A 63,841-nucleotide genomic window follows, 5' to 3' on the forward strand; every position below is an offset into this window, starting at 1 on the left:
TTTGGGTGAAACTGTTTACCAAATTACAACCGTTTTAAAGTAAGTTTCTTTTTCAACTTAATCTAAATACTATTTTAAAGTTAAATAAAAAAATAAATTATTACAAAATGCAAGCCTCTTATACGTTGTAAAAATGATAAAACATATTTAAAATAATTATCGGAACTAATATATATTTTTTTCTTTTTTAATTTTGTGTTTTATGGCTCAGATAGCTGTATCGAAGAGGGGAAAAAAAAGTCGTTATCAATCTTAATTTGAAATTATGGTTTAAGTGTTTCGTGTCAAATATCCAATTTTTGACTAATAGCATTACGTCTGAGGGCTTTTCATTTAGGACGCGTTTAAGAAAGCTCGTTTAAGAAAAAAAACAAAAAACGCGTTTAAGAAAGCGGCCAAAAAAAAAAGCCTTTTCAAGTAAACGAGTAATTCCGTATTTATACTTTTTTATTGATTGATTTGTTCATTTACGTCGCACTAGAGCTGCACAATGGGCTATTGGAGACGATCTGGGAAACATCCCGGAGGATTAAGATCCGGAGATCACAATTTTGATCCTCTGCGGAGGGGATGGCACCCCCGCTTCGGTAGCCCGACGACCTGCGCGCGAAGTCGAGCACTTTACGGTAGCACAGTTTAGCGAGGACCAATACCGCGCACCATCAGTCCCTACGCAGACTGATCCAAGTGGCCACCCACCCGCACACTGACCGCAGCCAGTGATGCTTGACTTCGGTGATCTGCTGGAAGCAGTGTCTTAACGATCAGTCCACTGCGGGACTATACTTGTCAGTGTGCGGATGGGTGACCACTTGGATCAGTCTGCGTAGGGACCGAGGGTGCGCGTTATCGATTCTCATTAAACTGTTCTACCGTGAAGTGCTCGACTTCGCACGCAAGTCGTTGGCCTACCAAAGCAGAGGAGCCATCCCCTCTACATAGGATCAAAATTGGCATGACATGACCCTCAGGCAGGTCCGTAGCCAGGGGGGGAGGGCGTCGGGACAAATCCCCCCCCCGAAGTTACGACTATCAACTCCGCAGTCTTATAATTTTGAACCCAACTACGAAGACACGGCATCAAGTATTGGGCGAAATTAGCCTTCGTGGAAGACTAAGATGGAACTAAGCCGCACTTTCATTACATGGAGTGGGAAACCACGGAAACATACTACGGTTATCAAGACGGCAAGGGGATTCAAACCCAATATATTCTCAATTAATAATTTCTATCATAGTCTAATTAACTATATAAATTAAAATATTTGATTATCCTTATTTACTTTCTCCAAACATGACAAAACTACTAGTACTCTAAACATGATGTATATGGATGTAGTTTAGTAGAAACATGCTGTATATTTTATGGTAACTAAAACCCATTACCAAAAATATGAATTTACGAAAATCAAGTTTAAAATGTTTAGAAACACGAAGAAACCATTTGTTTTCTTCAAATAAATTTTAAAGAATACCATCTCATTCTACTTCCATAAGTTACTATACAATTTAATTTGGGTCAAAAAAATCCTAAATATTTTACGTAGGCTCATTGCCAATCTAAGCTGTGCAGTCCGAAAAAAAAAAAAATGAATCACCCTGAATAACTTTCGTTCTAATGATTGGATTTTCACAAACTAAGTGTCTATCTTAATGGTTCCAGGGGGTGACCTCAAATATGCTAATTATCTAGTGCTAACTATTAATTAAGTTACGAAATCAGACACAAAAACGTACTTTCTCTGAACAAACATGTATTTTTTTGTACATATTTGGAATCCTGACAATTAAAATATAGGGAGTAGCCGCAATCTGGGAAATATGGTCCCCATAGTTCGGTCAGGAGAGCGATCCAGAATTCGTACCCCTTAATGTTAATTTAACTTTTTACGTTTTTAGTCATATTTTTAAAACTAATAAAGCAATTCAAAGAAAATTTCACCCAGTCATAAAACTCATTTACCCAAAGATAATTTCATGAAAAAAATAATTTTTAATAATTGTTAATTATTTTTTATTATTTAATTAAATTGAGGATGAAAGAATTTTGAATTATAAGGTATGAATTTTTTTATACCATATTAATCTACATATTTTTCAATTGAAAAATCTAAAGTTTCAACTGTTTTTATTTACTAGAAGCTGAGAAAAACTAAAATTAATTATTTAAAAAAAAATAATTTGGCGACAATGAAGAAATGATTCAATGGGGCGATTAATATTAAAATGTGATAAACTTGCGAGGTACTTGACTTCCCGCGCGTAGAAAAAAATTTCATCGTATTTCGCTAATAATCGTTTGCTAATCTTTTTATTTTTTATTTCCTTCTGACAATAAAATACGACGTTTCTTTTTTAGTTCTCTAATAATTAATTTGAAATTTAGAAAAGAAATTTGAATAAAACATTCTGAATAAAAAACACTTTATTGAACTGATGTCTAGTTTCATAAAAGCGTGCTTCTGATAGAATATGATTATACACCAGATTATGCTTATTTAATGTGATTATTTTTTGATTTTGTTTCTCAATAACTGATACAATTTCAATAATATACATACGTATCCTAGATTTGGAATAATATATTTATCAATTTCCTGAACACATATTTTATAAATATTAATAAAAATACGAAGTCAGCATTTTTAATGATCTTAAAACTTTTTTACATCTTATATATCGCCTTAATCTTAAAATAAATTTGTAAATTATATGTCTGCGCTTGTTTCGCAGAATTATTTTTCTAACTTTTTAATTAAATTTTAACGCAAAATCTTATTTTTTATGCAACTATCTATATTATTTTCCAATAATATACTAATCAATCGTTTTAGTACTTTAATTTATGTTTTCCTTTAAAATAAAATTACTTTTTAAATGATTGCAAAGTTCTTATTGAAAGAAAACTTAGAATTATTGTCAGCTATCTGAGAATTAAATCTTGTTACGGAATTAAAAGTATTCTACTGATCACATACAATGTCATTCGATGCAGAACAGCTGACTGTTTACTAAGAGTACTATTGTTTACGAAAAATGAAGAAAAATTAGTAATTTTCTTTTTTTTTTATTGTTTCTTATTTATTCGAGTAAAGAAAAGTAAATGCGTATGTGTGCTCAGCGAAAAAATACAATATATTGTTTTGTTTTTTAAATGAACAAAAAAGTATGGACATACAATTTTATTTTAACATTAACAGTTATTCTTGTGCGCTAACTTAAAGAAAGTTACCCTTTTGTTTTAAAAAGTTGAAAATATTTGCTTAAAAAGGTTTTTATATGACTTCTCAACTTTTGCACAGTTCAAAAAAATATTGCTATGTCAGGAAAATGTTCGATATGCCTTGTTTTGTTAAACAATACAACTACTAAAATGAAAAAGTGTAAAAAGACTCGAAAAACGTGTTATTTTTAGAATCATCTCAAAAATTGATCTTTTCCTCCATTTGACTTTTTTCTACTTAATTAACTTATAATAATAGTTTTAACACACGTTTTGAAGAAATTATGAATTCAAATTTCTCCTAATATTTCGTAATAAAAAAACAAGAATATTAATGATTCATTTATAATTGTTTCATTGATCCGGAGTAGTTAATTGTTTTCAAAATAATCGGCCTTACAACTATTTAACTTAGATTCTTTGGACTAGGGGCCACTTCATACATGTTTTTCGACATTGAAATTTCAAATATAAAAATTACAAGAATGCGTAAGCTTGTTTTAACTAACAAAAAAAAAGGGACAAAATCGTTGGCAAAAGAAGTTATCTCATGAAAAGATTGTCAGAGTTAAAAAAGTATTGTAAAAACTGTAACAATTGTTACTCTTGTTTAATTAAGGGTATTATAAACCGAATTTTCTTTTAATTTTTTTAAATTATATTTTTTAAAGAACTAACGAAGGGAGTGTGTAAATAACATCAACTCTTTTTACTGCAAACTAAGTTTACTTAATATCATTTGCAAATCTTTTGAAGTGCAAATTCTTGACCTGCTCCTTAAAATAAAGTTTTATTTTGATCGTAGTTGAAGGAGTACAGATATGTAGTTAAAGGAGGTATGTGACATTCGGAAATAAAAGTCGTGTGATAGGGATAGTTTTAAACAGAACGAATTAGTTCTTTTGGTTGAAATGCATTACAGCACCTTGGTTAACAAGTGTCACGAAATAAGGTTCTGAACTTAAATATGCATTTTAATATATTTTCCCATTTACATACCTCCTTGATCTCAGCACCGTTTTAATATTCTGCAAAGTATAAAATGAAATAATGTTGAATAAGAAGAGAGATTTCGAATGAAATATTTTATTTTCCTTAATACAGGGTAGGGTATCTGCTACATTTCAGATTTTCAAATTCATGTGACTTTTCATGTCTAATTCCAAGAACTTTTCATGACTTAACGAAGTTAGTATTTTCACCGACAAAAACCGAATAATAAATTTAAAAAGCATTATAATAACATTTATTTATATAAAAATTTCTTTGTTAATTTATATAATTTTTTCACGCGCAAATCAATTTCGGGCAAATCCGTGGCTAAAATTGTGTGCGAAACAAGCAATTCATGTTTCTTTCGCGTTTCTATTTTTTTTCTTACATAAATATTAATTTTCTAAAATTATTAATTATCAACTTCTGTAAATTATCCAGTGTAATATTACCTTGCGCACATCCATTTTCGGGCTCATCTTTGGTTACTAACACATCAAACGCACTTCAGTACTGCAAAGTACGAACTCACTTTAATACAAAATCTCTTCATTTACCTCAATTTTCGCTTTTGGTTTCATATTTTGTAATCTGGCAATCTTGCTTCGAAAATATTTTAAATCATTCTTGAAAAATTTCACGTTCATGTAAGTTCATTTGAATTCGCTACTTTCTTTATAGATTATGTTTTATTCTGTTTTTTCTTTATATTTAATTTTCTGTTTTAACGTGATATTTTTACTTATTGTGTTCCATTTTATTTGTTGTAACTTTTTCGTAAAAATTTTTTGAGTGCTTCTCACACTATTGTATTGATATATTTTGCTTTGGCTATATTGATACAATATTAGAAAGCACTCTTTTTTACGGATATAATCGTGTGAGCTGATGAAAATATTATATCTTTTATTTCCCGGATATTTTTAGAATTTTTTTTCCGGTTTCATGTTATTTTATTTTTATCATTATTTTTCTTTTTTTCTTCCTTTTTTTATTGTTCTGTAATTTTTCCCATGTTTTCTCTGCATTTTGAACTTATTTTATGAGTTCTACTTACTTGCAGCTTAGGCGCAATAAATAAAACTGTTTTTCTTAATTTTCTTCGTTTTATTTTGTATTTATTTAATATAGATATATATATATATATCAAAATACTTTTAAAATGCCGTATAACATTTACTAAGTTTTACAATTTTATCGAAAATAAATACCGTGAATTTTATAAAATCTTGTGATTATGCATCAGAATAGCTATCTTTTTTCAGGTCCACCTTTGCTTTATCATTCTTTTTCCTTTCCTAAGAAACTCGAAGTGAGTTGCAAAAGCAATTAACCCTACAACTCTTCATAAATTTAATAAGAACTTATAAAAATTTAGTTTTAAATCAAAATTGTCATACAAATGACGCTAAAACAGCTTTAAAATAATAAATAATATCAGATAGAAAGTTCAACGTCAAAATTCTAAAATCTTGAGGAATCAAAAATAATTTATTAAATGATTTAAATTTCCTTTTCAAGGGAGATTAAAAAAAACAATAACAATCTGTTTCTTTTAACCAGAAAGCAACAAGAAATTTTTTTTTGGTGGCTTAGCAGCGAAAAGCACTAATGTTTTCCCGTCTTGTCATTCATTCAGTTTCTTTATGGTTGTAATCAGTTATTTCCCCTTCTATGGCTAGGTAATTTGCCATATTTTTAAACTTTCGCCATATATATAAATCTTTATTGCGATCCAATTTCCGACTAATTTTTTCGAAATTTCTATTTTAAGTGTTAGGATTCCAAATATGTAAAAAACAATAAATGTTTATTCAGAGAAAGTACGTTTTTCTGTCTGATTTCGTAACTTAACTAATAGTTAGCACTAATTAATTAGCATATTTGAAGTCACCCCCCCCCTGAACCATTAAGAGACAGTTAGTTCGTGAAAATCCGATTATTAGAATGAAAGTTATTCAGGGTGATTCGTTTTTTTTTTTTTTTTTTTGCGGACTGTACACGATTTTATAACTGTATGAGCTTATATCTAGAAATTTCATTGTTTTGAAAATATTACTTAACGTACTTTTTTCATTGAACTAAAAATGTGAACTGTCACGCTGTCAGACTAAGCATTTTGGTATAAAATGTTTAGCACTTCAGCTCTCTTACAGTTCAGAACTAAAAAAAAAAAAAAAAAATCTAAGAGACAAATACTTTATCTCAAAGCACATTTATCTCAGAACACATTTACCTCAATACACATTTGTCTTTAAATTTTATTATGTTCAGGCTAAAAGCATCATAAACGGCAATTTGCAGGTATAAAAGATTCAGAGTTTTCATTTTGTTCTTTATTTGAAGATTGTTCAGAATTCAAATTTAATAAAGGCACAGAATTTATTTGCACATTATTTTTCGTTGCTTGAAGACATGTCAGGTTCTGTAACTGATAAAGGTGTGTAAGGCTTTTAGATTTTCTTGTATAGGTTTTATTCGATTTCATGTCTTTAGATTTCCCAGAATCAAACAAAAGCACAGAAATATTATGTGGATTATTTGATATATTATTTTCTGCGGATTCATCCTCCATTGGTTTGTCGGATTCTGCATTCAATAAAGGCAAAGCAAAACTGAGACGCGAATAGGACCAATTGCACTTTTTTAACAGTTTAATGGATTCATTCATATTTAAATGTAGTTCCTGCAAAACCTAATGAATATTGAAAAGTATTAATGATACAAAAATATATATGATTGAAAAATTTTTTCAAAATTTACGAGACCAATTATACGCACTCACAAATATAATTTTCTTCCGATGAGAACAGTTTACTTTTTTCATCTATAATCATTATTATTTTGTAATTACAAATAGTATAGGGCAAAAATAAGTAATTTAAGCAAAGAGTTAATCATTTTAGAAAACTAATGACTCTTACACTTACCTATTATTTAAAAGGTGAAAAAATTTCAGACCCGATATAACTTGAATATCACTAGCAACCAAGAAAAAAATATGTGCTGTTGCAGAAGTGGCAGGCTACTGTTTTAAATAAAAAATTAAAATTTTTCTTCCTTAATTAATCACTGAGTGAAGATTAATGTTTTTGAACAATTAATTTTTGAAATAAAATTCTCTGACATCTAGTCATTGCAATTTTTCATCAAAAAATGGCCATTTTCTTTTCCTTTTTTTAAAATTTAATAATTCAAATATAATATTTTAAGAGAAAAAAATTATTGAATAGAGATACATGTATTATTAGCTAGATAGTTATTTTTTGTGTGCAAAAGCCAAAGGTTATACCTCGTTTAACATCTGGTCAAAAGTAAAAATCTGTTTAAAAGGTTTGGAAGAATACAGTGTCTTTAAGATATTTAACAAGGTTTTCATGTGGATTGTCTCCAATTAAAATCGATAATTCAGGACATTCACTGTTAAAATATCGTTTTCTCTTCATTTCAGAATTGGAACACTGGTTCAAGATGTGCTTTAAGGTTCTCTACAGCTGGTGCGAATAGGTACGTTAAGTAAAAGGTGTGTTAATTTAGTATGGCCAAGACATACATGGTCTACTGCTTATTCTTACTTATCTTAATAATTACAATAATTAGTTAACCATTCCATGATATGTTATTCTCGACGGAATTTAAGTCTCCATTTAATAAAAAGAAAATTTTTTTCCTTGAATTTAAGTGGTGCCGAAATCAAATATATCCAGACTTACCGGACTCATTGAAGAACAATATTAATGTTTAGAGACGGTGGCGAATCGATAGGCTTCAATAGTATGATTATTTCCTCGAGAAATGCATCTGGCAATCCAAAAAAGTTCTGTAGTATAGGAGTAGTATAGGAAATGGAGAATTAAAGCTAGTTTTCAACTCTTATAACTCTGTTTTAAGTGTATTTTTTGCATAACTGAACTTTAATCTTGTCTAGTCTGTGATTTAAGATAATATCTGCGACTTTCATTAGAAAACTGTACTATTAATACAATAATTTGAAATAAGCCTACTTTGAAATTTTGCCTGGATATAACTAAGGAAAACGATGATGCAAGTAACTTGTAAGCTTTGAAAAAAAGCGGGAACACATCATGTATTTATTACTGCTTCTAATCAATTTGCGAAGTTACAAGAATACTAGAAAATTGAAAGTAAAGAAATCCACACATTAAATCTGGTTGCATTTTTAAAAAAGGTACTATTTTATTCATTTAAACTAATTATTCCCTTCATTTATTAAAGTCCTTGCTTTATATTGTTTAATATTGATATCAAATGATTAAATTTAAAATTACCATTTCTAAGTATAACATTTTGCAACTTCATAAATCTTAAAGTTTGTTTCAAATATCAGACTTATATTTTTTAGAAATATTGCATATGATAAATTATACTTTAAAATAATGTAGTTCTTTTAAAAAAAGTCTTTGAATTTTTATAATCTAAACAAAAAACTATACTAAAAATTTCACACTAAACAAAACTTTTTGAAAAAATAGGCAAATAAAAAAATGCAAAGAGGATATCATTTCTCAATGCCTTAAAAAAATAACTATTTTTGAAAATTTTTCTAAAACTAGTTTGAATTAAGCTAATGTATATGATATTTTTAAAATATATTTTTAGTTCTGCAAATATCCCTAAATAAATTTAATTGTAACTTGAACATTGTTTTGTTGGACTTGAATGTAATTTACTTTAAATAAAGAAAATCCAAGGTTATTTGGAGAAACTGTTTCAGTGATTTTGTATTAAGAAAACCTCCAAACACAATTGATCATGAAAAATATGGAAAAAATTAAATAAAATAAATGAAAAAGATGAAGAAAAATCATGCATATTAAAATTAAAAATTTTATTAAAAATTATAATTTATTAGCAACAATAACAGGAAAAATATAGAACATAGTGAATCATTAAATGTTTAACAAATATAAATGCAAGAATGGAAAAAATTATTCAGTAAACTTAGAAGAAGGATTGAAAATAGTTGTAACAAAATTTTTTTTAAATTAATGCTCAGAATGTTGGAGGTTAAAACAAATTATAGTATAGGAGTGGCTCTAAAAGTTTTTATTTTTTTACTTAAATTAAAGGCTCATTTTTAAGTTGGTAAAAGACAAAGTACAAGTTTTAAAATCAAAAATGCTGTAGATATCTGGTGTAAATATACATAACTTTATAGCATAAAAGGGTAAGAGCATTTAAACATAACATACCAAAATGGTTACAACAGCTTAAGAAAGGTTTCTTAAATATTTACAATACTAAAGTTAATTATTAAAATATTAAGAATTTTCTAATTGAAAATAATAATAAAAAAAAACAGTTCAGTAAATAAATTACACAGAAAACAGAAATAAAGGATTTTAACTCGATTAAGCAAGATATAAAAAAAAAATTAAGCATTGCTACAGAAGACAGGCAATTTTTAAACTTAAAAATAAAAAGAAAGGAGAGTTAGAAAACAGAGTCATTAAATACAAAAAAAAATTGTTGCAAATGAAAGTACACAATATTCGAAACAAAAAGGATTATAAAATGTTCAATAGTTAACTATATACAAGAATTAAATACAATTCTTCCTTAAAGTATTACAAGCAATCCTCATCAGAAAGTTTGATCTGTATTATTCAATACTAGTTTATAATATTTTCATGCTTCAATACAGTTAGCTAAGATAATTAAGTACTTTAAAATACAAAACTAATTTTAATTAAATAGAAGAGAATAGTATATTTTATATGATAAAAACATGTGAAGTCAAATGTAATCTTAATAATGTTCAGAATGGTGATATTAACAATTATGTGACCGAAACAAACCTAGTTTTATTGATGCTTAAATAAGAAAATCTAAAAGCTGTAAGTACATAGAAGTCACATAATGTGATAAAAATACAAAGAGAACAAGGAAAGAAAACAAATTAAAGAAGTAGAAAAACTGCCAAAAATAATTATATTTATTTAAAAAATTCTTTTAAATTTGTTTTAATAATTTTAAAAAAATTAAAAATCAAGAAAACAAAATATATTTAAGTCTTATAAACTCCCGGTCAGCTCACATGATTATATCTGTAAATTAGAGTGCTTTTTAATATTGTATTAATATAGCAAAATATATTAAAACATATCTTGTTTTGGCTATATTAATACAATATAAAAAGCACTCTAATTTATGGACATATTCATATGCTCTGGAGGGTAGTTCATTAATTCGTTTTCTTGCTATTTAATTTTTTTAAAAAGAATTTTTAAAATATATTTAATTATTCTTGGTAGTTTTTTTTGTCTCTCTCTCTCTCTATATATATATATATAAAGCATAATAAGTAAATACAAAATGGACAACAACAAAAAAAAGAGAGAAAAACAAAGGAAATTAAGAAAATCAATAGGTTTCAATACTGTGCATAAGCTGCAAGCATATAGAACTCATAAAATAAGATCAAAATACAATACAAATCAACCAGATATAATTGTGTGCAGTGATGAAAAGATTATATATATATTTCTTCCAGATTTCTATAAATTTCTCTTAATAATTTTCTTTTTTCATTATTCTGTAATTTTTTCCATGTTTTCTCCACATTTTGAACTTATATATGTATGATATATATATTACCACAATTTGTAAAAAACTTATTTCTCCAAAAATTTAAGTCTAGTATATGAAAAAGAAAAAATAATTCTATACTGGACATATGTATATGCCCTTTTATTGCCTTATAACTTGAAATTTAGAAGAATGCTAACATCCAGAAATAGTCTCAAAGCCATTTTTCACCAGTTACAGAGAAAAAGATTGACAACATTAAATTCAAATCAAATAAAAATTAATTTAATTATTAAATTAATAAAATATTTGTAAAATCTTAATGCATTTCTTAAAATAGCTTTAATATTTAAACTGATATGGGTGAATAATAAATGTTGAATGCATAATTCAAAAGCAAAACTAGTTATTCCTCTTCAACGTTTTCATTTATTTCTACTTGAATTGAAATCAGAAGAGGTTTTTTTCTTCCTCCTTTTTTACCGTCAAAATGAAATTTTAACTTTTATTATAAACTTTCATACAAATTTCGAGTAGTCAGCTGGATAAATTACTTAAAAAATGTAATTTTTTCTACCCATAAAATTTAGCAGAAAAATTCAATATAATTTAAACAGGTTTTGCAATCGAATGACTCATATAGAAGAAAGAAATCTTATGTTTGGATAAGTTAGTTATTTGTATTAAATTTTTTAAGAAGTTTGATGAAAAAGTGTTTTTGGAAAGCACCGAATTAAAAATGGGGTAGCAAATAATAAAATATTTAAACACAGAAATTGTTGAAAAAAGAGAAGTCTGTAGCAAGATTTTAAAATAAGGTGTTAAATCATTTTTCAATTATTTTCGATACAAAGTGTTGTTACAAATTACCATCTTCTCTCGATGCCTTCTTTCAATCCCAGCTACTATGTTGGTAACTCAAGCAGGGAATTTTCTTTTTTGTGTTTGCTTCAATCAGTAACCACTAATGGCAGGGGTCATTTCTTCTTGCATTTCTGAAAACTTTAAGAAAAATAAAATAAAACAATCAAAAAAATATTACATTTGTGTGACAATCAAAAAGTATTACATTTCATATCAGTTACGTTTCAAATACAGAGAGAAAATAATAAAAAAAGTAGCATATTTCAATCTCAATCTGTTTACATTAAAAAATTGTTAAAATAATTTAAAATGCTTTAATAAAGCCTTAAAAAATTCTCAAATTAAGCTGTTTTTTAGACTTTTCCCAGACCATAACTTTTAATTAGGTATTTGTGATCAATGACAAGCATACACTCTGTTTTTTAATGGTGGACATTCTGATAAAGAAAAGAAAATGTTTTGATTATATCACATTATCACACCATAACACATTTTATTTATAATACAAACTAATGAGTAAAATGACACTCAAATCAATACTTATAAAAATATGGGGGAAATATTTTTGTGCTTTATCTATTATAAAGTTAATCTAACACACTGTGAGATCAACTCATATTTAATGTTACATAAAAAAAAATTTAAGATGTATAATATGCATTTAAATATAAAATCATATATGGCATTGAATTCTATTCATTTGAAGAAATTAACTGTATTCCTTTTTATTGATTTTTAAAATACCATGAAAGTTTATTTCAGTTACAGACAAAACTAAAGATAGGTTTTGAAAAAAAAAATCATTTTGGGCTTCTTCAAAGCACGAAGGGTCTAATTTTTATATTTTTTAAGCTTCCTGTTATAACATTAATCAAAAAGGTACTTTATGTATTTTCATTTGTGAAATATTAATATCCAGTAATGTACAGCATATAAATTTATAATTGTTTTATTAGAGTACCCATCTAATTTTATTCTTTCATTGTTAGTAATTACTAACTTATGGGCAATTCTATGATACAAAGGACAACATAATTAAAAGAAAAACATTTAACAGCAACCCTCCATTAACAAATTTCTTAGCTTTTATTTATTTAAGATATGAAATTAAAAACTTTTGTAGTAATAATAATCAAAATTATAATGTCCGTACATTATCTGTCAGTAACCTGTAACGTTAGTCTCATAGCTTTTTCTCAATTTGCCACTTTCTCACTACATTTTTATAAGTCAATTCAAGTAAACTTTCAATATTTCTAATTAATTTGAACATCTTTTTTTAAATAAATTAAAAAAATAATCTCATTATTGCTCATAGAAGAAGAATTAAGTGAGGAGAGAAGGAAACATCTCAGATAATTAAAAAAAAGTATTTATCAATGAAAAGAAAGTTTAAAAAATAAGAAAATCCAGCAAAAACCTAAATCAGTCACTATAAAACTAACCTATAATGAAAAATTTTTTTTGTTGCATTTTTAAAAAAATTTTAAGCAATTTTTTACGAAATTCTGTGTGTGTTTTTTTTAAGTATAAATATAAAACTTTAAGTAGCATACCATTTGCGCCCTCAGTAGTGCCGGGATAAGGACAATTATTCCTGTCTCTTTTTTTGCCCCCAGATGCGTTTAACCTTGGAAACAAATAATATCATGCTGATATTAAAGCACAAAATTTCATTTGTAACTAAAAAATGAAAGGAATCAGAATGAAAAATTTCTACTAAGTTATAATATCTATCTAATGGGGATTGTGTTGCTTAAATTCAAAGCAAAAGTTGTTGACTAGTTGAAAATATTTTGAAAGACCATAACCCAGTAAATTATAAGTCACACTTTTTCATCTTATTTTATATATTAATATTAAATAACTATAAAATAATTTTAAAAATCATGTTTAAAAAATTATACAATGTATCATATTTTTTAAAATTTAATAAAATTTTAAAAATACTAAAAGTGTAAAATTTCAGGCGTATAACAATGTTTTAAAAAATAACAAAATTTTAAAATCATATGAAATACAATAAAAAACTATTTAACTATACATAATTTGAATACCATATTTTAAGTTCAGGGTTTTAAAAGTTTTTATTATCCCTCCACTCTGGTTCAGAAAGGTCTAATTTTAAAATTAAGATCTTGGGTATACAAGTAAAAACATATAAAACCTGTATTTTTAATTCCACTAAAAAAATAACAGTCAATAAATGATCGAAATAGAAAATTTTGTTTATAGTTAAAATTGATATTATGCTCTAAACAGTTTAAATTGACATATATAAAACTGCAAGAGAACTCAAAACCTTTTTCTATATGCAAATTTAATGCTATATTGTAAATGTTTTATTTCATCAAAAAATTACAGCCTTGAAGAATTTTTTTTATGTACTTTAACTTTAGACATGGAGTATAACAAGGGGCAAAAATATAGCCCTTCGGTTCAAAAATGCTCAGTATTACTGAAGTACACAAAAGCAATAAATAAAACCAGGTATGAACAAAAATTCAAAGTGACTGTTTTTATTTTTCACTGCCAACATATTTAAAAAATAAAATATTTTATAAAAAACTTTTGCATAAAGAGTTCAGAAACTTCAAAAATAAGTATAACAGATAAAACAGAAATAAATAAATAAATAAAAATAAAACAATAATAATAATAATAAAACTTACAAACTATTATAATTCAATGCAATAGAATCAAGCTGCATTTAAATTAAAAATTAATATTTGGATTTCAACTATTAAATAAACAAACACAGGAATTCACAATAACCAGACTAACAAAATTAAACATATTTTCAAAGAAAAAAAAAGTCAACTTTATTCATGTTATTTCAAAATTTTTTTAACAGTTAAAACTTTTTTGAAATTTCTATCAATAAAAACTTTAAACTTAAAATAGTTTTCATTAAGACAACAATACCTTAAAATAACACCTACAAACAAACTAAAAATGTAGATATTTACCATTCAATGAGCCTATAGTATCCCTGCTTGAATCACCTATAAAATTTACACAAGTTAGATATAATATATGGTTATTATACTTAAGGAAAATTTACAAAATGCAAATGTCACATTAAATGAATACATAAACACAATGGGACCCTTATGAATATCAGTCTCAGATATAGAATTACAACATTTGAAAATAATGTAAAAAAAAAAAAAAATTTTCCACAAAAATTAAAAGTAATTATTTCACTCTTTACAAGAAAGATTTTTTAAAATTTGATTTCTAATTTAAAAGCCAAAGAGTGCCATTTATAAAAAATTGTTAAATATTAAAAAATAGTCTAGGTAGAAATTTATTATCCTTAATATTATTTTATTAATTTCACATAAAATGCATCCATAATAAATCTTGAATGACTAAAAAACAATGTAATCAACTGAGGTGCAAGAACTAGGTAAGTCCTGATTTACAAACTTTAACTAAACTAAACTAAATAAAACAATATGTTTTTTTAATCATACACTGAAAAGGGGTAGTTTAACATTTGTGCCCAGTTCCAGAACTAACCTAATATTCACAGTCAAAAATAAATAAAAAATTTCTTTGAAAAATTTGGACTTAACTTGATGTATTAGTGCCCTAATACATCAAGACAACATATTCAAAAATGTTTTTACTGAAAAACACAGCATAATAGAAAGAGATATAGATTAATGACTGTAAATTAAAATATTGGTTGATATATTCAACACATAATAAAAATGTGCACAGGTTAGATATGGATTATGACTTTTATATACATATTTACACACACACACAGAGTGGAACCCTAATTTTAGGTTTTCCATCGAACTAGAACTAAAAAAAGCATGAAGTGCAATAATGTAAAATCACCATAAAAATTAAAGTAAATATAACGTTTGACTGAGAAGAGAAAAAATAGAAATATATTGAGGAATTAAAACAGACATAGATTGAGGAGCTTCCGTAGTTGGACAGCTGACATGGCTGATTTATCTTTTATAGTGATTACACACTTTATTATTGTTGATGTTAAAAAATTTTGGAAATTCTCTGCAGTTTTCCAGTTTTTATGACTTTTTTAATTCCCTGTATTCGCTCGGTTTTTCCAGATGCTGCGGCAACCCTGATGAAGGTATTTTCATAAAAATTTTAGATACTAATTCATATTATATTTGAAACTGTTGTTAAAACAAGATACAATAAATAATATTTTTAGAATTACTATTCAACGAAATTGGAAGATTATTTATAAATACATATATTAAATATTATTTTCTCAGTGAGTAAGACTTGTTATGAACAGTTTAAAATCTTTTTTTTTTAAATTGAGTTAAATTAACACAAATATATTATATTAATGATGTTTATCAATGCAGCAAGACTTTCTCTAAGACTATAATGAAGAATAAAAATCAAAACGCCAATTAAGTTACTGATAAAAACCTGAAAAAGCTTAGTGGCATCTTTTGACACTAACACAATCTTTTATAGTGAGGGGGCAGTCTGCAAATTGAGAAAAAATAATAGAAAGCAATCTTGCCAGCAGTATCTTAATTAAAAAACTTGCAGACAAAAATCAATATAACATTGCAAGATTGTTTCCTGGGACCATAAAACTTATGTGTGCCTTCATATTGCATGGACTAAGCATAAATCTTCTGTTACTATCAAAATGATACATGAAAATTTCAAGAATAAGATACAAAACCGTGTTTCACTTTTTTAAATGACCTAAAACTCTCTCCAGAGGTAATTATACATTTTTGTTCTAAAAATGAATGCATTTTTAATGAAATTATACTCAATTGTTTTTTAAAATAACAAAAGTAGTCCTTTAAGATTAAGATTCGAAAGACAATATTAGACTGAAAGACTGAAATTAAGATTTGAAAGATAGTATCCGTTGAAGGAGTTTCATTGTTGAAATGGCTGCAGTATTTAATACATTATGTTTAATTTTTTTAGCCGCCCTCTCCCCAACCAAGAGACACAGCTATGCCAAAGTTGCACAAATTATTTATCAACTAGCTCAGATCTCTTAATGAAGTGCCAAGTATAGCTATCACACTTTTTTGATATTCCACTTGATGAAGTTAATGACTAAATTTATGTTAATGACTATGAGGTAAATATTTGTTTAGTTTCTCTTTAGTAAACTTTAGCTCTCAATCAATGAGGCACAGAAAATGTTACTCTAGCTACTCTACTTAAATATAAGGATTTAGGATAAAATTATTTTAATTTTGCTTTAGCTGGATTTTAAATTTTAAGGAATATGGTGAATTTGTAACTAAAATGAAGAACTTTGTAGAACAGCACATGAAGTGACATTTTTTAACAACAAATTGTCCCTTTTGAGAGAATGTCCTTAAAAGAAACAATTAGAAAATATGGTTTGTTACTCTTTGCAGAAATACAAGTTGACAATTAGTGCACTGAAGTGTTTTGCTATTGTGTCAGAAATCAATTTAAATGTGGAAGGGAGAAAAAAAAATAGGTATGTGCAGTTTCTCAATTTTTACAAAAATATAAGTTGAAAATTAGTGTACAGTTTTACTATGGAGTTAGTGCAACAAAAAAAAAAAAAAAATAAATAAATAATAATAAAAAAAAAACATTACTAATTTTTTTTTACTGAAATATAAGGTGACAATTAATTAAGTTTATTGAAATTTTTTGCTAAGCACAAAAATAGAAAGAAAGAATAATTGACAAGATGTATACAGACTACAGCATATATAAAATCTTGTTAATTCTTTACTGCAAGTTTACTTATTTGTATTCATGATGAAAATTCTGCTATTATAATTGTTATTTCGCCTTCAATAAACATTCTTATTATGATAAAAGCACTCCTGCAAAAGCCAGTATATTGGCCAAGGGATCTGGCAAGTTAAGGCTTAACAGTAGTATAATGATGTAAGTGTAACAGCTTTAAAATTGTTTCAGGTATTATGAAAGCTGTATATTCCACAAATATTTCATTTGTTTTGATAATATATTTTCATTTCTTTTCTTTATTGCATAGTAATAATAATTAAAATAAAATGTTAAAACATTCCCTTAATTGACTATAGTTAATAAAGGTTAAAATGATTGCTAAAAACAGATAAGTATTCTTGATTTTTCACTTAAAAGAGCTAGGAGGGTTTGGTCTTTAACATATTCAGTATCATAAACTGTTAAAATTATTATTGAAATCAAAATGTTCTATTTCATTTTTATAATTTGCAGCATTTTGTTTTATCAACTGCACAATATTAATAAAAGTGGAATAAATCCAAATTATAACATTGGATCAGTTTCAAAACAGAATTGACAAAATCAGAAAAAAAGCTGATAAAAGCATAAATTTTCTATATTTTGTAATTAGTAATTTAACTTTTAAACTTAAGAGTTTCAAATCACCCTATTTTATTCTATGTAAAGGAATGACATAAATAATTGTTAGAATGTTTAAGGTACTTTTCAATAATTAAAATGTCTTATTAAAAGTAACTTAACAATTACAGAGCTTTCAGCAAGCAGATCTCTTGTTAGCATATAGTGTTCATATATAAAGTACATTTATGTATCAAAAGGATATTTTTTTTCTGAGAAATTTACTTTTAACGTAAGTTTAATCTGCACAAGAAAAGTGGTAACTGAATACTTAAATACATAAAATTACTTCAATGAGCTAAATTTAGGTGAAAATAACAAACTTATATTAATAAGGATACAGTATACAGTTATATAGTTTAAAACAGTTTTTTGTATAATATACAGTTAATTAAGTTTAAAACAGTTTTTTGATGGTTCGGTTCTATCAATGGTAAAATTGTCAAAACTTGATAAGAAGTGAAACGTAAATAAATCTACTCACTGTCTGAAGTAATTTTAGAGTTAAAAGTTAACAAAGTTAAAATAAATAATGATAATTACTCAGAACGCACTTTACACCGTCTTTATCTGTAAGTTGCGAACTATTGTCTAAACTGCTAGCAAAAACACAAGACTATCTTTTGTGAAGTTAACACAGTTGACTGAACCTAAAATATATGACAACACACTTTTAGATCATGTTAAAATTATTTAATGGAAATAATCACCTTAACACAAAAGATCATAATATTTAATGGCCTGAGTAAAACATATGTAGTCCTTAAAATTTCTTTTTTACATACATTGTATGTATATTTATTAGGTATTATTAAAAATAATAAAACAATTTTCACAGTCACAAAATCAATAAAAATGTTAATACAAGGGAGAAAAAAACAAAAAATACACACTTAATGACTATTTGCTTTATATCTAACTAGAAAATTATACAACATTTAAAGTAATAGATTTTCTATGCCATTCTGGAATAAAATGAATATAGTAATTAGTTCATTCTAACTCATGTGTATTAACACTTTGAAAAAAACTGTAAAAATATTCATAGATAAAAAAAAAAGAAGTTCTGAAACTATTTATCATTAACTAGCTGAATACCCATTTTTTTGTACAGAGTGAAATAAAGTAAACCATCACTTTATCAGTACTGAAACAGCCTAATGATTGAGTAAATATCGATTGACTAGTCATTATTTCAATTATTTTTTAAATAATGTTCTCATGAAGCTTTTTCAATGAAGCATTATGCAGCAATTTCAAGAAAAAAAATTTTCATACTACCTAAGATTTTTATTAAACCAGGCATAGAGGCATACATATGTTATTATAGTAGGTTTTAGGAATTATGGTTTCTGGTCGATCATGGCGATCAATAAATTTTGAGTGATTATACTTTTAGCTTTTCAATTATGATCAATCTCATTTTTAGTAAAAAATTATGTAAAAAAATGTTTTTCAATTGCATTAAAACGTAATTTATTTATTTAATATTTTTCTTTTTTTGCCATTCTTATACGTGTTTTTAACAATCACTAGGAGAAAAATCCCATTTATCCTTCTCTTTCCTCGAACTTGTAATTCTGAATTTTGTTACATAGTGTTAAAAAAATACAGGGTATCTGCTACATTTTAGATTTTCAAATTCATAACTTTTCATGACTAATTCCACGAATTTTTCAAGACTTACCGAGGTTACTATTTTCTCCAACAAAAATACAACAGTAAATTTAAAAAAGCATTATACCATTAATTGAAATGATAGGTATAACCAAAATTGCTATACTCTGCATCTTCATATTAATAGATTTTAAATTTAAAAAACAGAGTAAAGAAAGAGTTGAAGCAATAAAATAGCTAAAAAAAATACAGAAGCAAATAATAATTTTCTTTTTTTCTGCAGAATTATATTTTAAAGATACTTTTCTTGTTCATCAGAAAGGAAAGAAACTCCTAGTTTTTTTTCTATACTCATTTCCTATAAAAAAATTCGTCAATGACTGTCTTGCTTCAGCTAGAATTTGATATTGATAAAATAAAAAAAAATAAACAATAACAAAAATTCTGAAATCACAGAAGTTTAAAAGATAATGCCCTCTAGAAGTGATGCTTTTTCTTTCATTTTTTGAAAGAACACCATAATTTTTAAAGAACATGATAAAAACATTTTATATTTTAATAAAATATGACTGTGAGTGGGGATTTTATAACAAATTCAGATGTTCAGAACACAATGATATTTGGGGGTTAAATTCCATTTTAAAAATTAGATTTTTCAGCAATCCATGTTTTTTTTACAAACAAAAATAGTTAAAATCATGACAAAATACAGAAATTTATGGTTTTCCATGATGACTCTCCAGGTACCCTGAAAATAGGAATTTGAGAAGTCGCGCTGAAATCCATAAAAATAACTGCACAATTGCGATCAAAAAACCATATAGGTTTATAATTTCCCCATTTTTATTTATGTAATTCTTCAATTTAAAATAAATTATTTTAAATTGAAATTATTAAAACAATTTAAATATATTTTTTGATTTAATATTAAAAAATCACAATATGATAAAGACAAATGAAGAAAAACAGACTCCAAAAATATAAACTAAAATAAGTACGTATCTTTACAATCAATTTACAAAAGATTGTAAAGTATGTTTTAGTACAAACAGTTTGAAGAATAAAGAATAAAATAACTATTTTATTACTACTTAATTTAACATAATAGAGCTTTAAATTTAACAATATTCTTATTGACATATTGCTGCATTATATAAATAAGAAAAAAATATACTTTAGATTAGATTAAAAAATAATATTAAAAATGTAATTTGAAAATTACAATAAGGAATATAAGCATACTGGATAAGTACAATACCGATTTATTTACGCTGGTGATGGAAAACACCTAATCCCCATTGATACTTTCTACTGTAGCAAAAGTAGTGTGTTTAACAAGTAGATAAAAATAAACTTTGGGAAGCTTAAATTCTTTCAATAATTACATTACATAAATAATTTTAAAAACTACAAGAACATGGAATGTCTATTTTATTTTAAACATTTTTTAGAGACATTGACTTAATCTTAAATTTGTTCACTTTATTTTACATCAGGTACGGCAAATTTCGTCCACAGTGATGAGAAAAACCACTTTTAAAGAAATAGATTTCTTTCATCCCAATTGGAAGAAACTCTTTCCCAATCAGAAATATTACATATTTAAAGAGTTTTTTTTCTAAACAGTTTATAACTGCAATCTAGTTTAAATAATAATATTAATTTTTGAGGTTTTAATAACCTATCATTTTATACATAGGTAAAAAACAAACAGCAGAAAAAATTCTGAACGTTTTTATGACTTTCTAATGAAATTAAGGGTAGCTAGTTTATCATTACTATTTAATTTTAAAGAATATATTAAACTCTAATTTTATATTTAAAGACCTATCAAAATAAAATAATTGAATTTTATAATTACTACTAAATCAATAAATCACATACTGAACATAGATACAATTAAAAACCCATATTGAAATCTCAATTGCAAATAGTTTATTTTTATGATTAAATAATGTTAATTATGAATACTCAAACCTAATGATGAACTTCCCGTTACTATAAAAATTTGTTTTAGTTATAATACCTATTCTTGAGCAATTGTATTAGTAATTTTTATTTTATTTCGTTTTGTCCAGTTTCTTCCTGTCCTGTAAGAATAAGTTTCTTCTGAAAAAAATGTAACCATTTAACACAGATGATTTTGTGGCAAATCATTTCTATGTAAAAATTTAAAAATTGTTGATTAATGTTTATTTGAAACTGTACAAATTCCCATAAGCAATAAATCTCACAATTATAAAGTACGTAAGAAGAAATTTTTTTTATTTATTATGTTACAATCAAACTGGAAGTATTTATACGAACAATAGAAAATTTTATTATATAACTTTCTTTAAAATTTTTATTTTCAAGAGAACAATTTTAGTTTGAAAGAATACGTTTTTTGAAAAATTATAATTCAATAATTAATTGAAATTTTAAAAAAATTAACTTTATAATTTTGTTTTATCCCAATGGTATTAATGAAACATTTTTAATACATTCTCTTCTAGGAGCAGGGATAAAATATTATGTTAGCTTTGTTTTTTTACATTAATATTTGTTAGCTTTGTTCTTATTGTTCATGACATTTTTTTTTTAAGATTTAGATTTATTTTTTTGTGAATATAAAGCTATTACCAGTTAATGAAATTTGCCGGACAGCTTAATACTGCTGAAGTATTTAATGATTTTTATATTAATTGATTCACACTAATAGCATTCCCTTCATCCTATAAGAACTACATATATATAATTTTACTTAAAATACCACAATCAACAGACCTGAGATTAACATTAAATTCAACTTCAACAATCTATATTCAGTTTGTTTTCACTATTAATCAGTATTACTGCTATATACATACACTAAGATTATGTAAAAAAGGTCATATAATTAAAATTAAATAAGTAAATAATTGATTTAAAGAAAGGAAAGACTTTAGTCAATACCCCCCCCCCCCCCCCGAAAAAAAAAAGTTTTAATTAGGCAAAGTGGAAAACAGACCCTGAAAATTTTTAAAAACAAAACCAGTTTTTTTTGGGGGGGGGGGTTAAAAACCCTGATACAAAACGCTTTTGATCTTACTTTTTTTTAAAAAAATACTATTTTTATATTATTAATTTTATTATTTGTATTACTAAAATCTATCACCTATTGTAAGATTTTATTTTTTGATAAGATTTATGTCATCCCTATTTTTCTCCCAAAGAAAATTTCATAGATATTTTAGCAGTTTCTTAAAAATCTGGTTTTTATTTCCTTAGTTTATGTTTCATTTATTTTGAAACAATGTAAGAAATAACTTGTAAAATAACTATTAACTTGCATTACAATAAACTGAATTGCAATTACATGTTTATAATAAAATGAACTGCTTTAATATTGGATGACAATGCTTTTTTAAAGAGTATTTTATATTTCTTTCGCATAGTTGGGAGAGATCTAATTCTTCAAAGGCAGAATATTTAATTGTTTTTTCTACTGGGGAAGAAACTTGTCCTATTTAGTTTTTAAGTGACATTTTTGATAATTTATATACAATTAACTTTACAAAATATGGTACAATAGGAAGCTCTTTACTAAACTTATTTTCTCATAAAATGACTTATTTAAAGAGGTCACAGAAATTTTTTTTATTCAATATACATATAGGGTTGCCACAGGCAACTAAAATACGACTATTTGCAACTATTTTTGATCTGAGTCAACTTTTTCACCTGAAAAAGCTAAAAAAAGCAACTATTTTCAGGAGAAGGAGACTTTTCTGTGCTCCAAGTGATGTTTTTAATTGCATAAATTGGGTTGACAACCTAGGGCCCAAGGTAACTTCTTTATTCTACTAAGTTTTTTATTTATGATGCATTAGTAACCTATGATCACTTCATTATATTTTTCTGGAAAGTTTTTTCTTAAATTATTTATTATAACATTGTTTAGCAATTACTTTAATTTTTTAACTGCACATTATGTTTTTCTAGTTGCTGATCCTGTATTTTAATGCAGAAAACCCTTCATATTTACTTCTGGAAAATACAAAACTATTTGATGATTAAATGTATTTTATTTTCAGTTATGTTTATTATGTTGCAATGAAGCAATTTAGTTAAAGTGAATTGTATTTTTTTAAAATTTATGTAATAAAAAGTGATGTATTAATTTAGTTATTTCTTTGAATGTGATTTTGATACATAATAGTAGGAGTTATTAAAATTTCTTTTAAACAGAGCATTGCATCTAAACCTAACATCTGTTGTCAGTAAAAAGAAAAAAATTATTGCAAAAAAGGAGAGAAAAATAATAAAAATAATATAAGAAAAAAATTATTTTATTTAATTTTGATAATTTATTATAAATATTTCATATATTTTTAACAATTAATTATACAAATTTCATAGGATTGTTAAAACAAAAAGTATCTTGAATAAATTACTGATAATTAAATAATTACAGACACATAACTGATTTTAAGACTCCAAGTTCTTTATTTTCTTTTGAAAATAAACCTATTCTTTCTTTGGGCATATATATATAAAGCTAAATACTTTTTGAAAAAACAAATGTCAAACTGAGCAGTCTTTTGTATATCAATAAAAAATTTTCATTAATACTTAGACTAATTGAAGTGGATGAACCAAGTTCTTGTAGTCAAATTTTTTTTTATTAAAGTATTTCTTTTCAAATAAATTATAACTATATCTATAAGTACTTAACAAGATAAAAAATTCTTTCTATCTCAACAATTTACTTCGATTATTACTTATATGCCAAAATTAGGAATTTAATTAGTACTTAACAAGATTAAGATTTGATTTGTCTGCTATATATCGAAGAATAAATTAATTTAGACCAAGATTCATAAAAAATTTTTAAAATTACTCTTGGAAGAAAGTCTTTTTTCATTATTGATATAGATAAACCACATGCTTTTATAAGTTTTAAATTTGTGTTTAAACAAATATAAAACTAAATGTATATAATTTAAACATTATTTTCACCAACATATAGAAAATTGAAAAATTTTACCACTAAAAATATTTTTTAACATATGTGAAGGAAAAAAAACTTACTTTAACAAACATATCTGCATCCATAAGACCAAACTCTAAAATCTCACGTGTGAGAACACCCATAATGCAATAACATTCATCTCCACTCTCAACAGCCATGATTTTACTGCAGATTCAATATAAATAAAAATTAATATGATAAAATAAAACACGAAAAAATAAATTTCTTTGTTGGAAAACAAAAATAATTAAAACAAAGATTTCAGTATTATGTGTAAGTATCAGTACATGGATAAAGAAAAAAGGCATATTATATTAAAGTTAAACTTCTTAAATTTTATAAGCTGATTATATTTTGGACAGAAAAGGATTAAGAGTAAAAGGATTAAAGTCTGTAAAATTAAAGTAGCTGTATTAGAGCAGTGCTCCTGAAAGAAAAGAAAAAATAGCTAACCTGGTTGCAGTTGGCAGTTATTGTTGCTGGTTATTTCTAGAAAATTAATATGAAAACATTTATTATTTTTAAATTTAAACTGTACACCACTTTTTTACCTTTTTATATTAGAAACAGTCATAGATGTTTTAACTTTAAATCTTGGTGGAACTAACCCGCACTTGGTGTAAATAAAAACAATAAGTAGAGAAGGAGATTCAACGAGATTTATAAACAGTCTGATATTATTAAATATGTGAAATAAATAGAATGGATTGGATGGCCCACATGATTCGAAGGAGTGATGACAATACAATTAGAAAGATATTACTTTTTAGATTCAATGGATCAAGAAAGCGGGGTTGATTTGGAGGAGTCTGATTTTCTTGGAATTAATTAAAAGAATCGAAGATAAATCAGAAATCGTTATGGAGAAATCTTCAGAGAAAGGCATTGGCCTACATTGAGCTGTCTGAACAACTATGATGATGATGGAACTAGCCTGCATTAGCGTTACAAGGAGAGAAATCCAAGATAACCTCCCACGGCAAGGGAATTTAACACTGATATTTTGCATAAGAATAGTGGTTTAAGTATAGATGTGGGTTGAGTAAATATCCAGTGGTTAGTTTTTTTTTAATTTTAAAAAAAGGTAATTATCCAGGTATTTACCATTGCCTCAGGTAAATAACCCAAAAACATATCTGGACTTTTACCACTTTTTGGTCTTTTTAAAGCATATAACCAGAATTTGTTTTGCTTATAATCCTGAAAATAATATATTAATTTTATCTTTATTTTCAAAAACAAACTTTTAACTATACATATCTGTTTCTAAAGAAATATTTCAAAAAAACTGTAAATATAGAGGAACATGATAAGTTGTTACAATAAAAAATTAATGTAAAAAGGTTCGCAATGAGTGATGTAATAAAATGGATATCATATTAAACTATTTAAGTTCACATTTGCAATTTTTTAAAGAAACACATAATTTTTTTCAATGCAATGGGATAAACTGGATTAAATAGAAGAAATCCTGAATGAACACAGAGAGTACGATTAAAGTTTTTGGAAACTAAGTTCTTAAAAAGGTTTTAATTTATACTGAGCTTGTAAATTTAATATTGGTTATAAAACTAAAACTACAAATTTCATACCTAAATTTGAAGAGAAATTTATCCATAAAACAATTTAATTTAAACTAAATTTGTCTGGTTTAAAAATATATAAATAAATGTAATTAGTTCAAAATCCTTTGATCTTTGGTTTAGTTTTTTCTGTATCTGTTGTTTAGGATTTTCAGAATCTGCATTGTTTGATTAAAAATAATTTTGTTTTTAAAAATTAGACATATTTGTGACATTTCAAAATTTAATCATTATCAAAATAAATATTGAAGTATGCAATTTTTTTATATTAATGAGTTATTTTTCAAGCTTAAAATACAAAACAATTTATACAAAGGAACAAAATGTAGTCTTATTTACTGTATTCTATAAGAAATATTCATTATTAATAAAGCTCCTGAATGTTGTTCTATGTCTTTAATTAAATTAACAATATTAAATTTTGATTAAATATGTCTTTAAATTAAAATATCTTGTGATTTGTATTAAAAATACATCGTGTGATTAGTAATATGAAACATTTTATAAGTTTTTAGTGATAAATTTTGTCAATACAAAAACTAATTTAAGAATAAAAAGTGAACATGTACATCAACTGCTCTTAATACAGTTTAATATATAAAATTTTAGTCATCTAATGTTTATTCACATAATAAAATTAAGAAAGATAAACTTTATAAATTCTAAATCCATCAAGTATTACTCTACACTTATACCAATCAGGAGTAAAAGATATTTAATGCCAATAAAATTTATAATAATTAATTATTATTTATTTGTAAACTTATGCTAGGTATATTTTCACTTTTTATGTCCAAATCAGACTGATGCCTATAGCATTTAATTTATGAAAAAAAATTTTTTTTTAATTGAAAACAATAAATGATGTGTATTTAATTAAAAAATATTAAATAAATACAATTTTAATAAAGCAGGGTTTGTTTTTTTGCAAACTTTTAGAAGATTTTCTATCTTATTTGTTAATTCATTAGCAATTATGCTATAAAACTCAACAAATTTTTCAGCTACATAAGACATAATTATTATTTAGAAAGATAGCATCACTTCATAACTAATTATGGATCAATCAATAAATTATGCATTATTCATATTCAGGATAAGTATTGTATGATAAATTTATTAAAGTACATTACTTAACACTTGAATAAATTTTCGCACTTCAAAAACATTTGTGGCAAAACTTTCCTTTAGATTTTACTTTTAAAATCACAAATTCTGAGAATTAAGATTAGAAATGTGAATTTTATGAGTATTAAACCATAACTGCTTTCAAATAAAGAAAACTAAAAACAGCACAATTTTACTAATTAACATGTTAAATTGAATGAATTTTTCTTCGTAAATAATGAATTAACTTTTGAAAATGTAAGTAAATCTTAAATATGCTTTACATAATTTTGTAAAAATCTTTAAAGAAACAGATAATCATTGAATTTGCAATAAAATTGATAAATACCCATTTATTTATAAATTTTGGGTATTTACCTTGAGTTAGAAAAACCCAGGTAATTTACATCTACAGGTTTGAATGAGCTGTGCGCAGAATTCCAGCCACTGCTGAAGTTTACAACTGGGTTACCTAATTGTGAGATAAGCACTCCACTCTCTGAGCCACCGTGACTTTTTATTAACTTTTTTAAATTTGTGTATAAGTGACATAATTTTTGGTCTTTTAACAATATTTTAGCCTTATTTGTATACAATACAAAATTAACATAACCTTTATTTGTATTATCAGATTAAGTTTTACAAATTTTTACAGAGGCAATGTAATTTTTCTTATACATTTGTCAAACGAATAAATGAAACTTAACTTGTAACAGTTTCTTATGATGCTTAAAAGCAGAGATGTAGTATAAATATTTGGGTAAATAGCGGATCATCCAAAATTACCCTCAAAAACTTTTTAGCGACAGTAGGTGTCCCGAACAGGTAACGATAAGGAAATATTACCTAATGTAATGCGAAAAAAAAACCATTCATTAAAACAATTAAGATCTCCAATAATTACATATGAAATCAACATTAAGAAAATTTCTCTCTCCCCCACCCAAAAAAGAACACACCTGCATGACATCGAAACTTTCTTATTATTTGAGCTGTTCTAACGTCCCAATAAAAAATGCTTTTTGTCCATTCCACCGGATGCTATATGTGAGCTATTTGTTGAAGATTAAGCATCTACGACATTATATCCATGCCCCATATAAGTCTTCAAGATCGACGATTGCCAAGGAATCTAATGTCCCCATAATTTCATTGATTTATCAGATCCACCGGTCATCAATAGTTTCCATCAACTAAAAGTAAATAAAAGGGTTTAGCAACAAAAACAAAGTGCTTTACAATATAATTAGTTTACAAAACATACAATAAAAGCGGATTGTGCGAACAGCGCCTATTTTACAACAGAATTGATATCTTAAAATATTAGGACGTCCCATTGCTAGAGAAATATATAAATGGAAAAAAAGTTTTTAGTTTGAAAAAGTTTCTAGCTAACCAACTTTCAAACTTCCAGCAGAGAATTGATTATGATGGGTCTGCATCCCCACTGGTTGTGGTGGGGAAAAAATATAACATTAATGTATAGCTTACATAGTACTACAGTTAAAATCTCTGCAATGTGTTAAAAAGCCATAAGCTCATAATTTTGCAGCATAAAGCTAAAAAACTGTTAAGTATAAGCAAGTTCGAATTTTACTAAACTTACTTTAAGCCGTAGTTATGTAATTGAGCTCACAAGCATGGAAAAAATAAGTGAAACAAACACCAGTAAAGTGTTGCATACATTGCAAAAGCGAAATCTTAAAACTACTTTGATTATAAGACTACTTTATTATGGACTTCACAAAAGTCGAAACACGAAGATTTGTTTCAGGGCGGAAAGGATCATTCTGAACATGGGTCGAAGAATTCTTGCCGACAAATGTTGTAAGACTAAGCATTGTACAACTCGTCTGCTTCCTTTTCTCTGAAATTATAACTATTAATTTCTCTTTGTATGTCAATGTTATAAGTTGATTTATAACAGAGCAAATCTTGAACTCCTGTCTATTCTTGATCTGGAGTATATTTTAGAATTTTTAAGCTTTATTCTTGTGAAAAATGAAATCTTGTAGTTAATTTTATGTTTAGTAATTTTTGATCCAAATGGAGTAATGTAAAATATCTAAGAATTATATTGAAATACAGTGGAGCATCGTTTATACGACGATCACTTATACGATGCTTACATTTATACGACGTTTTAGTGTGGTCTCAAATCATTCCTATTCATTTTAATGTAGAAATATATCGTTTATACGGCGCATAGAATCGGTTATACGTCGATTTTTAGATTTTGTTCACGTTTATTTAATTTTTTATTTTTTCTTGTGTATTTTAAAAAAGGGCGGAATTTGCCAACATGAATGATACAGAAAAGGGTGCTAACAAGAATGCTTGGATGACGACCGTAATTTTTACTAGATGACTGAAAAAACTAGACAATGTTATGAAGAGGCAAAAACGAAACATTTTGCTATTCATCGACCAATGTCCAGCTCACCCATCGATACTAATTATTTTGGAAAATGTAAAAGCTCTCTTTTTTCCTGCAAATTGCACAAGCGCGCTTCAGCCATTAGATTTGGCCGTGATTAGAAATCTAAAATTGCATCATAGAAAGCAGTAAGTTCAATTTGCTATTCAAAGCATTGTAGAGACTAATAGCAAGAAAATATAATTAAAGGTAACATACATTCAAATTGCTCACTGCAATTTTTCTTCTTTGGTTATTTGTTTGTTTTGCTTTGTCTAATTTAGAAATTTATGTAAATCAACACGTTAAACATTAAAATTAACTGAAAACAGAGTTAGTTAAAGTTTTAGAAGTAAAAATCGATTATACGACGTTTTTCGGTGATCCCTTCGGCGTCGTAGAAACGATGCTCCACTGTATCAAATTTGTTTTAATATCAATAGTACTTGAAACTATGGTTACAGCTTTCAGGGGCCTAACTAGGTTTTTCTCTGAGGTACCTATTTTGTGAAAATGTTGACATAATTTGTGAAAATTAAGAATTATTTTAAAAAATTAACACAAAAATGTGGTAAAAATATGGTTTATTATTTCTTACGGGACAAAATATAAAATTTGAAGAAAAAGTATTATAAGACTACCTATTCTCCTAAAATTTAATTTGTGAAGATACCGCTAAACGGTAGTAAATTTGACATGGACAGACCCCTGACTTTATTTTACTCTATTTATTTGTTTCTTACAGATCAAGCTTTTACCAATCCTTTGTTCGATTAGCTATATATTTCACAGTAGTAAAATGTGCTTGATTTTTTTTTCTTCTTTTACTGAGATATATTGTTTTAAATTTTAATAAAATTTTTTCTTTTGTTTAAAAAGATTTTCCAGCAATTGCTCATATTATTCCTCAGTGTTGTGGTTTCTCATTATCCCTTTATTTGCATAAAAAAATCAATATCACTTAATTTGGTTATTGTATTGTGGTAAAAAATAATTAAATTTGATGTTTGGTGAACTATTTTTTTTTAAGAAGAGCTTGCAATTCATAAAAAAAAAGTTTCTGAAGTACAAGTAAAGATTCAGAATGTAATTAATAAACAGAATAAATTTGCTCTCTTGTTGGGTAGATTTTCGTGCTGTAATCTGTGGCAGAATAATCGTCAAGTCTTGGGAACTTCCAGCAGTGGCCTGCGACAAACTTATAAAAACATCACAAAAGGGGATCAACTTGTAAAGTATGACACGTAGCAATCCCTGGAACATCTACTTGTTTTTTGTTTTGTTTTTTAAATTGCTAGTTTCAAATCTATTTGTCACCTTGTCAATTGTAGTTAGCACAACAGATCATGATACAGAAATATCCACCTTTTGTTTTTATTGAAAAGACTTTTCCTTTCATTCAAATGCAGTAAAGCAAATTTTAAGTGGTGATATTTTTAATTAAATATATGTTGGGAAGAAAAGGGTAAGATCTGATAGTGGGGTTAGACCCGGTAGCTTGATTGTATTGAAATTCTGTTTTCTAATGAACAAACTCTGAGTTACACTTTATTAAGTAAGAAGAAGAACCTACCATTTTTTTTGTGTTGTTGATTAATTCAAGTTATCTTGGTAAATAAGTTTGTTTTATTTTGGACTTACATTGTTAGAATCTATTGAAAAATTTTATTTATTCAAATATATTTTCTGGTTTTTCATTCTCCAAAATTCTTTTTAATTTTTGAGTGTATACTAAGTCATGCACAGTAAATTATAAATAAACATCTCTCAGAGGCATAAGTAAGCAATTGCTTTTTCATCTGTTGCTACAAGAAAGAAAAATTAAAATTCAAACTTTTGCCAGTTAAAATAGTTTCCTCGAAAAAATAAAGGAAGATTCTGCCTGACTAAGGATTTCATAATTAATGTTATGAAAATACTAGAATTTTTTTCTTAGTTTAATCAAAAGCTTTCTTTTTATAATATTTATTTAATTTTTTGCATCAGAAATGGTGCCAAATCAAATTAACTAGTAGGTGAAGGTCCTATCAATTGGTTGTTGCTTAAGAAAAAAGTTACATGTTTTTTAAAATATTTTTTCACTTTATTTTTGTTTGCTATGTTGAATAGTTCTGATAATAGTAGTATGATAATAATAAAGAGCAATTATGATGCTACAGAAACAGAAATTCAAAAATAGAAACTGATTTTATTTTATGTAAAAAAGTTTTATTAAATGTTACTAAAAAATTATACATATTAAAAAGATTATTTCTTCTAGTTTAAGTTGTGATTTTTTTAAAAAGGAAATCCAAATGATTTAAATATGATTTTAGTAGCAATTTAGATCAAGCTGATTCAAATCGGTTTATTATTGTAACACATTGTTCAAAAATTGATGTACATTTTTGTTTAATATAGGAGTGTTTCCTTACTTTGAGTGGCCCACAAGGTGTCGGAGAGACTGCAACAGTCAAAGCTTATGTAAATCTCTTGATAGTATTAAGTTATTTGCTTGGTCAAATAAGCATCAAGAAAATGCTAAACACAAATAATGGTAAAATCTTTTTTTTCTTTCCTGAGTTTTGTATTTAAAAATATTTTATGTGCATAAAATTGTTAAAATATTAGGTATGCAATTTGTTCTGTGTTTCTCATGTTTAACTTGACTTCTTTATTTTTAAAAATCCACTATCAAATTAGATTTTAAAATAAATGATAAAAAAATCATTATTTGAAAGGCTTAATTTGATTTAAATTAGTTAATTTATTTTAAATTTACCAATTGAAAATCCAGTACAATTTATAAATATTTTTCAATAACAAAACTAAAGCTTCTGAATATTATGGTTAATGTTATCATACAATTATTAAAAACAAATCTCTAAATAAATAAAATTATAATTTTCTTTCAAGCTGAACAATATGCAGCTTAACGAAAATGTGAGCTTAATATAACATATTTTTATAATATTTTTAAATTTCAATGGTGTCCATTGAAACATTTGTTAATAGTTGGCAAGATTTTCTAGTTCTGAATAATTAAAAATTTTAAGTTCAATAAAAAGGTGTTAAAATGAATTATGGATTTCAGATATTACTTATTAAAATGATGTGTTATAAATACAAAATAATAAATTTGTTTTTCAATATTTTTTAACCATGTTAAACTTAATTTTAAAATTTATTTCAATTTAATTTCAAAGATTTATTTTCATGTTAAGTGAAAGAAATGTTGAATCAATCTTTTTATAGAATAATTTTCGGTTTTAAAAATGTAGAAAAGCTTAAGTTACTGACTTTATTTATTTAATTTAATGCAGGGAATTATCTTCCGCATAGCAGTAGCCTTTTTAAAAACTTGTGATCTCAGTAAAACTTTTAATTCATTCTTTCAAACAAAAAAGGTAAGAAGAAAGAAAAATGAAATTAATATATTGCTGTACATTTTATTTTAATTGTGTTAATCTATGTCATAAGAGTATTGCAAATAAACATATGCATTTATTCACATTACAAAGACAAGAATTAAATTTCATAAACACATATAAAAATAATTTTTCACTGCAGCAAAGTCACTCAAAGAATAAAAATGTTGAGAAAACATTACTGTCTCTTTAATTGTTTAATAAATAATTAAAACAATTTCTTTTCATTTTGCAAAAGTTTTTTTTATTAATTCTTTAACTTAAGTGAAACCGTCTAGTTTGATGCTATACGCTGAAATTATGTGGCTAAATTAAATTACATTAAGGAAAATTTAAGTATAAGCACATAGAACGTGGAGATGATGATGAGGAGCAGATATATTTCAATTGACTAAATTCTTGAAAGTGTTGATTCGTTTTCGGCGATATCGGATGCTTAACCTGAGACTTTTCTTCCTATTTTAATTAATGAATTTTTTTCTTTAGAAATGTATCATGAAGTAATTTTATTATTTTAGAATTCTTCTTTGCAAGCACTGACAAATAGTGTGCATAAATAATTACAGTAACCATATTTTATAAATACTATATAGCAGAAAAAGGAATTAAAAATTATAAATTTAAAAATAATTTCTAACTATAGCAAAATTCCTATTTACTCAAAGAATAATATTGAGAATAAATATAAGTCTTAATGTATATTTAATATATAGAAAAAAAAAGAAGAAAAAACGCACTGCATTAGTAAATATTTACTTAAAGAAAATACTTCAACTCTAGTTCAGAAAAAAAGAGCTGAAATGTATTACATTACCTTTTGATTTTTGAACATTAGTGCATAGATTGAAACGATGGTCGATAGAAATATTTTAATGAACTAGATTTATGAAAACACTGATTTTTTTCATGCAATACCAAATTATAAAATCATCCACACTATATCTAAATGTATACTACCTCTATCCAATGTGCAACTGATTTTAATTAAGTAATTAAGCTGCAATGGAGCATTATTTTAACTGAAGAAATGAAATTAAACAAAATTTTCTATGAATTTTAACACCACTGATTTTAGAGAATAGGAGAAGTTGATTCTCTGTAAAGAGCTGAATAACCATTTCTTCAGTTATTTTAGTGATAAACAAACAGTTTGAAGTTTTGAAATCCTTCTTCCATTTTGCACACACTGTCAACACCATAAATTTAATTCTTAGAATTTTTACTAATAATGTACAAAGAATTTTCGAACGATATAAGTGATATCAAAATTAAAAGAGCATTAAAATATCCTTAGCGGATGGAGGAGGCATGTTTCTATTCAGCAAATGTGACGTCATAACCAATCAAGGATTGTTTTTGATTGCATCATTTACGGAGATCTTTTTGAAAAATTAATAATATTTAATAATTAAACAAATAAGCATTTGAGGAAAAAACAATTATATTTTCGGATTCAGGAGAGAATTTCCAATTAGTTAGAACTGAAAATAATATACTGTAATTGTCCATTATGTATTTATTCAAACTAGGATTCTTATATAAAAATTTTATATATTTGCCTGTATATGACTTGGTTAACATCTTTTATACCTTTAAAAAATTAAATAGTATTTCTTTTCTACATTTTGTATAAATGTTAAATATATTTTAAAATCTCTCTTCTAGGTATGTTCTGCTTTGGAGATCAGATAACCACTAGGGAAACTCAAGCTCAGTCCTTATGTCTATTTCTCTTACAATCTTCGAAATATTTTTGCATTCAAATGGTAAAAGAATGATACTTATTGAGTTGAGACTTTTTTTATTTCAATTATTTAATTATCAAACAATGACATTTAAAAGAGTGGGAACTGGGAATTTTTTTTAAAATTAAATTTCTGTATTAGTTTTTTTTAAAAATGCTTTTTAATATCTCAGCCTTTTGTTGGGACTTTTTTTATTATAAGGAAATTAATTTTTCTATGGATTGCTGTCTTTTCTTTCAAGATGCTTCATAGTGATCTGGTGTACTTCTTAAAAAATTTATTTAGAGAATGATGAAGATAATTTAATTCATTTACTGTTTTATGTAAAATGATAAAATATTGTTAAACGCAAATAAGAGTTAAATTTTTTAGTAAGTTAATTGCCCATTCAAAATATTTCCTTGAATATAGACTATTATTATTATTTTCAATTACCTCTTCTTTTTTTTTACTTCTTATAATAAAAATAGTAACTAAATGTTAATTGTTTTAAAATAAATCATTTTTTTTTCTTCGCACTTTTTGTCACTTTTTTTCCCCTTTAAAGCACAATTCTACGAAATGTATTACGTTGGAGCAAGGAACACAAATAATTGTTCGTGGGTGCAAGAACACGAATTTTTTTTTTTCACCTTCAAGTTTGACTTAAAACTGTTTTAAACTTTACTTATCAGTGAGATTGTAATAATAATTTAAAAATTGAAGGTAAGGTGACCTCCCTTTTTCCTGAAGTTGCAATACACCATAAAAGATTATCATTAGTGTCCACTCGAATGGTACGGAAGTTTCTAAAATTGTAACGAAAAATTAAAAGAAAAAGTATGATTGAAAAATTTAAAGAATTCACCTATGACTGGTTGACCAAAAGTGGCTTATAGCGTTTTCAATTTAGCCCCTGAACTGTCTTAAATAAAATATACTAAGAAAATAAACATACCAGAAAAAATATTTTCCAGCTGTACTCATCATTTACTTATATATTTTATAATTTTTCTCACATTATTGGATTGCAGCAATTTTGTTTTCAAAGTCTTGTTTATTATGATAGAAATGATTTCAAAAGTTGAAAAACATATAAAAATAATTATAAGTGAGATCATCACATTCATCTCATACTGATTATTAATAATTTTCAATTTTTGATTAACAGTTTGAAGCAAATGAAAATTTTAATTTCCTGTTTTTTTTTCTTTTTTTCCTACTTTTGCACTCCTATGAATTTGTTATAATTGTTTCTTTATCTACAATTCAAAAAAGGTTTTTCATCCATAGTACTTGAAAATTTATTTCTTTTAAAGTAAATTTTTCTTATAAATGTTATCGATGGTCGCTTGTAACAAGCAGTTATATAAAACAGTTTATTGTGTAAGCATTTTTATATTGTTCTTACTCAAAAAAGTATCAAGTTTAATACTTTTCTTCTAATAAAAATACTTTGATCTCTTAATTAATTCATTTGTATTGAAAAACAAGTTCAATAATAAGTTTTAAGTAAGTTCAATTGTAAGAATATATTTTTTTAGAAATCTCATAACTTTGAATTTTGACATGCAAATTTTTTCCAGCATTCCTTCCTTTTTTTATTTTTATTTATTTTTAAATATAAAAATATTTCTGAACAGTTTTTTTTATAAGTTGATTTATTTAAAGTTGATATTTTTCTAGTTATCACTAAATCACTTGATTTAAGTCATGTTTTAAATTAACTATAGATATATTTTTTAATGAAAATCACTGTTTTAAACTAAATGATTTTTTAAATAAGTTATTAAGTCAAAATATTTTGTAATTATAATCTTTAAGGTGTGATTTTTTAGTCTGATTTTATTGATAATAAAGGTTTTATCCAAAAAATATAAATTATTATGTTTCTAAATGGACAAGTAAATAAATTAAACTAGAGACTAATTTTTCTTTTGCTGTATGTAAAACAATTAGCTAGGAATTTAACATATTTTAATAATACCCATTTAATTTAATGTTTATTTAAATACTTTAAGTGTTCTTAAAACAAATTAAATATGTCATTAGCATTGAACAATATTAATGAAAGACAGCACATAAAAATCTTCAATAATTTTTTTTTCTTTAATGTGTTCTGATTTAAGCTGTTTTACTCTTCACTGGGTATCTAACTGTTCAATTGCCTTCCTGTAATTAAAATTTTAGATGTTTAGCTTGTAATAATGAAAAAAAAATTTTTTTTTTAAAATATTTTAGTTAGAAATATTAACAATTTTATCTTTATTATTGAAATTGTACTTTTAAGTCATGATATATTGTTAATGTATTTTATTAGATAATTTGGCTAGTATATATAAAAAAATTTGATTTATATAAAAAAATTTCAATTTAAATGAAAATTCGTCTTTAAAAAAAGTTTTGCCAGCTCCTTTAGGTAACATCAAGTAATATACATTTACTTAATAAAAAATACGGAAGATATCTAAGATTTTTTTTCAACCCGGCAAACATTTTGTTACCACTCGGCCACAAGTTTTTATAAAACTAAAACATTGTATACAATTTAAAGAATGGCAGCTCTGTATTTTTTTTTTTAATAACGGCAGGCACTGAACTTTTGTTCTTCGCCTTAGAAGATGCCGGAAGTGTTGCTCATTTATCGTTACCCAGTGGGCACCTGTGAACCAAAGTCACAGAGGCGAGCAACATTACCCACGCCACACTGACACAAAAACTCGTTCATAGGGTAGGCCATGTTCATACATTCACACATCAGAAGGCAACACAGATAGAGAGAAACATTCATGCCCAGAGCGGGATTCGAACCCGCAGCCATTGGCTTCACAGTCAGGCACGCTAACCACTCGGCCAGCTGGCCGGCGACAACTCTGTATCAAATATTTTACCCAGGGTCCAGTTTTGTTCCTCTTATGCCCATAATTTCATGAAAGTAAAAGAAATAAAAATCCCCTGAATATAAGTAAGTAAAAACTCAACTAAAAATATGGTATCGAGGCTATATTTTACCATAGCATTTCCATATTAATTTCATTAATAAACAATCATTCTTTTACAAAATAGTAACTCTTCATAACTACTTTACTGACTCAGGCTGACAAACAGCACTCAACTGCATTATTTAATACTAAAAACAACTTATATTCAAATTCTCTTTCTTAAATGTAATAATGCTAACAATAATACTTTCTCCAATCAAAAAGCATTACTCAAAACTCCATCTAAAAACTAAACTTTAATGATTAAATCTCTTCAGAACATGTTACAAGCAATACAAAACATCGATGAAACCTTAATTGCATAAATAATATTCTTATTACCACCTTCATTATTTTTTCCCTGTTGCTCAATCACAAATCTGTCAAATTCATCACCACAATGCCAAATATCCACTTCTAATGCAGCCTTGCCTCTCTGAATATCTTCCTCTTCTCACCTTATCCTTCATTTCTTTTTTTCCATCTTTGCAAAATGCTTAAAATATCAGATCAGTCATCGCCAGATTTGGTAAGAATTAAAAATTTCTCAAAGAGAGCTGCAAAGCTAAAAAAAAAGCTGTTTTGAGTTAATTTAATTTTTTATGATGTTTTTTTTTATTCTATTCCAGATATTATTTTTAATCTTATTCTGGTTATCTATTAACCAAAAATTTAATTGTTTCCTTAACAATTCTTTGAATATATTTTTATAAGTGGATACATGAGAGGTTGTATGAATGGATCCGCCTTATAAACAGGTGTGACGTATGGGTGTGGCAGAAGTCGAATTCTTGGCTGTAGATGGCCCACTGAAAAACAAGAACAATTACATCACCGAGTGCCTTAATGGCACACAACAACATGGGATTTTTAAAAAAAATTACAATGAGAACTAATAAGAAGTGAATAATTCATTTGTTTTACCAGCATTAAATTTTTTTAATGCATATATGAGCCTTTAATTGCTCAAACTGTCAGTATTGTATCATGAAAATGATTTGTCATCTCCCACTGTTACATCTGATTTCCAATTGGTGCTAGTGTTACCATTTTCCCACGTGATGTCATCTTTTATGTCATACAATGCATTTGTTATGTGAGATTTGCTTAAGACAATGTATTATAGTCTAATTGTAAGCTTTTTCCCACTTAACAAGTACCCATTCTGATTTTTTGACTCACAAATTTTTGTGCCTTCTGCTTAGAGTAGAATATATAGGTACTTAACTATAAAATCAACACTCAAAATGGTGACCTGTCCTGCTTGGTCTAAATGAAATTGCACTTCTGAACAAGAAGTTGCTGCATCATAAATATATAGAATTACAGCAAATATTTACTCATAAATGTAGAACTTATTTTGACAAAAATATTATTATTCTATCTACTGTATGCTAAATTTTTAATTTAACTTTTAAGCATATGTTATTATGCTGATTATAATATATTTCTGCTGCATAACGTATGTTCAGAAAGCTCTTAAGTCTGAGCAAAAATAAAGTCAAGAAGAATGCATGATTTATCTCCAAAATAAGTACAACACTTTTTAAAAAGATTAAGTACAATTTTTAAACAAGAAAAATATGATTCATGAAAGAAATGTACTAATGTTATTAATGTATCGCACGCTGAAGACTTCGCATAAGAATGCGTTACACATTTTTAATTCTTAATAATGAAGAGTAACTGATATTCCACCATCCTTTTTACCATAGATTACGTCTAGGTTAAGAAATGATGGTACTTTCATGTAGAATTCAAGATGCTCTATGTTCATTGAGCATTAACCTCAAAAGAATAGGTGGACTTCCATGAAACTTTTGCTATCCATTGAATTTTTGCCTGTGAAAAAATTTTTGTTTTGAAAAAGATCAAAAATACTTAACTCCTGTTTTTGATGTGATTTTCTTACATAAAATTAAACAAAAATTTCAAGATATATTGGAATGAGCAATTCAATATTTATCAAAAGTAAGGTTAACTTTCATATTGGAAATATTCCTAAATGTTGCATATATATGAAAACATCTAATATTTTTATTGTATTTGAAAATATTATTCTTACTACTACTGAGCGCTTTCATGTTTTCCTTATTTTTAAACCAAATGTTTGAAAGAGCGAAAAATTTTAACACCTGTATTTGATGTAATTTTCATATAAAAAATTAATCAAATATTATATTGGAATCAACAGTTCAATTCAGATTTTCTAACACACATTAAAGTAACATTGTGTCTATGAAATCGATGTATTGGTCGCACTAATGACTGTATTTAATAATTATTGCCTTAATTCAATTACTGGTGTTTTCTAATCTTGTGTTGTATTGTTTTAGGAGGTGTTTGATAAGACATCTATTTCTGCAGAATCTTTAATTTTTTTTGAAAGAGAATTTCTTCCCTTTATTGAAGCTAACTTTGAATGTGCACTTAGGTTAAGTGATGCTGATTACGTGAGTCCTCTATGGATTGTATGTATAACTTTCTTTTTTGAAACTGCTAATAATATAATTAAAAATTTTGAGAAATAGTGATCAAAGCTCTTTTTCTTATGTATCTTTCAGTTCAAAAATTTTTGAGAGAGGGAACAATAACCCCCAAAATAATTCTCTTCTTAAAGCCAAACACTCTGTTTTTGTTTTGCTAAAATTTCAATCGAGTGCCCATTGGATTTTCCAAACTTTATTCTACCAAATGTTACTCAATTAGAAAGTAATGCAAGAATTTCAATACCCAAAAGTTCTATGATCGAGGAGTTTTTTCAATGTTGTATTTTCATTAAAGAAACCATTTCACAGAAACTTTCTCGTCAAATTCTTGTTTCTTAATCAATTTGTTTCCTGTTAAAAAATTTTTGCGACTGAAAGTCATGTGACATTTAATTTATTTGCACTACTCCACTCCCTAATTTTTGAATCACTTGTTTCAGTCAAAAAAAATTTCTGTGCTATTTAATTTAGTTAAGGAAAATCTCTGAGCAGCATAATAAGGAGTTTTTGAAGTCATGTATTCGTATATCTGAAGCTATGCATTACATTTTTCTTCCTTTTTGAAAAATTTCAAATTGGTCATTTAATTTAATTGTTATTGACAAAATGATTCAAAATGTTTTTGTATTTTTAACTTTATAAAATTCTCCAAAAATTTGTTGGTTATAACTTAATAATAATAGATTTTATATTGCACTCTTTTTCTAAAAGCTTTTGTACTCCCATTCAAAGAAATCTGTAAATTATTTTTTCTTAGCAAACAAACTAATCATAAATTTTTTTACAATTGCTAACAGCAATGTTTGTAAACCAATTGTTGCATTAATACTATTTTTCTCTTTTTTATTTTACCTTTTATAACATATTTTAAATTAGAAAAAAGTTTCTTTAATAAACTAACTATATATTAATTAATTTTACTGTTTTGTCGGTAAATATTTGATTTCTGATTCAAAATTCGAATTGTATAGTTATCACAATATCGGAAGTTTGTAAATGTTGCTTGCATTCCAGAGATGATATTTCCAAAACTATTCCTATTACCCTAAAAAGCAGACAAAGACTAAAGAATGTATAGGAAACATATTACATGATGTATAAACATAAAATATAAATTTCTTTTTATTCATACGTGTTTAGTAGGAAGAAGGAAAATGAAATCTGGTGTTTTAGTTTTGCACTGTATAAGAGTCTAGTTGTTAAAACAAAAACAATTAACCATGCTAACCTAAAAACCCATGTGTTTAGTTAAGAATTCTTTAAATATTTTAAATTCAAATAAGAAAAGAAAAACAAATAGGTATAAAATTTAAAGAATTTTATCTATTTTTTTTCTCTATAGAGTATACAACAAAAAATTATACAATTTTGCATTTGTGACATTTATTTTTGTAAACTGAATCTCCTAAAATAATAATGCTAATTCAAGACAACATTATTTAAAAATTTGACTTGAGATATTGGTTTAAAGAAAATATGATATTAATGAATATTTCAGAAAGGATATTTAATAATAAAAATATATTCAGATGGAATATGGATTATTTTAAAAACAAAGCAAAAGTTTATTTTAAGGAAATCAATCATCAAAAAGTAACAAAAACTTTATCCCGCAAAAGTCATTGTACACTTTCAAAAAAATCTCCGCTTATTAGAAAATATTCTCATTTTCGTTAAATTAACATTTAATTGAGTTTCCTTTCATAATACCTACATTTCCTACAATAGCTTTCATAAGTTTGTAAATAAATGTAACTAGTTTTTTTTTCCTTGGCGAAATTCAAGCAGAATATTTTTTATTAAATTTTACAGAAACTTTTACAACACTCAATTGTGAATTTATGAATTTTTACACAAATTTTGTAATTTTAATCTTTGATACGAAGTCCTTTTAAGCATTTTATCATATATTACAGTGCAATAGCACACAATAAACTAATTTAACAATATTCATTACTGATTCATTATGATGGCAAATAATCAACTTTCAAATTTGGTTTATTGTTTTACTACGGCCACGAGCCGTTTTTAAATGATAAAATAAAATGTTATGGAATTAGCAAGCAAGAGTTAAAATATAATTTTGCTATCATAAGTTTGGGAGAAAATTACAATTAAATAAGTGATAAATAATTAAGTAAGAAAATTAAAGCAATTGACGATAATTTGAATTCTAAAATCCGAAAACATTTAAGTGTACGATGACTTTCGTGGGGTAAAATTTTTGTTACAATTTGATTATTGATATCTTAACAATGAACTTTTGCTTTGATTTACTAAGTATTGAACTAATATATTACATACAGTTTTGCTAAGAATAGATTATACATCTTATTATCATGTACCCATTTTGAAATATTCATTTTAATTAATGAATTTTTATTTCCTATTTCAATAAAAGTTATAAAAAGTGAATGAACACTTTTGGGAGCCACTGTAACTATAAAAACTTATTGATATATAATCACCTGGAACGTTTTTCCTTTGCTTAATGAAAATATATTAAACAATACTTATCCAAGGTTTTATTGGTTATTCTGTTTTTGCCCTTTAATAGATACACTTTGAGCAAAAACTACTTAAAATAGCACATTAAAAACATTTTTATTCATTGAAAGCAATATAATCTACAAGCTAAACCTATTATTTTCTCCACATGTCATCATTTTTTAAGAATTAATGTTGTACCAAAACATTAAAAAATAAAATAAAAAAACAAAATCTTGCCAAATTGTTAAAATGAATTATATTTACAAGATAATATGTTAAAAAAGTAACATTTTGAGTAAAATATTTTATAATATCAATACTTTTCTAGTACACATCCTACACTTTATAAGAAGGAAAGAAAAATACAGACCTGGAAATATTAAGATTTTTACCTAGAATAATCAGGGAAATTCGAAATCTGATTAGAGTGGCCACCATGATATATATATATATATATATATAGATGGAATAAAGAATAATAGGAATAACTCAATTTAAATTATTATTTTTTATTTAATATTATTATATTCTTACTTTTATTTGTTAATTTTTGGCTTTTTTTTAAAAATTAATTTATAATTTTTTTGTTACCTCCTGACTAACCTTAAATAGCTTTTTGTTCAATAATCTGATTTCTCTGATCTAGGTGCTAATCTTAAAGATTCAAAAATTATGATTTCAAAAATGTTGATTAAGTAGCACTAACTATTGGTCAAGTTACTAAAAAAGTATTTTCTCTTAACTAGCAGACCTTACTTTTAATGATTTAGAGTTCTTGACCATCAAAATATGAACAAAAATTATAGAATTTGTTTCTTTAAATAAAAATTTAATGTATACAATTAATGTTCCTTATTCAATTTTAATAAGGTTTGAAAAAAAATAAAATTGTATGCTATACAAATTTTCACAGCATTTTATAAACTATGTATTTAAACTGTTCAAAATTTGAGCGAAAATGGTTGATTAATTTGAGTTATGACACATGAGAAAAAACCATATTTTTAGAAATCTATTATTTAAAAACTATTTGATCAATTTCGTTCAAATTTCGTATTGTGTCATTTAAAATTTGATAGTTTAAAATAATGCATTTTTTTGCCATAAAATTTTGAAAAAATTGACACGCAATTAATAAAATAACAAAAGGTTATTAAAAATTATTTTTTTACATAGAATTTGTTGAATAAAATAAATTTTAATTTATGTTCAGAAAGTTTTATATTTTTTTCTTTAAAGAATTCTGCTCACCTGGCTGAACTGTCAGGACCATAATTTCTGAATTGTGGCTACTCCAATGTTTTGATATACAAAATCCTAAATTTAAAAAAAAAAGAAAAAACAGAATACTTTATATAGAACAGAGTTTTATTTTTTTTTCTTCCTATTTCGGAATGAATTATGTTTATTGTGTTTGTTAGAAACTCTAATAAGAAATAAATCTTTTTACAAGGCCTAGGAGCCCACAATTAGCCATGCTAGTAGATTTCTCCTTCTCAGCTCGACTGTCTCCTGGTCAAAAGGACGATGCACGTCCAGTGTCTTCGAGACTGCGAGCTCGCAATCCCTCTGTGTCTTATCAATACCGAGCACAGGGATTTGTTTTGATTAGAAATGAATAAAATAGTCCTTAAGACTCCAAAAATTAGTAGTAGAAACTCTCATAAGATGCATCTATTTAAAGCACCCAAAATAATGAAATTCCAAAATATCAGAAATGTGTTTTAAATTGCTACAAAATAAACATTTCTTAATAATTGTGGTAAATCCTTTTTTAGCTGATATTTTTTATAAATTTGTGAAATTTTTTCCAAATCATATTAAAAGAGAAATTGGTTGTAAAAGTTTAAAATAAAAAAACACAAAAGATCGGATATTGATTATTCTAAGTAGTTTAAAGTTATTGTTCTTCATACTTCTAAAGTTTAAAGCTGTTTCTTCAAACAAACTTCAAAAGTGCAAAACTGTGCTGTTCTATATTGTTCCTAACATTCAATCATACACTGTAATTAATTAACAACATTATGGTTCTTTTATATTATTTCAAGTTTTGAAAAATTATTTTATTTTAACTGGTCTTTTTTAGTGGCATAAAAACTCTGATTACATTAAAAATAGTCTCACCAAAATGCATCTTCATTTGAATCACTTTTTTGTATAATTGTAGTAAAAAAATAACGGATATAATCTCCTCTGACCAAGAACATATTAATGCATGACAGGGTTTGCCAAGAAGGCCCACTTTGAAAAAACCCGCCCAGGTTTTATTGGGTGGGTCCACCTTGAAAAAACCCACTTGGAACGATAAGTGGGTTTTTTCAACAAAAAAAATTTTTTTTTTTTTATTAAAACTTAATGATGCACATTTAATCCTATATAATTTATTGTGCAGAATTAATTTGTCAAATAGAGTTGCATGTTTTATATGATTAAGTTATTAATATTTGTAAAGTAAAGGAAACACTTGAATCTATAATTTTATAGTACAGTACAGAACCCGTTATCCGGAAATCAGAAAACCGGAAAACCAAAAAACCGGAACGAAATTCGATAAATTTTCCCGCGATTTTTTAAAAAAAATTTTTTTTTCCTCGTAAGATTTTAGGATTTTTCTTTATTTTTTGAAAGATGTTTACTATACCATCATTTTAGAAATAATCACTACTGTATTACTTCATCGTTTTTTCTTCTTTTTAAAATTAATTCCTAATATTTTTTTTTCAGTTTGGTTTGACGATAAAAAAAAACGTCTTTTTGTAGCGATTCAGAAAACCGGAAAAATCAGTTATCCGGAATAGCGATGGTCCCGATCGTTCCGGATAATCGGTTCCCTACTGTACTATTGAAAACTTTAAGTGGGTTTTTTCAAAGAAATATTTTAATGAAATTAAATCAAATAGAAATTTAAATAATATAGTCTGAAAAGATCAATTTTTCAAATTTAGTTGAATTCTTTATATATTAATAAAAAGGTTATTATTATTAATTCCTATGTTTAAAAAATTGGAGGAAAATTTTTTATTTTTTTGAGTAAGTGATACATTAACAAATTTAAACAGTTTTATTTTTCTGGCTTCAAAAAATAAGCTAAAACTTTTTATAAGAGAACTTTTTAAAATTATTTATCTAAAAATGAAATCATTTTCCTAGGATTAATTATTTGAAAAAAATGGGACAAGTAACTGATAATTATACATAATTTTAATTTCACTTTCTATTAATCTTATTATAAAAACATGGAAGTCTGTTAAATATTTATTTCAGTTTTTTATTAAAGTCAGATGAAACTTTAGTTTTTACTGATTATAAATATTTACTGATTATAATTTTATAATAGGTAATATGTATATATATGTGTTTAATAAATATAGTAAATAAATGTGTGTGAAATAAAAAAGGATAATAAACTTGTTCCTTTTTTATTTCTGCATTTATCTTTTATAAAGTTGAGTTAAAAATTGTGAAACTTTATGTACTTAACAATAAAGAAGATTCAAATATGTATTAGTGATAATGCATTATTTAAGCATAATATAAAATACATATGACAAAATTAAAATAATTTTTTGGATTTATTTCTATTTTTAAGCTTATACTACACTTTTTAATAAAAATATTTACGCAGTAAGACTTAAAGCTTATGAGCACTAAATGAAAGAACCCAATTTGGGTTTTTCAAATAAAACCCAATTCCCCCCCGAGTTTTTTCAATAAAACCCAGGCGATTTGAGTTTTTTCTAATATACCCGGTTTTTTTCAAACCCTGCATGATCTTTCACAACAACTTTTTTGCCCCCCTTATTTTAAGAAAAAATATTTAACCATTAAAAGCTTTCAACTTATCTTGCTGGTTGGTAATTAATGTATTCATAAGAATGTATCAAATCTGAAGTTAATAGAAAGAGTGGCGAAACATGCCTGTGTGAATTCTTGACCAAGTATTACATAATGATCTCATTGCATTTTATAGTATTTTCTGACATTAATGTTTCTTTAAAGTTATCCTGGTCTTCTAATTTCCTATCTATATGCAGTAAACAGAATATAATAATTTCTGATTTGTCTGGTAGATTCTTTATCATAAATTTCTGTCAGTCAACAGTCTATTTGAGCGGGACTTTTTTTTCAAGAACCTCAAGCATTATTGAAAATTACTTAGTTGAAAATAGATTTTAAGAAAAAGAAATTCTACTGTTTACACCTTATGATCACAGTTAATAGAGCCACTTTTCATATACAGTCCTTAAAATTTAATTTATACTTTCAATAATTCCTAGTTTAGAATCTTTTATTCAACATTCTGGCTTGTTTTATGCCACATTCCTTAAAATGGCTGATTATCTTGTGATAGGCCAGACAATTGATTATTACTAAGTTAGATTTGGTCTGTAGAAAATTTGAGAAAAAAATAAAGTAAAAAATACACTTACATATATTTTTCTTGGAATTTTTTTTCTAGCGGAATTAATAAAAAAAATTTAAGTTTTTTTTTCTGTTGTCATAATTTAAATATAATAATAACAATGCAAGTTTATATATAACAATAATAAGTATTTTCTTTAATGTATGTTTTTATCCTCCTATTAGGTCATACCGATATGAATTCCCACTCTTGTATATCTGGTAAACTAATTAACCAAGGCGGTATACATGGAAGAATTTCAGCAACTGGAAGAGTAAGATTCTTAAAATGACCCTTTTTTTATAAATGTTTTTTATCAATCTGATACTATGTCAGTGTGCTATGTCTAACAGATCGCACATATTGTGGTAAGCATGATTCAGAAATAATACAGTAAAACCTCGCTACAACAATATTTTGGGAAACGAATAAATATATTGTTGTAGAGGGATGTTATATCGAGGGCCTTCATACTTTAGGGACACAATTAGATTTTTTTTTAGTTAAATGTTATGTATGTATTAACTGTAAATACGCTTATATATTATGTTAAAAAAAATTTGAAGATTGTTAATTATGGATAAAAATATTAAAAACAATTGAAATAAATCCAGAAAATAAGATCATAAGCATACCTGAAAGCCGTTTTCATTGAAAATCATCTGATATTTTTGTTTGTATATTAATTTTTTTGACTGTTAAGTCAACCAACAAAGTATGCATTCGTTCCAAAGCATGAAAAGGATTTTCGTTTGTGAATCGTGATCCACCCACCTTCTACAGAAAAAAAATTCTCTTTCAGGTGTTAATGTGATGCTTGCTGTCATTTGTGATTCATGATCAGCTTTTAACATAAAGGAAATTAAATCAGATCATCTGTGACTCCTTAAGGAGATGAGGGAGCCAATTCTAAGAATGGAACTTCTTGGGGTGGTCAGCAGTGAGTCTTCGTTTGTCAGAAAAGGTGGAAAAAATGGCAAAAGATGATGAAATGAGATTCTTTTACATTATTTGAAAACCAATAATAAATGGAGAAATATGGTTGAAATTTAGAAAAAATTTTTTTTTGCAGCAGTCTATTGCTTCAGAGAATATCGTAATATAGAGAGGAACATAACATTAATTCATATGCAAGTTTGTCGGGATCACGAAATATCAACGTAATAAATGGAGTTATTGTTCTATTGTCTATGTTCTATTATTAGGGAGCTATTGTTGGATATTGCAGTAGCGAGAGTTCATTGTATTAAAAAAAAACCTGGTCAATGAAAGAAAATTATATTTCTGAAAAAATGTTCATAGTGAAATTTAAAACTTTTATTAAAATGAAATGTCGAAAGCAATTTTTCCGAACAGAATCAAACCATTGCAAAGAAAATGAAACACACAAAAATAAATTTAAGCTAATAAGCTTAAGAATAAATATAATTATTAGGGCTGTGAATAAGTAACATTTGGCTACATCTTTACTCGAATTTCTCGTGTGTATCTTCTGACTTATTTTAGAGAAACATAATGAGAAATTTCTGAAAAAGACATGTTACTTTCTAAGCAAGAAGCTTATAGATCCCCTATAAGCTGCCGTAGATTTGATGTCACATTTCCAAATGTTATCATGAACGAGGATAAATTTAAAATTATCTTTACTTTTATGTTATATTAAATTTGGTGTATATGTGTTTGCTTTTAATCATTTTTTAACTTTGTTTTTGGTAAGTGTATTAGAAATTTTAAAAGTTATTCAGAATTACAATTTTTTCTAAATTTTCAAGCAAATAAAATTGGTAACTATTTTATAAAATGTAGCAAATAGTAATTTATTTTCAATTTCTGAAATTGTTTCCAAGCTTTTTTTTTTATCTAACTGTTTAAGTTAACAGCTGCCTAGTTAACAAATGGTTACAATTTATCTAAACATTATGTAGCTGAAAATTTTACCATTAAATTTTTATATTTTTTTAGTATAGTATCATTATTTTTAGTTTACAATTTAACTTTTTTCTTTTTAAAATTTTAGCATTTTGCTTTTTCACACAGAAAACTGATTATTACTACTTTATCGAATAAACAATAGCCGTATTTTTATCGTTTTTGTATTCTTATTAATATTTTGTATTTCGATTTCACTTTTTTTAGTAAAGTATAGGGATGTATTTTTCTTTTTTATTTCTTTTTCACCTTCTATTTGTTCATTGATATGCGAATACTATGCATTTCCCACTCAAAACTCAAAGAGAAAACAAATTCAGCAAGCCCTTTCTTTATGTTTGCTTGACAGCAGCTTATTGTCAGAAAACAGATTCTTTCCGACACATAGTAGGAAATTAAAAACATTTGTCCCTTCCCTGCACCCTCTCGACCTAAAGATTTACTCAAAGTGACGAACCTCTTATTCAACTTCAAAAATTTACATTCCGTCAATCGTTCTAGTTCTAAATGATAAGAAAACTGATCAAAATTTTTATAACTGATTAATTATAAAGCTAAAAGGTTTTGTTTGCAAGTGCAATATTTGTGTATAGAGATTTTAATTCATCATGTTATTGTGTGAAGGATGATGCAAAAATGTGATTCTCAACCTTTTATTTTTATTTGAAAATGAACAATATAAAAGTTACGTGGATAAAATATTTATATCTATAATTATCTAGGGTAACTTGAACAGGGTTGCCACTCTACAGGGAGAACAGGGGAAAACTTGAAAATGCAGGGAATTTCGTTTCTTATTTTCTTTTTAAAAAATAGTGACCTCTCAATGCATAATCTATGGTATATTTAAGGATGATGTTTCAGCTACATTAAACTATTTATTTACTATAGCATTAAGTGTATTCAGCTGTTCCAGCAATTTAAATTAATATAGTTAGCTCACACAGGAACACAGAAATTGTTGTGTTTCTTCTTAATATATTGTGTATAATATGTACAGGGAATTTTTTTTTCTCCAGATTTGAGTGGCAACCCTGTTAAAATGATATTATGAAAGGACAGTCTAATGTAGTGATTTGAAAAAGGATTTTGGCACCTTCAATACCTCTTCAACTAAACGCTTTGAAAGTGGTCCCTAAATTTCAAATATGATATCATTATTTAAGTTTTTAATCTGTGCTGTTATAATTTTTTTTAATGCATTGATAGAAAGAATCATTATCAAATTAAGAATAGGATGTCATATAGAAACTATACATTTTATTGTTCAAAGAATATTTATGGCTTATAAGTTGAAAAGGCTTGGAGCCATGCTCTTTAGGCTTTGGTTTACTAGAATTAAATGTGTTTTTTTTGTTTGTTTTTATTTTTACAAATAATTTGAAAGTAATAATAAAAAAGTGTACTCAATTATGATTGTTTGCATTTTCAGGGTGCGTATCACAGACTGAACAATTTTGTGAATGAGGCAAGTTCTATGAGTATGATTGGAACATCACCTGGATGGGGTGGAAAAACATTCATCGTTCAAGTTTGTTTCATTTTTTTAATCAATATTTTCTTCTTACTGAATATATATATAGTAAATACATTGCTCTAGTTAAAATTTATACACAATTCAGTATGTTTTTTAAGCAACTCATTCATATCACTACTTTTGATTCTTATTAATATTATACAGAATTGTTCACTAAATTAACCAGGCAAGGTACTTTATTGTGAATGGCCAATAAGTTTTAGCTGCTTTGTAAAAGGACAGCAGCTTTGTAAATCTTTTTGTATTTTAAAATAATTTTTATGCTGTCATCAAATATATCACTCTGTGCAAAATTTCAAATAAGTTGTTAAAGTAATCATATAGTTGGAATGGTGAATTGGCAAATTGGAGTTTAGTTTGATGCTCATAATGTTCACTGCTAGTTGTTATGTCATTTTATTACATAATAATTGTTATGTCAATATACTTATTCTTTGATTTAAAAAGAGAAAAAAAATAGTTTTATACTTCATCACCTTGTACTGCACTCTTTCCTAATTCATAATGTAAAATCAAAGTTCAAGCTTATATTATCTTTCTAGAGGAGTAACATACCTTTTGTATAACTCATTAAGTGTTAATTAAGGAGAAAGATAGGGGAGAGTGGCTCACATTGGGACACTTTTTTATTTTATTTTAATTAATTATTGTCAAAATTTTACCAGGTATTCGTGAAACATTTGAAATCATTTTTAACTAGGTTTTGATTTTGTATCTGTCATAGAAAAAATTTTAAAAATGTTTAGTTACCTTGTTATTTGTCCCAAGGTGTACCTCCTAGTAGGGTACCTTAGGACAGTTAAAAAGATGCGAAAAATTAAGTAGAAATTTTCTAAAAATGGTATAACTAAATAAATTTAAATTTTTTAATTTTGTTAATAAAGTTTTATTTTGTTAGTTTCGACTTCTTTTATGCAAATCCAGTTGTTCAGAATCAAATAGCAAACCTGAAGAATGTTCAAAGCTTTGCTCTGCTTAAATTTTAACAAAATGTCATTTAAATCTACTTTTAGCTGCCCTTAAAGCTGCTTTTTTTATTGGGTGTTTGTAAAAAGTGCTTAATTTTCCCTTTTGAAAAAGAAATTTTTTTCTTTACTATGCTGATTTTCGCCATGTATTATGCGAAAGCGTGATTTTCTCATTGTTTTATTCAAAGTTTTCCCAAATCATTGAACCACAATCTATTTCGGTGTGCTCGAAAGCACCAATCATTTTACATATTTGATTAAATACTTGCGAGTGCTCTTGTACGTCTACTCAGCTGAGTTTCAATGAGATTATTGCACTCTTATGTGCAACTCTGCTGCATTTTGCAAATTATTCTCAGCTTCAGTCCTCATTTCCACCCTCTGATATCGAATCAAAAAATCTCTTGATCATTTTATAATGTCTAATGTAATCAAGAAAAGAGTTCATTGTCAGAGGCTAGTTATTTTATCGCGATCATTTAAAGTCTTTGAAAATTATTTTGCATTTTGTTAATGTATATATTGCTTAAAAATATTTTTAAACGCTTAAAAGGTGCTTATTTTTTGTTAAAAGATTTGGCTACGTACCCTGTGTGAAAAGTTTCATATTCAGGGGTGGTTGTGTTCCTGAAAAAATCCTGATATCCGGATCTTTCAAAGTTTCCGGAAATCTGAAGTCCAGATGTTTCAAGAAATCATCGATCACATATATTTGTAAAAATTCTTGTATATTTTACTTAAAAATATTAGAACTAGAATTTATACTTGGCATGTCTTTCATTTGTAAATATTTTTTCTGGTAGATTGATAAATGTGATTAGAGATAAAAGTAAATTTGCACATAATTATTCATTTAAATTATGCTGCATTTAGAATGTCATGTTTTGAAAATTTTAATTCTTTAAATTTATAAAGATCTTAATTTTTTGAATGATTTTACTCAGTGGCCCCCAATCACCCCTGTATATTATATCTTGTCCAGGTTTCCTCATTTTTCTTGCACATGATACTTGCATATTAAATGGTGTTTTGGTAAAAATTAAAAAGACAACACCAATTTTAAATAGGTATTGGTGCCTGAAATATCTTTGTACTGAATTGAGTAGATATAAATAATAAATTTAGTAGATATAAATCATATGAATAGATATATATAATACATTTATTATTTTTTTAGGTGTCTTGGATTAGGTTGAAAGATTTTCATCTGTTGACTGTTGGAGAGTATACTTACGAAAGTGACACTCGATACCAAAGTGTCTACCTGCAAATAAGTTATAATTGGGCACTCCAAATTAAATATCCACAAGTGTCAGGTCAGCTCCTTCCCACCCAAGAGTATTGTACATGGCTACCATAAACATGCTACCATGTTTATTTGACATAGATTTCATGTTTGTAATGTTTTTAACCAGTTATTCAAGAAGAATGAAGTTTTATCATCTTTGTTAATATGAAGCTGTAATGTTGTTGTAGCAATACTTCACAAATAAGGATAAATCATAATTGGTTGTTGTAAATTGTTTCTATAGATAAGGGTGCAGATGACTTACTTGACACAACAGAATTTAAGGAAAATTGAAATATTTTTTAAATAATCCATTTTATGTATGAATAAACCTCGTGATCTTGTATTTTGCGTGACTCGTAAAAAAAAGTCTACTTTCGTTATTAATTTTGAGTTTTATAAAAATTTCAAAAAATTTCTTTATTTCATTTGATTCCAAAAGAACTTAAAATACAAGCCTGTTAAAAGTAACCATTTAATATTATAGTAATCATTTATATTGTATAAAAGTTATCATTTATATAAAAATGATCACTTATAAAATAATGATTATTAATCATATTATTATTATTATAATCACATTATATTATACATTATTATTACGAAAGTAATCATGTATTTGTCATCGTATTTTTCAGTTTGCTTTAGTTCAACTTTCTTTACTTTTCTGATTATTTTTTCCCTTTCTATTCTTTAATTAAATTACTTATTAAAGTTTTGAATTTCTGAATGTTTAAAGACACTGAAGCATATCACAAAGAATTTAATTTTACATGCCTGATTTTTGCAATGTACTGCCCTTTATGAATCTGCACATTTTCGAGGAGTATGTTTAAATTAAATCGTTGACTTACTTGCAATTTCAGTCTTGTATACTTTTGTTGATTTGTTTTGTCATAAATTTGGTATATTGAGTAAGAAACTAAACTTATTATGGAATTATTATAGCTTTTGAAATTTTATTCTCCTGTGTTTTGTGTTTAAATATTTTTTTTTCTTTTCTTTCTTTTCTTTTTTTTTTTACAAATTTATTTTAACTCATGCAAATAAGGGAAAAAATTGAAATGTTGCTGTTTGATTGAAATATATTTTTAACCTATATAAAATATTTATTAAAGAATTGTATCCAGAAACAATAATCTGGTCTCGTAACCAATTTGCTCAGTTGTATTAATTTAAATTAATGCTTTTTTCTTTCATTTAAAAAAAAAATAAAGTATGGTTTTGCTTTATTTTATAAAGATGAGGTTTTTTATTGATCTCTTTTTTTTTATTGAAAGGGTTTTTTAATATATTGCAGGATTCATGAAGTCTTATTTCTAGAGACCTTTTTATTATGAAGTCTTTTTATGAAAATAATTTTTTGCAAATTGCAGTTAAACATGTCATTGATAAAAATGATCTATCTAAAGTCAATGTTTAATAACTCAAGTCTAAAATGACCAATAAAAACAAATTGGTCTTTCAGAAGGTTTGGGCTTTCAAGCATTAATTTTTCATTTTTATTTATTTTTCTTCACAGGGAATTGATTCTTCAGAGATGCAAAAAAATTCTCAAAACAAAAATATTTTTTTTTGTTTAAAATTGCCCTTAATATTATCCTTTTTTTTAAAGTTACTATGGCTTTTTCAAAATATTTTTAGAAAGTAAAGTTAATATATCGTTAAAAGTCTTTTGCTAATAATTTGAATTTATACAATTCATGAATAAACTATCGTATGTGCTAAAAAATAATCAAAATTTATTGAAATAGTAATAATTTATGAAACTAAATTTAAGTTGCATTTCATAAACTTAGGAAATCCTAAGAAATTATCAAATTGACTTGTAAAGTTATTTGTTATGTTGAACATAACAGAAAATGTTCTATTGACAATGTTACTATTGATTTTTTTTTCTTTGCAGGGAACTAAATATTGAATTGCGAATAAAAACAAATTTGTAATAAGACAAGAGATATTGCTTAACGATATTGCTAATACTTTTCAAAAGATGATCATTTAAGTTTTCTAATCAATCATCAAAGTTAAGTAGGTGTTTTAAATTCAAATGATACAGCAAAATTGTTCCAATAAATATTTATTGGCAGAATGTGGACGAAACATGTGATTTAATTGTCTGATGCGTTTACAGTCTTTGGATATTAAATTAAATGTGTGTTGCACAGTACACAGAGAAATCTAAATTTTTTTCTGCTAAATTATTTTCAATTTTTTCTCATATTGTGTAAATGTTTTATTTTTATAATGCTTTTGGCTTAAATTTAAATGAGGTAAAATAAACACCCTATTGTAATAACTTATAGGATTAGCACTGTATTTGATTATGGCACTTATGTTCAGGGGACTGTTATTTTTTTCCCCTACAAAAACAAAACTCCAAAGGCATGCCAAAAGAATGACCTATTTTAGAATTGTCAGTAACAGTAAATAATTCTAACATGTATTAAATGGAGTCCTTTTAACGATGTCGCAATTCAATAGTTTTACGCAATGTCTTTATTTAGTTGTGTTTTTTTTCCACTCTCAAAATTTGTTGAAACATCAAATAAAAAAAGTCATTTTTTTCTGACAAAATATTGCAATATATAGATAAAATATAGTTTAGAATTGTTGAAAAGTCGGAGAATTTTATTTTTGAAATGTCATGAACTCTATGATAAAACAAGTTTGAAAAAAACAAAGGTTTAAAAAAGCATTTGCTCTAAAGTTAACGCCTTTACTCACCTCTGAAAAAAAAAATTTAAAATAAGTTTTGCATGTTGGTTTATAAATTATTTTGCACTAACAGTTTACTAACAATGTAAAATATAAAAGCTGAATTAATCATATTTTTCATTGAAAAGGCATATTAACAAAATCCACAAAGGATTTATGCATTATCAAGGCTTCATGCATCTGACATAGCAATCAGATTGTTAAATGAAATAATTGATATGAACAAAAGGTTCAATTTTAGTACAAGTTTTTTCCCCCCATCATTTCTATAGTGTTTCTAGTTTAAAGAAGATATAATATTTATGAAAAGTTCCATTTATCTCTGTTGATGTTGTGTCGTAATATTATGTACCGTAGTTGATAATAAATTCTATTTCCCTTTAATGTAATAAAGTACGATTTCAGTTCATTGTTCTTATACAGAAAGGTGCAATAAAAGTTGTTATTGTAAGTACTTGCCTCATTATTTTTCTTTACTAGTTGCGCTCACTCTGCTCAGCTACTTACACAGCAATGTTCAATCTGTTGTGTGTTAAATCCTCTTGGTGATTGTGGGGGATCATGCCTGTCCTCTCATCCAGCAGGTGATGTCATAACAATAGATGTGTCAAAGGGGGAATGAAGTGCAGACTATTGAATTTGAAGTAATGTCCCTCACCAAACATGTGGGGACTGAAACAGTTATGAGGAGCAGTGTTGCCAGAACTTAAGATTAAGAACTAGCGAATGGGAGTTCCAAAAGTAACGGATTCGAACATTTTGTGGCCCAAAAAAATAAGTTGTGTATTTATATATATACTAAAAAACTAAACTCAGCTCGACAGCCCATAGAGGGTCAAGGCCTACTATGCCCATCTCAGTTTTCTTGACCTTGGGCTCTGGAGTACAAGAGCAGATTTTCTGGTCAGGTGGTCAGCTGAACACGGAAACCCCAGTGTTTAGTTCCCAAGCATGCTTGGTACTCATTTATCGAACCACTGAAGGGATGAAAGGCTGAGTGAAACTTTCACGGCCCGAGGGTCGAACCCTGGACCTGACAGGAGCGCGAAGCGCTACCACACAGCTACCAAGCGTCATATATATATACTAAATTATTAAAAAAAAAAAAAATTCAATTCATTGCGTTATAAAGTTCGTCAAATTCAATCTTTCGTTTTAACTCAGATTAAAGGTCACGCGATTTATTTTTCCAGAATATAAACGGTTACAAATAATTAGAGTTAGACATTTTTTTACTCGCCGCTCATTTTCCTATATATATCTTCACGAGTTTACGAATTGAAATTTGATAATTTTAACGCAATTCAGCATACTATATATATACATACATAGTAACTTATAGGGCCACATTGTGGGCCCCTATTAAGCATATAATTATTTCCCGATGTAGGGTACACTAGTACCCGGTAATATAATACGTGGTCCAATTTCAATTCAATTTTGTATCTCCTCTTAATTCCAAATTCAAAAGGGGAGATACAGTGCCATGTTATAATACAAAATATTGGTTTCAAATTTCCTCATTTTAACGCTGTTTAACACACTCATATATATATACATACATAGCAACCTATAGGGCAACATTGTGTACCCCTAACAAGCTTATAATTATTTCCTCTGGTAGGGTACACTATTACCAGTAATTTTGATCCCAATCCACAACCCAAGGGAACTCCTGTATCACGTATTTGGAGAAATTTACCTTTTTGATGCAACTAACCCTCATTGGCGTAACATGGAGAAGAAAGGTTCCCACTGTTAGCCTGACAAGGGGGCAAATGATCCGTCTACCAATGAGGGCATTTTACGTCGGTGCGGAGTTTGTATCGACTTGTCACAATTGGAATTCGAACCAGGTTCACCTCATTAAAAGGCGGACTCTTTATCCCCTGAGCCACCATGGCTCATCTACTTTATAGTACGTTAATCAAAAATTGCGTTTATGTTTTGGAGATTTCACGAATTTAAGACTAAAGAGCCGCGATGGCTCAAGGGATAGAGCGTTCGCCTTCCAATGAGGTGAACCGGGTCCGAATCCCAGTCGATACGAATTCCGCATGCACTGACCACAATGCTGACATGAAATATCCTCAGTAGTAGACGGATCATGGGTTAGAGTCCCTTTGCCGTCAGGCTAACAATGGGATGTTCTCGTGGTCTTCCTCTCTATATAACGCAGATGCGGGTTAGCTCCTTCACGAAGGCAAATTTCTCCCATTACTCGATCCGGGAGTTACCTTGTCTTCTGGATTGGATTAAAAATTACAAGGCTACAGAGTTGAACATCAGTAGTCGTAATCCATTAAATTGGGTGGCTGTTCAACCACGGTTCTAAAATAAAATTTAACCTTTAAAAAAGAAAACTCGATTCTGAACCATAGCCACCGAGAAATAAGGTCTTTGAGATCTCCAGGTTCTTTCAGCTACGTCACAAACCAGTTGAGTAGCAAGGCATCATGCCCCTACTCACAAAGGGGTGCCAAACGGTCCGCAAAACACCAAAAATTGCTGGATAATTTTTATTATAATTGATTTCTGAAAAATATATTTTAATTTTTGTGAAAGTGTAATGTAATAAATGTTAATTTGTAAATAAAAAGGAAAAAAAGAAACACTAATAATCTAAATCAAGGTGTAATAATATATTCATAATAGAAATGGCAGGGCTGACTCAACCTGTGTCTAACAGCACTTCTTTATGGCATCTACATCTACGCTGTGTGGTTACAGAAATTATCTGTCTGATAAAATAATAAGTTATAATAAATATTTGCAGTGTACAAATATTATTTCTTTCAGAAGAATATTTATTTTTATTTCCATAAACGCAATGTATCTTACGCTTGTTAAAACGATAGCACTCTAATGTACTTATATGTACAGTCATGGAAAAAATTAACCGGAAAAAACAACTAATGGATCGTTAATACTTTAATACTTCACAGACACAACAAATACAGCGTTTTGCCGTTTCTAGGAAAGGACACAATTTTGAGTATTTGTATTGAGTTTTGTAAGAGTATTTGTTGTGAGCCTGCGAAATATTAGTATTAAAAAATAAATTATTTTTGTTACTTTCCGGATATTTTTTTCCGTGACTGTACATATCCTTGACACTTGCGACAGGTTGTGGAAGTCCGCAACAGAATGGGAAATACCCAAGGTAAATACCGTAAGGGAAATACCCAAAATATTAACTTTTAAGTTATTTTGTGCCAGTATTTTTCAGTTTTGCATCCTTGTCATCGCGCTCTGCTTACAATAAAAATGAAATGTTATTAAATATTATATGTTATAAGTAAGGCCCGGATTTTGATGACATTTGCATTTTTGGACACTTTTTATCCTTTAGAGCATTCTTTTAGATTCATAGGGCATTTGTTTTTAAATTTAGGGGCGTATTTTGCATTATAAAGCATTTTTTAAGGTGATTGTTATTTTTTTCGAATTTTTATTATTTTTTTGGGTATTTTTATTACATGAAATGCAAGATTTGTCTTATAATTTTGCAATTCATATTGTATCAAAGAATGTTTCAAAACATTTGCTAGAACATACATTTATGCTCTAGAATGTTTCAAAACACTCTAGAACATTATGACTAGGAGAATAAAAATTCTCCTAGTCAGATTTGCCCCCTAAACCAGTAATCTCACGATGGGGGATGCATGCTTATACTACAGTAAAAATTTTACCAAATGAAACTTACCTTGCCCACAGCGCTACCAACTGCGCCACGCTTCACATACCTGCCCCGCGTATATTTAGCTTAAAGCACCTCCTCCCGGTTAGTCAACAAAACATATTTCAGCCCATTGTGGGCCAACTAAATGGTCTATAAAAATTCCCTTGGTACAATAGTTTGCTACATTACACTCTAATTTCACGAAGAGTATGAAATTTATAGGATAATATTATACGGAGTAACGGGGTGTGATGTGTGCGTGCCTCCTGATACGACATTTGTCCCTTTTTCAGCCATTATTCACTCTTTAACAAAGAAAAATAATTCTTTTCATATATAAAACACTTTATTCACTTAAAAATATTGAGAAAAAAGTCAAAAAAATACCATTAAATGAGATAAATAAATAAATAAAAAGTAATCAAAATTTATCAGTTTATTACCTATTATACGCAATTTCATAAAGGAAAAATAGTTATTTCTATATACAGAACACATCATTCACGCTAAATTGTCGAAAAGTATATTAAGAAAAATATTATAAAATAAATAAGAAAATGATATGATTAAAATAAACTAATTTCCCTGGATTTTCCAGTTTTTAAGCGTTATTTGAAATTACACGAATAAAAGAAAATTATTATTTTTTTAATATAGGATCCTTTATTATATCGAAGAAAACATTAAATAAATAATATAATGTAAAATAAACAAATGAAAAAAAAGAAAAAAGTTTAAAATTTAACCACAGCCGGGGTTCGAACCCTTTCCCCCTCGCTACATGCGTAAGTCAGTAGCACATGGTCTTAGCCGTTGGACCAGGCTTATACGGGAATAGTGCTGCTGCATAGCTTCAAGTACCCTCTCGCGGCTAGCTAAACAAAAGATTTAAGGAGCCATAGCGATCCCCCTAATTAATCTATAAATATATGCTTCGGAGGGGTATTTCGGCTTGTAGAGGCCCACCCTTGGTCTGAGTTTCAAAATTATAACTTAATATTAAAGAGAGTTAGTCGGTCTTGAAATTTGAAACTTTTCCCCGCCATTTTATATTATTTTATTTTTTATTCCATTATGCGTTGTTTCGCAAAGAAAGACAATTGATTTTATACATAGAACACCTTTCGTATGCTAAACTGTCGAGAAAATATTGTCAAACGAGATTAAAAAATAATACAATTTAAATAAACTAGTTTTCCGGGATTTTTCCAGTTTTTAAGCGTTATTTGAAGATTTCCGAATAAAAGAAAATTATTTTTTTAATATAGGTTCCTTTAATATATCGAAGAAAGCATTAAATAAATAATATAATGTAAAATAAACAAAAGAAAAAAAACAGAAATATTTAAAATTCAACCACTGCCGGGATCCGAACCCTTACCCCCTCGCTACATGCGTAAGTCACTTGCACATGGTCTTAGCCGTTGGACCACGCTTATTCGGGAATCGTGCTACTACATAGCTTCAAGTACCCTCTCGCGGCTAGCTAAACAAAAGATTTAAGGAGCCATAGCGATCCCCCTAATTGATCTATAAATATATGCTATGGAGGGGTATTTCGGCTTGTAGAGGCCCACCTTCGGTCCGAGTTTCAAAATTATAACTTAATATTAAAGAGAGTTAGTCGGTCTTGAAATTTGAAACATTTTCCCGCCATTTTATTTTATTTTATTTTTTATTCCATTATGCGTTCTTCCGCAAAGAAAGACAATTTATTTTGTACATAGAACACCTTTCGTATGCTAAACTGTCGAAAAAATATTGTAAAACGAGATTAAAAAAATAATATAATTTAAATAAACTAATTTTCCGGGATTTTTCCAGTTTTTAAGCGTTATTTGAAGATTTCCGAATAAAAGAAAATTATTTATTTAATATAGGATCCTTTAATATATCGAAGAAAACATTAAATAAATAATATAATGTAAAATAAACAAAAGAAAAAAAAAGAAAAAAGTTTAAAATTTGACCACAGTCGGGGTTCGAACCCTTACCCCCTAGCTACATGCGTAAGTCATTAGCACGTGGTCTTAGCCGTTGGACTACGCTTACACGGGAATCGTGCTACTACATAGCCTCAAGTAACCTCTCGCGGCAAGCTAAACAAAAGATTTAAGGAGCCATAGCGATCCCCCTAATTGATCTATAAATATATGCTTCTCAGGGGTATTTCGGCTTGCAGAGGCCCACCTTCGGTCCGAGTTTCAAAATTATAACTTAATATTAAAGAGAGTTAGTCGGTCTTGAAATTTGAAACTTTTTCCCACCATTTTATTTTATTTTAATTTTTGTTCCATTATGCATTGTTTCGCAAAGAAATACAAATGATTTTGTACATAGAACACCTTTCGTATGCTAAACTGTCGAAAAAATATTGTAAAACGAGAATAAAAAATAATATAATTTAAATAAACTAATTTTCCGGGATTTTTCCAGTTTTTAAGCGTTATTCGAAGATTTCCGAATAAAAGAAAATTATTTATTTAATATAGGATCCTTTATTATATCGAAGAAAACATTAAATAAATAATATAATGTAAATTAAACAAAAGAAAAAAAAGAAAAAAGTTTAAAATTTCACCACAGCCGGGGTTCGAACCCTTACCCCCTCGCTACATGCGTAAGTCACCAGCACATGGTCTTAGCCTTTGGACCACGCTTATACGGGAATCGTGCTACTACATAGCTTCAAGTACCCTCTCCAGGCTAGCTAAACAAAAGATTTAAGGAGCCATAGCGATCCCCCTAATTGATCTATAAATATATGCTTCGGAGGGGTATTTCGGCTTGTAGAGGCCCACCTTTGGTCCGATTTTCAAAATTATAACTTAATATTAAAGAGAGTTAGTCGGTCTTGAAATTTGAAACTTTTTTACGCCATTTTATTTTATTATATTTTTTATTCCATTATGCGTTCTTTCGCAAAGGAAGACAATTGATTTTATACATAGAACACCTTTCGTATGATAAACTGTCGAAAAAATATTGTAAAACGAGATTAAAAAAATAATATAATTTAAATAAACTAATTTTCCGGGATTTTTAAAGTTTTTAATTGTTATTTGAAGATTTCCGAATAAAAGAAAATTATTTATTTAATATAGGATCCTTTAATATATCGAAGAAAACATTAAATAAATAATATAATGTAAAATAAACAAAAGAAAAAAAAGAAAAAAGTTTAAAATTCAACCACTGCCGGGGTCCGAACCCTTACCCCCTCGCCACATGCGTAAGTCACTAGCACATGGTCTTAGCCGTTGGACCACGCTTATACGGGAATCGTTCCACTACATAGCTTCAAGTACCCTCTCGCGGCTAGCTAAATAAAAGATTTAAGGAGCCATAGCGATCCCCCTAATTGATCTATAAATATATGCTTTGGAGGGTTATTTCGGCTTGTAGAGGCCCACCTTCGGTCCGAGTTTCAAAATTATAACTTAATATTAAAGAGACTTAGTCGGTCTTAAAATTTGAAACTTTTTCCCGCCATTTTATTTTATTTTATTTTTTATTCCATTATGTGTTCTTCCGCAAATAAAGACAATTTATTTTGTACATAGAACACCTTTCGTATGCTAAACTGTCGAAAAAATATTGTAAAACGAGATTAAAAAAATAATATAATTTAAATAAGCTAATTTTCCGGGATTTTTCCAGTTTTTAAGCGTTATGTGAAGATTTTCGAGTAAAAGAAAATTATTTATTTAATATAGGATCCTTTAATATATCGAAGAAAACATTTAATAAATAATATAATGTAAAAGAAACAAAAGAAAAAAAAAGAAAAAAATTTAAAATTTAACCTCAGCCGGGACCGAACCCTTTCCCCCTCGCTACATGCGTAAGTCACTAGCACATGATCTTTGCCGTTGGACCACGCTTATACGGGAATCGTGCTACTGCATAGCTTCAAGTACCCTCTCGCGGCTAGCTAAATAAAAGATTTAAGGAGCCATAGCGATCCTCCTAATTGATCTATAAATATATGCTTTGGAGGGGTATTTCGGCTTGTAGAGGCCCACCTTCGGTCCGAGTTTCAAAATTATAACTTAATATTAAAGAAAGTTAGTCGGTCTTGAAATTTGAAACTTTTTCCCGCCATTTTATTTTATTTTAATTTTTGTTCCATTATGCGTTGTTTCGCAAAGAAATACAAATGATTTTGTACATAGAACACCTTTCGTATGCTGAACTGTCGAAAAAATATTGTAAAACGAGATTAAAAAAATAATATAATTTCAATAAACTAATTTTCCGGGATTTTTCCAGTTTTTAAGCGTTATTTGAAGATTTCCGAATAAAAGAAAATTATTTAATTAATATAGGATCCTTTAATATATCGAAGAAAACATTTAATAAATAATATAATGTAAAAGAAACAAAAGAAAAAAAAGAAAAAAATTTAAAATTTAACCACAGCCGGGACCGAACCCTTTCCCCCTCGCTACATGCGTAAGTCACTAGCACATGGTCTTTGCCGTTGGACCACGCTTATACGGGAATCGTGCTACT

General features: G+C 27.0%; 2 protein-coding genes and 1 long non-coding RNA gene across 22 annotated transcripts; 2 read left to right on the forward strand and 1 right to left on the reverse strand.

Moving 5' to 3' along the window:
• Positions 1–6,463: 6,463 nt before the first annotated feature.
• LOC147810133 (uncharacterized) lies at positions 6,464–28,759 on the reverse strand. Of its 14 annotated transcripts, XR_015434254.1 has the most exons (8): positions 28,557–28,757; positions 27,671–28,485; positions 25,056–25,091; positions 24,662–24,767; positions 18,536–18,642; positions 14,599–14,634; positions 13,186–13,259; positions 9,051–11,767 (listed from the first exon to the last, which is right to left on the reverse strand). It is a non-coding gene; the product is annotated as an uncharacterized LOC147810133 (long non-coding RNA). The 14 variants fall into 14 exon arrangements; XR_015434250.1 differs by lacking the exon at positions 25,056–25,091 and adding an exon at positions 6,464–6,911 and having other exon boundaries at positions 7,147–11,767; positions 28,252–28,759; XR_015434251.1 differs by having other exon boundaries at positions 27,671–28,758.
• A 159-nt stretch (positions 28,760–28,918) lies between these two features.
• LOC147810134 (uncharacterized) lies at positions 28,919–34,975 on the forward strand. Of its 5 annotated transcripts, none has more exons than XR_015434238.1 (3): positions 28,919–29,119; positions 32,109–32,244; positions 34,781–34,935. XR_015434238.1 is itself a non-coding variant. In XM_087165030.1 (3 exons), exons 1-3 carry the CDS (start codon positions 30,115–30,117, stop codon positions 34,891–34,893), a joined length of 339 nt encoding a protein of 112 aa, XP_087021156.1. In that variant the 5' UTR covers positions 29,953–30,114; the 3' UTR covers positions 34,894–34,975. The 5 variants fall into 5 exon arrangements, 1 of the variants encoding a protein (XP_087021156.1); XR_015434241.1 differs by lacking the exon at positions 28,919–29,119 and adding an exon at positions 29,169–29,187 and having other exon boundaries at positions 34,781–34,969; XR_015434240.1 differs by lacking the exon at positions 28,919–29,119 and adding an exon at positions 29,237–29,255 and having other exon boundaries at positions 34,781–34,969.
• Positions 34,976–40,052: 5,077 nt separating this feature from the next.
• Positions 40,053–56,092, forward strand: LOC147810135 (uncharacterized). 3 transcript variants are annotated; one of them, XM_087165034.1, is made up of 4 exons: positions 40,053–40,295; positions 47,387–47,475; positions 50,563–50,661; positions 52,813–56,092. In XM_087165034.1, exons 2-4 carry the CDS (start codon positions 47,398–47,400, stop codon positions 52,993–52,995), a joined length of 360 nt encoding a protein of 119 aa, XP_087021160.1. In that variant the 5' UTR covers positions 40,053–40,295; positions 47,387–47,397; the 3' UTR covers positions 52,996–56,092. The 3 variants fall into 3 exon arrangements, with proteins under 3 accessions (XP_087021160.1, XP_087021159.1, XP_087021158.1); XM_087165033.1 differs by having other exon boundaries at positions 40,055–40,273; XM_087165032.1 differs by having other exon boundaries at positions 40,056–40,291.
• Positions 56,093–63,841: the final 7,749 nt, after the last annotated feature.

The sequence above is a fragment of the Parasteatoda tepidariorum genome, chromosome 5, assembly GCF_982258835.1.
Source record: "Parasteatoda tepidariorum strain Cologne lab strain chromosome 5, Ptep-v5.0, whole genome shotgun sequence".
In the NCBI taxonomy this organism is placed as follows: Eukaryota; Metazoa; Arthropoda; class Arachnida; order Araneae; family Theridiidae; genus Parasteatoda; species Parasteatoda tepidariorum.

Coding starts and splice junctions, on each gene's coding strand:
- LOC147810134 (XM_087165030.1), top strand. CDS start 30,115: ATGCTCCACTGTATCAAATTTGTTTTAATATCAATAGTACTTGAAACT. Junction 30,205..32,108: donor TAACTAGGTTTTTCTCTGAG/GTACCTATTTTG, acceptor TGTTTAATATAG/GAGTGTTTCCTTACTTTGAG. Junction 32,245..34,780: donor AATGCTAAACACAAATAATG/GTAAAATCTTTT, acceptor TCTCTCTTCTAG/GTATGTTCTGCTTTGGAGAT.
- LOC147810135 (XM_087165032.1), top strand. Junction 47,476..50,562: donor GAATTTCAGCAACTGGAAGA/GTAAGATTCTTA, acceptor TTGCATTTTCAG/GGTGCGTATCACAGACTGAA. Junction 50,662..52,812: donor GAAAAACATTCATCGTTCAA/GTTTGTTTCATT, acceptor TTATTTTTTTAG/GTGTCTTGGATTAGGTTGAA.